Below are 72,089 nucleotides of genomic sequence, written 5' to 3'. Positions count from 1 at the left end.
TCATGTTCCAACTATTATCTTTTAAGGAATTATCTTTAATAGTTAACACAAACTCACAAATAACCAATCAGAAACCAACAGAAATCTGTAAGTAATTGTTTGAGTCACTAATGATTTTGACACCCCACTTCCCCTCTGCTTCTGGAGATACATTATATACTGTACAAGATCTGAAGGAATAAGTAAAATGAAAAATTGACAAATAAATCTTGTAGCAGGAATAATCTGAGTCTCTTATGAATTTGAACTCCAACTTCCCCTCTGTTTCTGGGGGTGCAGTATATAAATATCCTGACCATGTGACGGAAGAGATCTGCCCTCCATCCACCCCACCCACCTCCCTTCACTCAAGTGGGAGGGGCCAAAGGACTGCTATGCTGGTGATGCACAATGGGTGGGCGGAGAGTTTATCAGCAGAGAATGCTGGGAAGGAAGGACAGATATATCATATACATATATAGAAGAGAAGCTGGTGGCTTAATTCAAGACCATCCTAATAAAGATGCAATTGTGCTGCAGCTATGTCAAGACACTGGGAAACAAAGATGCACACACACCTCTTTTTCAGGCTGTTATGGTTTTCTCAGAAGAACAACACTTTATTTAGTGGTGTTTTGTTTGGCAATAGAGTGCAGTGACAGGCGAGGAAACTGACACATTTAAAAATTATTTCTTTGTAAGTGATAACACAATGATTCACTGCATAGTAAGCCACAGCAAAAACAATTCACGAACTTACCTAAATTACATACAGCATGTGGTTTTTGCACCATCTGTTTGCTGAACTTGATCTGCATGTGGGTTGCACAGTAATATACAGCAGAGTCTTCAATCTTCAGGCTGCTCATCTGTAAGTATAGTGTGCTGCTGGAAATATTTTGTGAGATGGTGAGTCTTCCCTTGACAGACTGGGCATAGCTTGTGTTACCACCATCTCTACTGATGTAGGCCAGCCATTCCAGGCCTTTCCCAGGAGTCTGTTGGATCCAGTTTGTATATGAATTAGAAAAGCCATATCTGTACACATCTTGACCAGAGCCCTGACATGACAGTATGAGAGACTCTCCTGCCTTTTTAACCTGAGGACCAGACTGCATCAGAAGAATGTCAGAATGGACACCTGAGAGTCAGTGTTTTGTGCTTAAATTGTGGCTTTCTCATTATGTGGATTGTTTTTGATCAAAAGATATGTCCCCATCCATCCATTACTAAAAGACTTCAACCACTCCAGGCCAGCAGAAGAGACAGAGCCCATCACAGCAAGCAAAGGGCACAAGGTGGGCTACACTTTGGACAGGACATCAGTCCAGCACAGTGCACACACTCACACCAGGGCCAATTTTCCCAGAAGCCAAACTAACCTACCAGTATGTCTTTGGACTGTGGGAGGAAACTGAGCTGAACTCTACAGGAACCCATATGAACATGAGGAGAACATACAATCTCCACACAGAAAGTAGCCCAGGTCTGGAGTTGAACCCAGGGTCCCTGTACTGCGAAGGAGCAATGCAAATTTCTGTACCACTGTAACTCCGCATCATTAATGTAACACATCATAAACTGAATTGCTTATAGGAGAACCTGGATTTGTTTTTTTAGTTCATAATGAGAAACTGGACTTTATATGATCATGTGATGTGTTACAATCTCTAGGTGAAGAGCTTTCAAGAGGAAGTGACCTCCCGTGCTGTATTGTGTCTACAGACAATTACTACAACTGCTTCTGGTGTGTCGGAAACATGAAATTTTTAGAGAGATCACTGGGAATATAGATGACTAGAATTCACAAACTACTGTGTTCCCCCAAAAGATAAAGTGAGAATTCGGGTGTGTATTGTAAAAATCGTGGCTCCATGTTGGCATATTGTATTTTTTATAAAAAGGCACGAGCTATATTTTTTTGACATCTTCGAATAGTTGAAAAACTTATTAAAAGTACCTTTGAATCTTGAGAGTAACATTTAATAAAAGGCATTACCTATTGGAGAACATGGAGTTTGCAATAGGTTATAACCAGAAACTGGACTCTGCACGATCACAGAATGTGTTGCAATGTTACTGCTGCATGCCTCCAATTTCTCTCACAGCACATCCCAGCTGAAAGCTGATTAATGGATCAACCTATTTTTTTATTTAACGTTTTATTTAATTCATGAGCATGTCACAAGATAAATGATAAACATTGATTGTGCTGAGAATGACTTATTCTATGGGTATCTGCAAACATCTATTTGCACTGCTTTTGGTTTGATATAGTTTGCTAATAGATTTGCTCAGTAGTTAAAAGAATACCAGTATCTGTAGTTTACATGAGCACAAACTGGATTGAAATGTAACAGTGTAAATCTTCACCACATTATCATGCAGCTCCCCCTAGTGGCTACTGTGCGTTAGCGTTTTCACTGAATTGTAGCAAAGCGTTGTCGTCTTCATTGTACCAATAAACACAGTCCAGAATACTGGCTCCAGCAGAGTTTGAGAAGCTGTTGCTTTTAATTGGTGAAATGCATAATGGAAATAAAGACAAAATTCTCTATTGATAATGCAGTCCTTACGATTGCAGGAGAAATATGGATTCCGCTGAGTAACACAGACTACAGTACCTAAGTGATTTTATTTGATGTCATGTAGCTGCTACGTATTCTCCTTCAGTGTATTTAGACAGTTATTGTACAGGCAGTGAAGGGCACCTTCCCTTCACGTTCCTACACAGCTGTGTCGTCAGACTGTAGTCTGTTCATCTGCAGGCAGACTGAGCTGCCAGACTTGGACACTGTGAACCGGCCTTTGAAGGAGTCTACGTTTGTGTCTGCATTTCTGCCAGCCACTCCAGTCCCTTTCCAAGGGGCTGACGAATCCAGCCCCTTGCATAGCTGCATAGGGAATATACACTGACTGCACAGGACAGCCACAGGCTCTGTCCTGGCTTTCTGATCTCCGAGCTGGACTGGGTGTCACGATTGTAATCCCTCCTCTTAAAGGTGCTCTGTCTCATTCACATTTTTGCTGATTCCGTGAACCTGCCCTCAATCCTGTCCCTCCTTATTTAAGGCGGGCACTCTCACTACTCCGGGCTCTGCATTGGAAGACGGACGCCTGGAGGCCCGCCTACCATCAAGTTGAGAGCATAGACCTCCTATAGGCATCCTGACCCAGCTGAGTCTGGGGCTCGGAGCGCCTGGCCCCATCATCCTGTTTTTATTTCCCTATCCCTGTACCGGATCCCGTTCCGGTTTTAAACTTTGTCTTGTCTTGTCTTCTCGCGGATGGATCACTCGGATTAGGACCCTGGACTTCGCCCCGGATTTTCTCCTAGACTCCTTGGACTTGTTCGCCATGGCCACGCCCCCCCGAGCACCATTTCGCTATCGTCACACCCCCTTGTTTGTCAACCTGCCCTGACCCTCGTCATCACCCCCCCGTTGTCCTACTCCACTCACTTCCGGATTATACCGTCTGGATAGGGTCCTGAACTATGCATCGTTACACTGGGTCAAGACCACATCACAACTGGCATCTGCAAAACCAGGAAACACAAAACACACAACTTAAACAAAGCCAACAGGAAACACTCACACTGCACAAACATCAAGACCAGTAGCACTCCTGCTGAGAGACTCATGTTTGGCTCAGGACTGTGACTCTGAACCCTGTACAGACAGAGCAGGTTTCCTCAGGGAGCCCCTGTTTATCTGTGTTTAATCAGTCTCTGCCTCTCGCTTTGCATGAGGGATTTGCAAGTTTGAGAGACAGGAAGCTCAGCTCTTTTCTCATTCATAAAATACAGTAATTCAGAGCTCTAGCAGCATGAGCTGTAATGTCTTTCAAAGATGAACAGTATAAGTGTGAATATACAGTATGTACATGTCTGAATGCATGCAGTATGTCTGAAAATCTTCTCCTTCACAAATTTACTAGGATCATAATTCTAACATTTATTTTTTGTATGTAATTTCTGTATACTGGATAAATCAGGTAATAAATTTAAGTCATGATTTAATATTCCACATTTATAACAGATATTAATATCATCAGTCAATATCTCCGCATTTATGCAAAATAATAATGATTCCAAACATTGTAATTCCTAATGTAACCTACTGTGTATTGTAGTTTAAACAGTATGCAATCCTATCCGTTTTGAGAGCGCTTGATTCAAACTATTCGAAAGGCAGATTGCGCGGATCTGAAGAGAAAAGACTCTCTTTCTTAAGTGTAAAGTTTTGTAATCACTTGCTTTGTGCGGACTGAGAGTTGAGCTCAATGCCATTTTTTTGTTTCGCCATTAAAGCAATTGCATTCTGCGTGTAAACTGCGTAAAATCTTCATAGGTGATTGGCATTGGACTCAAAAGGGAAATTCTTGCAGACAGAGCGTTAACAAGAATGGAAAGGTTCCACCAAGACTTGAACTCAGATCGCTGGATTCAAAGTCCAGAGTGCTGACCATTACACCATAGAACCCCTGAGAGCCCTTGACTGACCTGCGGCCTGATAAACGTCTGCGCTGAAGACTAGCTTGTTTCAAGAAGCTCAGGCGGAAACCTGCACGTTTTACGACACTGGTCATTGCTGCTCCAATCACCACACTATCTGGTCAGCCTGCACGGCCTCATGCACTGTGATGCCTTCCAAAATAAACCATTCAGCATTGGACGATAACTAGACCAATCTATGCCCTTTCATACGGTAACTAGGAAAAGCGTTTCCCACAACTGCCTTTCAAACATCCCAGAAATCATGATGACAATCCATGTATGTGTGTAGTTCTACTGAGCACCCAGAATACAAGGAACACGCACTGGACAAAGAAGTGCAGCAATTCATTTTACCAGCACTTCCCCCGTGGACAAAAGCAGCTTAGTATTGAACTAGCTGGAGACACTCATCAGCGTTTAGTGGTCAAACTGTTAACTGTTAACTTGGCATTTAACAAGCAGAAAAACAAATGACTTTTGCCATCCTGATTGGCAGCAGGTCGCTGTATTTTGTCACTTTTATCACCATCTCGTTTGCTTATATTGAATCTTTTTTTTTTCTTATTTCATTGTGATAACTAGGGAGTTACGTGCAGTCAGAGGACTGAAATCAGACCGATTTCCAGGGCTGGATGTTTGCTCATATAAGAACTGCCTTTCTTGCCGGTTTTGTGACACCAGCGGAATGGATCGTTTCCGTTTTGAGAGCGCTTGATATGAACTATTCAAAAGGCAGATTGCGCGGATCTGAAGGTTTAATTCCCTTTGAGATTTAAACCACTTTGCCACATATCATCACGTTGAAGAGTGCAAAATGGCACGCAAATGTGAATATATGGAAGCATTTTTAAGCCGTTAAAAACCATGTTGAACTCTTTCAAACTCTTTATTCACGAAGCGTAGGGGTGGAGAAAGAGGCACAAGGCTCGTTAGTCTAGGGGTATGATCCTCGCTTCGGGTGTAAGAGGACTTGGGTTTAAATCCCGGATGAGCCTGCTTTTCTACTCTTACTCGTGCGTAGTGCGTAAAAGACCGCTCAGTTGAGAGAGGGATTATAATTTGTGTGCTGCCCCCACAAGAAGAAGCGCCCTCCCTCGTCACCGTTCTCGTGATTCAAGACGCCGGTCTCCTGCAGTCGTTCGCTCAGCGGAAGATTGGCTTGGGTTGAAGTGACCATGACAGTTGGAAAGAGATTCATTCAAGACCTCTTGCAACTAGCAGGCAAAGAAAAGACTCTCTTAAGTGTAAAGTTTTGTAATCACTTGCTTTGTGCGGCATGAGAGTTGAGCTCAATGCCATTTTTTGCTTCACCGTTAAAGCAATTGCATTCTGCGTGTAAACTGCGTAAAATCTTCATAGGTGATTGGTATTGGACTTAAGAGAGAAACGCCCGTAGACAGAACGTTAACGAGAAAGGAAAGGTTCCACCGAGACTTGAACTCAGATCGCTGGATTCAAAGTCCAGAGTGCTGACCATTACACCATGGAACCCCTAAGAGCCTTTGGCTGACCTGAGGCCTGAGAAACGCCTGTGCTAAAGACTAGCTTGTTTCAAGAAGCTCAGACGGAAACCTGCACATTTTACGACACTGGTCATTGCTGCTCCAATCACCACACTATCTGGTCAGCCTGCCCCACCTCAGGCACTGTGATGCCTTCCAAAATAAACCCATGCAGCATTGGACTCAACTAGACCAATCTATGCCCTTTCATACGATAACTAGGAAAAGCGTTTCCCACAACTGCCTTTCAAACATCCCAGAAATCATGATGACAATATATTCACAATATATGACATGGATAGACTCCCCTGGCCTTCTAACATGAGAGTTGGTCAGCATGAGAAGAATGTCAGAGTGGACACTTGGGAAGAGATAAAATAGAGCTAATACCTCAATTGTTTCTAGAGTAACTATATTTAAAAAGACCTATATCTCTTGGCCCTAAGATTAATGAAATGCTCACCTGTACACAATGCATTGTCACCTGTCAATACTGACACAAAGAAAGAAGACCTGCAGCCAGTGCCACTCTTGTGATCAGGGCAGCAGCAGAGGGTTAAATAATAGAAGACAAAGGCAGATTTGCATGAACCTACAGGGGGTCACATTTAAATAGCCCTGTCCTCTGGCAGAATAAACTATCATCAGTCCATCAGATGGAACATCGTAGTTACAGCTGTTCATTTTCATTCTGAAACTGTAACTAACTTAATTATAAACCACTTAACATTAGAGTAACTATGTTTAAACATGTTACGACCCCAGGTGTCTAGGGGTAAAGGGGTGTAACATTTAGGATAATTTTTTTTGGAAGCGGGTGGGTTCTAGTGAGGGAATAGGAAGCATGATAACAAAAGTGGGTGCAACAGATGATTTTAGGGTGAATAAGTGACAGGTATGAAATAAGACAATAACACACAGGGGTAAGGAACTAGAATGGTGCCAGAGAAAACAAAATAAACAAAATGGAGCTGGCTAGGAAAGTGAGGGAAAGCTAACCTGAGTGCAAAAGAAAACCCGAAACACACGGTCTTCGGTGTCTTTAACACCCTAGCTAACCTGCACTTACTACCCAAAACCATACAAGACAAACGGCACTCACTCGTACTAAACTAGTTTTACTAATACAAAATCAACTAAGTGTGTAGAATGTACCCAACAACCTAAACTAACCTTATACACAACATTGCACACAAAAACACTAGTGAACTAGGAATACAAATAAGGGAAAACAAGAGTAATCAACAGAAACAGGGTACAAAAGAATGCAAAGGTTGAACATATAACACGTTAGTGCAAGGTAATGGTTAAACAAGGATAAACACACAAACGAAAGTACAAGGAGACAAACAGAAACCAACAAAGCCAACAAACCAACAAAGCCGAAGCAAAAGCGAAGCAATAACCAAAACCAAGCGGGATTGAAGTCAAACAAAAGGCCTTTCCTTCCTGAAAACCTCCATGTTATATATTAAATAAGATGCAGTCTGGTTGGCTGAGAGGCTGATTGATGGTGATTTCACAAGGAACAGTGGTGTAATGGTGGGCCAATGGGGGAGGGAGAACAATCAAAGGTCAGCAGTGTGGAACATAACAAAAAACACACACAGACCACACACTGGGACGTAACAATCCACAAGAAATACATCTACTCCGATCAAGGCTTTGTTTACTTCCAAAAACAGGGCAAGAGTCCAAGGCCAGGCGATCCATCCGAGACAGACGATTAAAATCCAGAATCGGGTCGGGACCGGCAGGGGGCACGGGAACAGGGAACAGGAAACAGAAAGTAAAACTTCCAGGTCCCGGGCTCACATGATGCGGGTACCAATGCAGAGCCAGGATTAGCGGCTTTTAAGGGGGAACTGAAAAGGGGCTGGAACAGGGAACAGGTGCGGGAGATGAAACAAACAAGGAAGGGCTGGAGCGTCCTTAAGAGGAGGAGTTTGTGATCGTGACAGAAACGTCTAAGTACAATAACAGCCATATACTGTAGCTCTCACTTTGTATTTTTAATGAACTACAGAATAAGGATTACAGTAGATTAAAACAATAGAACATGGTAATTTGCCACAGGTTGGTGGACGATATGTCCTAAATAAGAAATTGTTTTCTTTTAAAGAAATTATGTTTTCCAGCTTTCTGAAAGTTGGAATTTATTAACATTTCACATCAGAACAAATATGAGTTCAACAGCGAGTGAGTATGAAAGTGTACATGCCCGAATCATGCTACACTGTAGGTGTTATCTGGTATTGATTTTCCAGTGTAAATTTACTTGACAAATATTCCAGGATCTGTAAAGAGACTTTTTAACATAGCAGAGACAAACATCGTTCTGGTGAGTGTTACAGAAATGTGTAGTGATATCACTGGAAGGGAGGGTTTTATGTCATGCATAAATTATGCCGTTTGAGTCCGTGAAAAGTTTCTGATGATTTAAGTAGGGTGTCAGTGTATTTAAATCCAAAGTCAATGACATCTTGTGGAGTTCAAAATGTTCATGTTTTCTACTGATTGTGGCCTTTAAAAATGTTCTGTAATTTTACTTCTGTAGCAAATATGGGTTTATAATATTCTTCACTGCAATTATACTGATATCGATTTTTAATGTTCTGTATTATGATTTTAATTAAGTAGTGACATTGGTCCATAATATACATATGTGTTTGCAGTCCTATTGTCCTGTGAGTTTTTTTTCATGGTGATATTAGTTAATAATAATGTGTAAGTGATCAGGTTGGAGCTTGAAAACTGTACATTCTCTTGAGTTCTGGACCCATGTGACAGACTTAATAAACCACGATAACACACATTTCACACTTACATGTTCTAGAGATCTAGGTGATAACCAAAGAACTTTGGAATTTCTTGTCTTTGTAACTTAATTAGCTACTGTTCCCTTGTATATAGTTTGAGGTAATGTGTATCTTTTTGAATTTGTTACAGTCTGTTTCATCCTATAAATGATTAAAAAAAAACATTGTTTGTTTTATATTTTATTATTGTTTTATAGTATATATTGTATAAGATTATCCGTGAATCACATGTGAATATTCTGAGTTTCTCACATTATTCTCTTCCAGCAGAAGTGAGGGTGGAAGAAGCAGAGGGTTTTTGTCAGGGTGTGCCACAGGCTATACTAACTGTGTGCTGTTAGCACAGTAATACACAGCAGTGTCTTCACTCCTCAGACTGTTCATCTGTAGTTTGGTCACACTGCTGGAACTGTCAATGGACACACTGAATCTGCCTTTGATGGCATCATTGTAGTTGGTGTAAGCATTGTCTCCTCTGATAATTGTCAGCCACTCCAATCCCTTTCCAGGGGGCTGTCGAATCCAGTTCAAGTAGTAGCTGCTGCTGAAAGTGAATCCCAACACCTTGCAGGACAGTGTCAAGGACTCTCCGGGCCTCTTGAGCTCTGATCCGGTCTGGGTCAGCACTACCTCACACCGGACTCCTGAAATAGAAGGTGAATAGGTGCAAAATTGAAGCAGATTAAGAAAACTAAACTTATTTGAAATCAGAATTGAAATCCAGACTTATGTACCTGATAAAAGAAACAGCAATGCTAGAGGTGTGTGTGAAACAAGCATCATTAGAGCCTGTGCACAATATGTAACCAAATAGACAAAGCAAAGGTTGTGCACCTCCTCGTCTCTGATTTCTGAAGGTCTTATAGGCAAGGAATTTATAGGTCTTATAGGGGTGGAATTTGCATGAAATTCATTTTAGGAACTAATATTCAAATTTCCTCCCAGTGAGGGTTTCAAAAGTTCTCTGTCACTTCAGAGAAGAGCTCTCCCCATAGGGAAAAAAACAAAAACCCTGTGGCAGAAATTAATCTGTTTTTTTGCATTTTGAGGAAATTATTTTCATACATATTTTTTCATGAAATTCTGAAGAGCAGATAAGAGCACATTTCTTAGAAATGTGAGAAGTAAATATTAGTTTGGGACATAGTACTTTTAATTTTTTTTTGTTTGTATTTATTGAATTCTGGAATACAAGTACACATTGTTAATATGTAAACAATGACTAATGTGCTGTTTTTTTTATTTACATATATATATATATCGCTTTTAAAGTCTCTAGATTTTCTTTTCAGAATGACTGAATGAGACATACCCATCACATACGAATCAGAAGAGATTAGTATCTCACAAGTACTGTATATTTATAAGTGACCAGATACCTCTACCATACCTCGTATGTTTTTTTAATTTTAAACTAGCAGTGCTTGTTCCACCCTTAGCTTAAATAAAAATCTGCTATGCTTTTCTAAAAACAAAATGTCACTTGTTACAATGTAACTGCATGCCTGCAAATTCTCTAACCGCGCACTGCAGTGGATAATGGGTTAGTGGATGAAATATAGATTTGTAATTTGTGACCTTGTCACAAGATAAATGTGAATTTTTAGGTTCAGGCACTAAACTGAAACTGTGCCTGAAGCAGTCATTTTCTGGGCATCTGAAAAGATGTATTTGGATTGCTGTGTTGACATGATTTACAATAAAAGACAAGTTATTGTCTATGACATAAGACAGAGGACTCGCAAAATCTAGAGATTGCACATGCTTTGTTACAATGTAGAATTTGGTTAAAACAGTATCTCACAGCGCACTCCAGTGGACAATGTGCAGTGTGCAGTTTTCGCCCACCCCAGTTGCATGCAGCTGTCATCGTACCAGTAAGTACAGCCAAGAAGACTGGCTCTAGCAAAATTTGAGTGACTTGTTATTTTTGTGTAATGAAATGTACAATGGAAATAAAGGCAAATTTTTAATAACAAACCAGCCCTTAATACTGCAGGAGAAATAATGATTTAATTGAGTAAAAGAGACTCTCGTACCTCACTAAGGGATTTTATTAATGTCATATCACTGCAGCAGTTACTCAACATTGCGTTCGGACAGTTATTGTACAGGCAGTGTCATCACTGTGGTCCTCGGGCACAGTAATACACAGCTGTGTCGTCAGACTGCAGGCTGTTCATCTGCAGGTAGACTGAGCTGCCAGACTTGGAGATTGTGAACCGGCCCTTGATGGAGTCTGCGTATCTTGTGTCAGCATCATAGTAAATGAGTGCTAGCCACTCCAGTCCCTTTCCAGGGGGCTGACGAATCCAGCCTGTTGCATAGCTGCTATCCGTCAGGGAATACAGTATCCACTGACTGCACAGGACAGCCGCAGGCCCTGTACTGGCTTTCCAATCTCCGAGCTGGACTGGGTCAAGACCACATCGCCACTGGCATCTGAAAAACCAGGAAAAACATATTCAATGTCTTACAAGACATCAGAGTCACAACATATAGTGAAGACCTAAACAAAGCCAACAGGAAACACTCACACTGCACAAACATCAAGACCAGTAGTACTCCTGCTGAGAGACTCATGTTTGGCCTCAGGACTGTGACTGTGAACCCTGGACAGACAGTGCAGGTTTCCTCAGGGAGCCCCTGTTCATCTGTGTTTAATCAGTCTCTGCTTCTCACTTTGCATGAGGGATTGGCATGAAGTTTGAGAGACAGGAGCTCAGCTCCTTACATAAAATAATTCAGATCTACAACAACATGAGCTATGATATCTGATTTTGATGTATGAGTGTGCATATACAGTATATATAGTATGCACATGTATGAGTGGAAGTATATGTATAAGATCTCCCTCTGGAGAAATTTTACTGTAACTTTTTTTTAACATTTGATTTGCACATTACAATGTCTGTCAGATATTTTGCCAGTACCATGGCTGATTCCATAAATTTAAAAATATTGTCAAGAAGGAACACGTTTAGATGGTGTGCCTTAAAATGCAATTTAAGATACACTGAATTGTTTGCATGGGTCATTGCAGTACATTTGATGTTTTTCAGGCAGGGTCAAAGATGTGATTCTGTATTGTTACAAGTGAGATTCAGATACTGGGGTTTTTTATCAGGACTCAGGCTTCACTTCTCTCACTGTGCCCCTCTGGCTTCTAAGAACTGAAGGTTACTGGCACATCTTCATTGAGGACAAACTGCTCTCTTAGAGAGTCGACATAAAGTGGTTCTTTGCCTGACCCTGTATCCACCCCCCCCAATCCACTCCAGCCCTTTCCCAGGAGCCTGGTGCATCCAGTGCATGTAGTAGCTGGTCATATCAAATCCTGAGATTTTACAGGACAGTTGACTGATTCATCAGTTTTCTTCACAACTGCTGGAGACTGAGCCAATGCAATATCACAATAGACACCTGCAAAAACAAAACACATGACTTCTTATAAAAATAAGTGTGAATGTGCAATATGCCGAACAGGAAAAGAGAAACCAAAATGTATGAATCTAATATTAAAGAGATCTCACTTAAAAAAAAAATCCAAATAAGAGGAGGAAATGTACTAGCCACATTTTGTTTTGCTAAAAAAGAAAATAATTTCCTGATTCAGAGCCTGTAAGAGAGTCTGTTTCTCAGAATATTCAGTTAGTGCCAGAGATGTGCAGAGAACATTTTAAAGGAAGCTGCTATAAGATACGTTGCATACTGTATGTTCTCTGGGGACCTTCAATAAAAAGGGAACAATCTTTACATGATCATCTAAGTTTTAATGGAGAAACCAAATATCTCAATTTTTTTAACATTGTGTGTTGTCTAAACCTCTCTACAACAGATGCTACAACAGAGTTATCTCAAGCAGATTTCAAAGAAACCTACAAAATCCAGGTCTGGCTGGAAACCACAATGCTGAATGTCAGACCGGATTGCACATAGTTCATATTTTAAAGAATGTTTAAGATATCTGAAGTTAGAACAAGTTGGTTCACTTAATATATCTGAAATGAACAACATGTTTTTGTGGAAAACTTCCGGTAAACTAAACGATATTACCCAATCACTAAGAGTGTTGGGGTCTAGTTTGTCATCAGTATAACAACATCTCATCAACTATGCTGAATACAGACCGAAGAAATCATGGGTTGTGTAATTTTGTTTTTTTTACAAAGTTCTTTTTGAGTGTGAAGGGTTGGGGGTTATCATAAAAAAAACTATATTATTTTTAGTAAAAGCCCTCAAGATTACTTGATCGAAATGAATTGATTTTTTAATCACTTCTCAAACCTGTTAGTTAATTGCATCCATGGCTTGTGAAGGAAAGGGTGGAGCTTGCATGTGGGTAATGTTACTTTAAGAGTCTTCATGGGGCAGTGGTACAACAGTTAGCATTGCTGCTGTACAGTTCCGGGGTCCTGGGTTCAATATACTGTATGTATCCTGCCTTACTCTCATTGCTTACCAAGGTAGGTTAAAGCTCCCCTGAATTGGATGAAATTTTTAGAAAATGGATAGATGGAGTTGATTTTCTTTCACGATTCTTAATTCATATGACAGTGCATCTCTGCTATTGTAGTATAAAACAAGGCCTAAATCCAAATCATGCTTTTTTTTTACATTTTGGACCTCATTCGTGAAAGGCTTTTATATGATAAGGTGCACACTATCCAGTGATAAGCTGATGAATCAGGTGCAGCTCAGCACAAGATTGAATGTAAATTGAGCCCCTTGATTTCGCAGGCAGTGCTGCATCATCCAAGAGCATGGAAACACCTTTAACAATTATGATGAAGTTATACAGGTTGGCCAATGGGCAGCTTTAAACAAGCAACTTTAAATCAAATGGACGTCTTCTGTACGGTTTCTTTATACAGTGTATAAGTCTGTGTATGGGTATATCTTAAAGGACGTATCTATTGTCATTTGTGTTGTACAGTTGCTGAGTTTTGCTCTGATTCCCTGCCATACACTTTGATAAGCTCCTTTTAAAGTACTATTCAAGTAAAACTAATTTTTTGCCTGAGGTATTGCGTTACATTCAATGTTTTTTTTCCAAACATTGAGGAAGGCACACTCTCTGCCTGCTGTCACGGGTGAGTGAGATTTGAGGGTTTTTGTCAGGGCTCAGGGTTCACTTCTCTCACTGTGAGTCTCGGGCACAGTAATACACAGCAGTGTCTTCAGTCTTCAGGCTGCTCATCTCTAGATAACTCTTGGATGAACTGTCCACAGAGACTGTGAATCTCCCTTTGACAGAGTCGGCATAGTAAGTGTAGGCTTTGTCTCCTCTTATCATTCCCAGCCACTCCAGAGGCTTCCCAGGATCCTGTCGAACCCAGCCGGCATAATAAGTACTGCCACTGAGAGTAAATCCTGAGAAAGTGCAGGACAGTGTAGCTGATTCTCCAGGCTTCTTGATCTGGGGACCAGACTGTGTCAATACAATGTCTGAGCTGACACCTGGACAGAGGAGGAAAACAAGGATTACAATCCAGTCATGAGTCAAAATATGATTATTGAAGATACGACTAGCAATAATACTTACAAGAAAGAAGAAGAAATGCTGTGGAAGTGAAAAATAAAAGGCCCATGTTCATGGCTCACAGAGATCCTGGAGGAGAGAGATAAAAGCTATTACATGGACAAGCACAAATCCCAGTGTTTATTTCACCTTGTGCATGTGTGTCAGAGTTTTTATAGTGTGTACAACCCAGAGGATTTGAATAATTATTTAAATGGGAGGGTTTGAGCCATCAAGCCATTCTCTTAAAAACACACAGAACATGCTTTCTTTATGCCCACACCCAAACTCCTTGATTAACACTGACACTTCCTTGTCATGAGATCTCACTTCTGTTTGTCCTGTGTACAACTATAAAGAGTGCAGTGGTTCTCTTGACGTGGAAGACAGGCATACAGACCGTTGCAGAAGCTCACAGAGCAGATCCAAGAGGCAAAACCAATGTGAAGTCGACAGACTTTTCCATTTGAACCAGGGAGTTATCATTCTTCTCAATAACACTTGAAGTCCTGAGTGACAGTACCTAAACCCTTGCCATAACTCATGAACTTGAAGCCCTGAAGACAGGACTCTGAGTTACAGTCCCTCAACTCCCAGCTTGACTCCAGCTGTGTGCTTGAAGACCTTAAAGCAAGACTGTCCTTCAAGGGCTGCATGCCAAGGACTTTGCATTTGCACTCAGGTCTGTAAAAGCAGCTGGTTAACTGTGATGTGTGCAGAAGAGAACAGATACGGCGCCTATTGTTCTCTGAACGTCACCACTGGTGTATTTTCAGATCAAGTTCAGCGGCTCCAGAAGAAAGCAGAATCAAACCAGTCTGCCCCTCTTAAACCCCAAACTACAGTATTTAATCCTCAGATCTCTTGAAGCCAGACAGGCCTCACAAGCCACCTGCTGTGAGATCACATCCTGAGAAACAGCAGTACGGTATGTGGTCATGTGTGTAAACTGCTCTAGACTCCTTTCCTGTAGGTACTTATGTTCTCTTGGGTTAACTGACTTACTGTTGTGTGCTTATGTAGCTGCTGTACAGCAGGAGTCTCCAAACCAACAGATGGAGGTTAGTGCTGTTGTCTCAAAGCTCTTGGGTCCTACATAGTTTCCAAAGTCTGTGTGGACTATGCATGCTCTTCATGTGTTCCTGTGGGTTTACACCAAAGGCATGGTGTAGTACAAAATGGAGATTCAATACATTTCTACCTTTCTAAACATTTAGAACCCTTTTTCATAAAAGATTCTTCTGTGATAAGGTGCCTACCGTGCAAAGATATGCCTATGAATAAGATACACTTCAGCGCAGGAATCATTGTAAATTGAGGCCCTCAAATTTAAAGGAAGGGCTGCTTCTTGTAACAATTATAAAAAGGTCAGACAGGTTGAACAATGAACAATTGTAAGTAAAAAAGTTTATTGGACTTTATAGGCTTCTATTTATTAGACTTTATTTATTTGTCAGGTTAATTGGTACTACAGAATCATGCATCTGTGTGTGTTTGTTTCCTGAATGAGGTTGCTTACAATTTCTAATTTCCCAGTTTATCTATGATTAAGTCACTATTACAATCTTACTGAATTATCTCACAGCGCACCCCAGTGAGCAGCCACAAAAACAGCAGTGAACAATCACAGGACCCTTGTTTGTAGAGAAATAGTACAAAACCCAGGTTAAACACATTGGAAATGGATTTAAACATTCACTTTTAAACACTTGCTTTATCAGAATGAATCTCCAAGACTTCATAGGACACTTGACCTCTGCTTGACCTTGCTGATATATACTGGCAGGCAGGGACACCGAAATATATTGTATAAAAACCTTTTTTTTTCTGCAACAGGTAACATCATGTCTTCACACTCTGTGTCAGAAGAACATCCCTAAGAAACAAAACTGATGTCTAAATGCATACCTTTCAAATTCCTTCATAGAGCACTATGGAAATAATTTTTGTACAAGCAGTACACTGACTACACTCACTGTGCATGTTACACAGTAATACACAGCAGTGTCTTCAGTCTTCAGGCTGCTCATCTGTAAGTACAGGGTGCTTTTGGAATTGTCTCTGGAGAACGTAAATCGACCCTTGATGGACTCTATGTAGTTTGTAGTAGCACCATCACTGTTGATATAGGCCAACCATTCCAGGCCTTTCCCAGGTGCCTGTCGGATCCAGTTCATATTATAAACAGTAATAGTTTTTCCATTCTTGTCCTGTCCAGAACCCTGACAAGACAGTGTGACAGACTCTCCCGGCTTTTTAACCTGAGAACTGGACTGGGTCAGAACAATGTCAGACTGTACATCTGAAAAGAGACAAAACAATGTTAACACCTTGATTGTTTCCAGCTTCATTAATATAGAAAAGACGTACATCGACTGGTCCCCAGTTGAATGGAATGCTCACCTCTACACAAGGCTATCATGAAGAATGCAATAAGTATCTGCATTGTGACCTCCCAATACTGACACAAGGAGTCTGTAGTACCTGTAGTCAATACCTTACTTGTGATCAGGGTAGTGGCAGAAGGTTAAATAAGAAAATACACAGATGGATTTGCATGAACCTGCGATACGACACATTTAAATAGCACTGACCTCTGGGGAAATGAGCTATTGTCAATCCATCAGAGTGAAAGTCTCAATCACAGCTGCTCCAAATTCAATCTGAAACTGATGCGACTGAGGTGATTATCAGTCACATATTTTAAAGCATCAATATTCATCTACAGTACATGAAATACATCTACTCCAGTGTATATTATATATATATATTAGTGCTTTATATGCAAGCACTAATTCTAATTTTTTTTAAGAAACTGTCAATTAAATTCAATATTAAAAATAATTTATTTCTTTAAATTGTGGTTAGCCTACATTCTAGCTTTTGAAGCCAGCAGACCTTTGTGAATCTGCCTTCTTGACTGTTCCAGGCCTGTGAGTGATATCTATTTTAAACACATAAATCACACATAAATAAACAGGTGAACGGATACAAATGAATGGATTTATGTGGAATAGACAGAAGCACCCAGGGGTCAGGATGTGTCACTCAAGTGTTGTGAAATATTTCTGTTGCAAATGTTCCGCCAGTAGATCTCCTGGGGAGGTGCACTGTTCATTGAGCGTTTCAAGAGAGGAAAAGCAGAAAACCGTTGGAGTCACTGGAGATCCCATCTGCTTCCTGGAGCTGAGTGAATTATGTATCCGTCACTTTCTGTGTAATATTTGATAAAGAGGAATGAACTATATTTCTTTGATCTTCAAATGGCTTTTTTTCTTACAAAACAAACTTTATTCCACAATAGGCATCTTACAATGTGTACACATTCTAACAAGCCATGCAAACTCTAATAGATTCCAAAAGTTCTTGACAAATTGTCCATTTCCATTTGAAGCAAGTGGATGCTGGGGCTGGATTTATACAAAAAAAAGAGTCCTTCCAAGCCCTACCACTTGCTGTTGTCCATGCCTATTCCCTGTCCCAGCTCTGATATTGTTACATTTGTCTTGTAATCATCAATTGTTACAATTAAAATAATAATATAACATGGTATTTGGTATTGTATTTTTCTATTATAGCAATTACAGTATATTGCACAGATTTGTGACACATGGTGTGTTTTAACATCTCACAGCAGGACAAATACCGTATAAGATCAAGGGACAGTTAGCATGAAAGTGTTCTTTCTCAAATAATGATTAACAGCATGAAGCACTCATTACAAACATCTTCTGAAGCCCAGGCACAAAATGCAGACACTCTGCACAGTGATGCTTTAAGAGAAGTGGGGAGTGATGAACCACCCAGGATCAGGGTGTGTCAGCCAAGATTTTTTCATTCATGTTGTGAGATATGTCTGCTGGGAAACCTTCTGCCATTAGATCTCCTGGGAACGCATGTGGTTCATTGAGCATTTCAAGGGAGGATAAGCAGCAAACTGCTGGGGTCACTGGAGAGCTTATCTGTTTCCTGAAACTGAGTGAATATAGAATATGCTGAAGAGAAAAAACATACACACACTCGCAGAGAGTAGAAGTGGAGTTTTTACACTTGTTGGAGAACTACAGTAGTTAAAAAAATGACTAAATGACTTTCACATGGTCATTTGTTCTATTATGACAATAGGCCATGTCTATACTTAATTAAAAAGCACACAGCTCAAGCATGGATAATACAGATATTCCAGATTAACACGTAATGGCAGCCGATATTGTGGGTGCTGGCTGGGACTGATTTTCAAGTATATGACAAAGATTCCCAGGATCTGTAAAGCAATCATGCAAAATAACAAGGCCACATGTGATGAACAAAGCACAGGCAGATACTATTCTGGTCAGTGCTCTTTATTGCAGAAATGTGCAGTGATATTCCTGAAGGGTAGGGTTATAAGTCATGCTTAAATTATTCAAGTAGGAAGCTGTGTCAGCTTGCATAGGCAGCAAATGACCAGGTGAAGGTTTATTCCTTGCTGAAGAGAAAAGAGACATCTGAAGAAGGCTCTGTAGCTGAAATGTTGTGTCTCTTTTCTTTTCCGTTCAGCATGGAATAAACCATCAGAAGATTTTGATTGAGTAGGTGATCAGTGTATTTGAGTCTGGAGTGGACAACTCCTTGCAGGGTGCAAGGTGTTTTTTTCTTTTTTATTGATTCTGGTCTTTTTACATTGTTCTGTAAATGTACTTCTGCACCAAATGTTGATCTCTAATGTGATGATGATGTACTGTAGTATAATGGTAGTGAAGTAGTGATATTGGTCGGTAATGTATATTTGTGTTTGCAGTCTATTGAACTGTCATTTTTGTTCAGCAGTAATAATAGTTAATTGTAAATCTTTAGTAAGACAGCAGGGTACCTGTGTAAGTGGCCAGGCTAGAACTGGATTAGCTCTTCTTGAGTTCTAGATGGATGTGACAAATTTAATAAACACTGATTACACACATTAAATATTGACTTGTTCTAGAGTTTTGGGGCCAGGTGACAACCCGATAACTTTTGATTATCTTGTCTTCAGAATCTAATTAGCTATTTTTCAACCATTTACTGTGTGAACTCATACGTGTCTTTGAAGTTGTCATGTTCTGCTTCATCTTACACATTTTTAAAAATATTATTTGAAAGTATGTGTGGTATTTGATTACTCATGGAGCATGTGTAGATATTCAGAAAATAATTAAAATGAAAATCATGTTTTGCGTTATGCACTTGCAGTAGCAGTGAAAATGCAGAAAGTAGAAAGTTTTTATCAATGTGTAACACAAGATACTGTATACTAACTGTGTCTTCAGGCCTCAGACTGTTTATCCGTAGTTGGGTCACACTGCTGGAACTGTCAAAGGACACACTGAGTCTCCTCTGATAACTGTCAGCCACTCCAATCCCTTTCCAGAAGGCTGTCGAACCCAGTTCAAGTAGTAGCTCTCAAAGAATCCCAACACCTTGCAGGATAGTGTCAAGGACTCTCTGGGCCTCTTGAGCTCTGATCCGGTCTGGGTCAGCACTACCTCACACTGGACTCCTGAAATAGAAGGTGAATAGGTGCAAAATTGAAGCAGATGAAGAAAACTGACTTCTTTGAAATCAGAATTGAAATCTGGGTTTATGTATCTGATAAAAGAAACAGTAATGCCAGAGTTGTGTGTGAAACAAGAATCATCAGAGCCTGTGTACAACATGTAACCAAGTGAACAGAGTACAGGTTCTGCATTTCCACTGCCAAGATCCCTAAAGGGGTTTTGTTTAAGGAAGTAAAATTTAAATTGCATTATTTGATTGTCAAAGTTTCAAATGTCTCCTCTATAGATTTCAACTAATCTTTGGTTTTGAATGTTTCAAAACTATCAAAACAGACATACCTTCATGCTGTCACATGTAAATGACAAAAGATTCAAATATCACAAGATTGAAAATTTAGCAAGTGACCAGATACTTCTGCTATACCTTAAAAAGCATTCTTCAACTTACAGTATCTTTAATTTATACGGACAGCACTTTTACAGTCCACGCTTAGCTTGAATAGACATCTGCTATCATTTTCTAAAAACAATTCAGTACTGTATATCAGTACACAGCTCAGTTTATCACAGAAAAGCTTAATATACCAGGGAACAACTCAGGCTTTCAGCAAACCGATAAAGATATGGGAGAATAGCTCTAGAAATAAAATAACATATAAGGATATCAGGGACAAGTTCAGGATATCAAGTAAAAAATTAAAATATCAGAGAACAGCTCAGGATACCAGAGTACCAGAGGAACAAATAGACAAATGTGAAATCAGAGTAGTAAAGATTAGATTTCCATTAATTTAAATGGAGTAAAAGACATCAGCAACCTCATTGTTCACTGTTATGGGTAAATGTGCAGGATAAATCCAGACTCCTCAACAGCTAATTTCTGATAAGTCCCATCGTGTAAGCTTTTACAGAAGATGCAAAAATGATTTGATCACACATATGGTGGAGCTGCAAATATTAATTTGTTCAGCTCATCGTATGCAGCCCTGTTGTGCTGTGCTTGTTGTTTTTGTACAGCTGCCACACTGACTTTCCTCACTGTGGCTGTCGAGCACAGTAATACACAGCAGTGTCTTCAGGCTTCAGGCTCTTGGCTTCTATGTACTGCATGTTACTGGGCACATCTTCAGTGAGGACAAACTGCCCTTTTAGAGACTCGGCATAGAGTGGTTCTTTGCCTGACCCAGTATCCATCCTCCCAATCCACTCTAGCCCTTTCCCAGTAGCCTGGCGCATCCAGTGCATGTAGTAGCTGGTCATATCAAATCCAGAGATTTTACAGGACAGTTTGACTGATTCACCAGGCTTCTTCACAACTGCTGGAGACTGAGCCAATGAAATATCACAATAGACACCTGCAAAAAGAATATTTGTTTTTATAAAATATCATTGTAAATGTACAACATGAAACAGAAAAAATGACTATGCTTTTAATTTTAAAAACAGCATACGCACATTTAAAATATCCAAATAAGAGGACAAAATGCACAAGCAACATTTTGGTCTGATGAAAAAGAAAATAATTTCCTGATTCAGAGCCTGCAAGAGAGTCTGTTTCTTTAACTATTCAGTAAGCGTCAGAGTTGTGCGGAGAGGATTTTAAAGGAAGCTGCTGTAAGATACTTTGCATATGTGCTCTGGGGACCTTTAATAAAAGAGGAACAATCATTGCATGATCCTCTAAGCCTCTTTCATGTGAGTGCTGTGTTCTATAAGAAAGCTTTCTATAAAACTCTCTTAGATGTTGCAACAGAGTTATCAAAAGCAAATATTGGGGAAGTCTACTAAGTCCAGGTTTGGCTGTAAGCCTCAGTGCTGAATGTCAGACCAATTACAGTAATATTTCATCTTCGAAAGAATGCTGAAAGACACCTTCAACACTGAAATCAAGACCAAGTGAGTTCACATGATACATCTGAAATAAACAACATGTTTTTACACAAAACTTTCTGAAAACGGATCCCACTGCTGATTGTTAGGAATCCTGGGTGGAAAGATACAAGGATCCTGTGCAGATGCAGGCATGGGTAGTAGATAGGCAGGCGAACAATCCAAAACAAAAAGCAAGTACGTGGTCCAAAGGAGAAGGGTGTTTCAGTAACCAGGAAGAGCGTTAGAAGCGAACAATCCGAAGCAATATGCAAGGTCGTGGTCAAAAGGTGTAAGGTAAGTCGTAATCCGGGGAGAACACAGGTGGCAAACAGTCTGAGGCGAGAGGCGAGGTCCAAAGTCGAAAAGGCAGAAGGGGAGTCCAAAGTCCAGAATAAACAAGGTATGGGGAAAAACGCTAGGTAGAGCTCTCAAGGAGTAGACTTAATACCGAGCAACGGGAAGCAGGTGAGGATGGTATAAATACCACTGCGTGCCGCACGGTAGACTGTGTGCAGGTGGGTTAAGTCATGCGGCGGCATTTGTTAATAATAACCTGCTGCTGGTGCTGATTAGATTGCTTAAGAGTTGGTCTTTGTTGGCTGGCGGTCGTGACACTGATAAGAGTTAACAACAGATCTTGAAGGGTGTGGATGAACCCACACTGTGTGTGAGACTGTTGACAGCAGATGGAAACTGTGCTGCAGTGCAGAGACAGAGACAGTGGACTGCTCAGGCAGCACATACACACAGTGAGTTAGCCATGCTGAGCACACTGGTAACATAGTGCTGCAGTCAACTAGGGACATAGCATGATTATAGAACAAATCCATTTGTACAGACTGCTAAATGTATTGTTTTATGATGTGTTACTCATTTATTATTTGTTGAAATGGATGCAGAAGACTTTGAGGACAAATGTCCAAAACACATAATCAAATAAGATTTCCTGAAGAATATTCCTGACACTATCTCACTAGTACGAATTCATGATTTACAGAATAATTGAAAACTACAAAAGGTCTTTTGAGCCACTAGTGATTTTGTACCACCTCTTATAAGTTAGTCTGATGAGTCACTCATTATGATGATCATACCTTAGTTTTTAATTTTATAAAAACCAGTGAAACCTGCTAGAAACTCTATTGACAGTGTCAGTAATTGGAAACAACATTGAGGGTTCATAGGGCCAGGCTGTGTGAGAGGACAGGACATGTTCATTTAATTTTAAATCATAAGGTAAAATATGTTGTCTACAGATCTTGGATTTTTAATTTGAGGCACTTCGTTATATACAGTATATAAGACTACTATATTAATTTATTTAAGGGGTATTATGCATTATTCATAATTTTATCACCAAATGTTAGCACCAAATTCTATACTGTGCTTAAAACAGACATTCTCTACTAAACAGGACTTGAATGTAATTGAGTGACTGAAATACCCCAAGGTTCAATTTGATGAGTTTTCACATGAATGAAGTTGCTAAGAATTTCATTTCCTGATTTATCTGTGTCTAAGTATGTATCAGGGACTTATTAAATGATCTCACAGCACATCACAGTGAACAGCCAGGTATGCAGCAGTCAACACTCAGAGGACACTTGTTTGTGTGGAACAATTTTAAAAACTCCAGTTAAGCAAAGGGAAATGTATTACAACTTTTCTGATAAACTCTTCACTTATTGTACTTGCTTTATCAGAATGAACCTTTAAGACTTCATAGAATAGTTGAACTCTGCATACTGATACTGATGCTGACAGGCAGAGATACTTACATAATAAACACCCTTTTTTACAACAGGTAACATTGTGTCTTCACATTATGTGTCAGAGGAACATTCCTAAGAAACAGAGCTAACTTTTCACTTCCTAATCAGAGGGAGTGGTGGCTCTGTGGCTAAGGAGCTGTGCCTCTAACTAGAAGGTTACTGGTTCAAATCCTCTGGCTAGCAGAAGAATCCTACTCCATCTGGGCCCCTGAGTAGGAAAGAGTTTTGTACAATCAGACTTCACTTACTGTGCCTCTTACACAGTGATACACTGCAGAGTTTTCAGTCTTCAGACTGTTCATCTCTAAGTACAGTGTGCTTTCAGAATTGTCTCTGGATATGGTGAATTGACCCTTGATGGACTCTAGATAGTATGTAGTACTGCCATTGCTTCTGATATGGACAAGCCATTCCAGGCCTTCCCTTGGACGTAATTCTACAACACCTTTTCATGATCTTTTGTGACAGGGAACATTCACATTTTATGTCACATTTAATTGCACAGATAAGCCTGAGGGAGAGGTTTTTGTTGGGCCTCACTCACACTGTGTATCACTGTGGCTCTCGAGCACAGTAGTACACAGCTGTGTCTTCAGTCTTCAGGCTACTCATCTCTAAGTGAACAGTGCTTTTTTCATTGTCTCTGGAGATGGTGAGTCTTCCCTGGACAGAGTTGGAATAATACTTGTCACTTCCACTTGGGTAGCTGATAGAGGCCACCCATTCCAGACCTTTCTGAGGAGCCTGTCGTATCCAGCTCATCGAATAATTTTTAAATTCATACCCAGACCCTGTGCAAGTCAAGGTGAGCTTCCCTCCTGGAGCGACCAGCTGAGGACCAGGCTGGGTCAGGACCACAGCAGACTGGACACCTGGAAACAGACAACAGAACAATCAAGGACACTGATCCCCTGTTTAACAGTTACAATGAAATGAATAATCCGATATGATTGATAAACTAAACTAACATGGGAGAGCACAGGAGATGAAGAACACCACAGCAAAAACAGTCATGCTGATCAGCGTTGCACCTAAAAGACAATGACAGCAGTCAGGATCCCTCCAACTTTAATGGGCAACACGTCTCAAGTAATTTGAATATCTTTCTGAAAAGGGCAGGACTTCTACCAATACGTTCTTAAAAAAACCACAGCAATGAAGGAAAAGAGTTTTGGATTTCTTTTCCAGATTGCCAATTAATTCTTTGACACTTGTGTGCAGTTTGGACATTTAACATCTTTTTACGACAAATTTACAGATTATTCTGAATATTTTATCTAATTTCTAAGACGAATCTACAGCCATTTGAGATGGAAACAGAAAAGGTTAATTTCTTCTTGTAATGCAAGATCGCCAGTTCCAATTCTTTCACACCCTGAAATATTGTAAGATGAACAAAATGAAAAACCAGAAAAAGTGTGTTTTTTTCTTCCTAAAATCTGATTAAAAAGAAACAGGAATGATGACATAATAACTAATTATTTTTAACCCTTACTTGCACTCTGTTTCTGTAGATACTGTACACTAAGTACAGTACATATCCTGTGGGTTATTGAACAAGGATGCTGATAACTTTATGTTTGGCTTTCACCTCACTTGCCTAGAGTGATGACAACCTGACCAAGGTGACAGGAGATGGTTCTGACCCCCTGCTTCCCACCCAGTCCCCCCTGAGAGGGTGGGGCCAAGCTTCTGCAGCAGCGGGGATGAAGATAAAGTGGGTGGAGGACTGATGAGCAGAGAATTGTGGGAACGAAAGCCAGATATCTCATGTACAGTATCTGGAGGAGGTAGCTGTTGAACTTCCATTGTAAACTCTGTCAGGAAGTCAGAAAGGATTCCTTTCCTACACAGGCTCCGCTGCTTGGAATCTCCACTACATGGTGGTGGAGAAGTCAGAAGAATTCTGGAATTCATGGTCATGATCCTAAATCAGGTAAATATTCCAACCTTTTCAGTCACTCTTTGTGGTGAGGTCAACATTCCAGACCCCATTGATCCAGATCACGACCTTAATGAGAAAATCATTCTGTTGTGATTGGAATGAATTTGGGCTGCAACTATTTCAAGACATTGGGAAAATAAGCTAAACATATCATTTTCTACAGTTATATATGGTTTTCGCAGAGGATCAAATCTTAACTGAAAGATTTTGTCACATTTTGGTTGGAGATTGCCATGGCTCATAGTGACAACTGAAGGCACCTATACATTTATATATTTTTATTTTTACATGTTATATTATTTTTCATTTTCTTTTATTATCTTTTGTGTTATAAAGAAAACAATACAGTCACAAACTGCATAGTTACCATAGTACCAACACTTATGTACTTCCCTAAATTTATTACAGTATATGTTTTTTGTATCATCTGTTTGAACTTGATCAGCGTGCGTGCAGCACAGTAATACACAGCAGAGCCTTCAGTCTTCAGGCTGTTCATCCATAAGTACAGTGGCCTTTGGGAATGTCTCTGAAGATAGTGAAATGTGAGACTGGGTGAAAACAATGCCAGACTGGATACCTGGAAACAGAAAACAGAGTCAGAAAGTTGGCGATTGTTGCTGGAGCCTCTCTCTGTCTACTTTACTACAGCTGCAGCTCTCTCAGCTAACAAGATACTCATTTGACAAATGCAAAACTATCATGAGGAAGAGCCCAAATGTCCGCATTTTAACCTGTTAAATAACAAGAAGAACAGGGAGATTTGCATAAACCTCTAGGAGTACAGATTTAAACAGATAGTGACCCCCTGATGCTGTATTTTCTGTGTGTTTGTACAAGTTAATTACAGTTGCTTCGGGTTTGTGAGTAATTCAAACAGAGAAAGAGGGTTCATAGTGCTAGGCTGTGGGAGTCAGAGTGGTGTGTACATACTGTATATTGATCCTTCATTGCATGTGACGTTTTATTAAAGAGTTTGTTCCATCTCTTTCAGAAAAAAAACGTTTCTGAGCTTATTCCTTCAATTTTAAATCATGTGTATATAGCAACGTTAAAGGTGTTGCCTACAAATCAAGTTTTGAAATCTACAGCACTTCACAATTATGTATATGTGACATACTGAATTAAATTATGTAAAAAATAGTATCCATTATTTATAATCTTATAATGTGTTTAAAACAGACATCATCAACCAAACAGGACTTGTATTTAATCAAGGACTTAAAAAGCAGAAGAGGACTTTATTATTTCCTCGTGTGTCCATGATTGTGTATCTATTTGAAAACGATACATTACATTATCTCAACGCACACTTCATATTTTAGTGTGCAACAGTGCTTTCACCCAACCACAGCAAACACTTCTATGTGTGGAAAATCAGAAAATTCCAGCATAAACAGATGAATGTGTATACAAATTTAAACGTATTTGATAAAACTTGAACTTTTCATACTTACTAAATTAGAAAAAACCTCAAAGACTAAATCTGAAAAATAAATTAATTCATTCAGCAGATAATATCTGCATATTGGCACCAGTATGCTGAAATACTAGGATACCAAAGTAGATTAATACCTTTTTCATACCAGAAAGGATAACATTGTGTCTTCATATTCTTTATCCAAGGACAATTCTTTTTTAATAATAAGAATTTTTATTTGTATAGCACCTTTCATACAATTTTTGTAACTCAAAGTGCTTATTACAAAGAAGAAGAAAAAAAGAAAGCTTACTTAAAATAAGCAACAATAACAAATTAAAAGAACCATGCACAAACAATAAAAATAGCATTAGAATCATATAAGAAAAAATCAATGGAAAGCAAGAGTAAAAAAGTATGTTTTGAGCTGCCATTTAAAAATATTCACAGAGCCAGCCTCCCTAATATTTTTAGGAATACTATTCCACAGTTTGGGTGCTTAGTAGTTTGTACAAGCAGTACACTGACTTCTCTCACTGTGCCTATAGCACAGTAATACACTGCAGAGTCTTCAGTCTTCAGGCTGCTCATCTGTAAGTTCACTGTGCTTTTGGAATTGTCTCTGGAGATGCTGAATCTTCCCTTGACAGATGGGATATAATCTGTGCTACCACCAGAACTACTGATGTAGCCCAGCCATTCCAGGCCTTGCCCAGAAGCCTGTCGGATCCAGCTCACATAATAATCAGTAATGGCATTGCCAAAGTTGTCCTGCCCAGAGCCCTGACAAGACAGTGACTCTCCTGGCTTTTTCACCTGAGGACTGGACTGGGTCAGAACAATGTCAGACTGGACACCTGGAAAGAGACAAAACAGTGCTAATACATAGATTGTTTCCAGAGTAATTAATATAGAAAACATTACTACCACTGCTGGTTCCCAGTTGAATGAAATACACACCTGTACACAATGCTATCATGAAGAATGCAATCAGTATCTGCATTGTGACCCTTCAATACTGACACAAAGAAAGAAGACCTGCAGTTAGTGCCTCACTTGTGATCAGAAGAATGACAGAGGATTAAATAGGAGAAGACACTGGTGGACTTGCATAAACCTGAAGGAGGACACATTTAAATAGCACTTGCTTCTGGGGCCATAAACTATTATCTGTGAATCAGAGTAAACATTTCAATTACAGCTGCTCCGTTTTCAATTTGGATTTGATGAGACTAACATGATTATCAGTCACATCCCATTCAAGAAATGACAGCACATTCGCTTACATGAAATACATCTACTTGAGTCAAGACTTTTCCTGTACTGTATATGCAAGCGCTAATTCCAATATTGTTAATTACGCGTCAGTTAAATTCGGGGTTTCAGAGAGTTTTCTAAATTGTGGTTAAAATAGATTCTAGCATTCAAAGTCAGGAGACGTTTGTGAAACTGTCTTCTTGTCTTTTCAATGCCTGTGAGTTGTATCCCTTTTAAACACATTAATCAGTCAATAAAAAAGAACAGGTGCAACGTAATGGATTTATGTGGGACAGACAAGAATATATAAGTAAAATAACATGCACATAGTACATACTTTGTAGCTTTAAATTATTAAAGCTCTATTATATTCTACTATATTCTATTCTACTCTATTCTTTTGCAATAGAATAATTCAAAATAACATGATAATTTACCATTGATAGGTGAAATTTAATTAGAAATTACAATAAAAACTACAAACTAACATGGTAGTTTGCCATAGGAAGGCGAACAATATGAATTCAAAATAAAGACATTATTTTAAAATGTAAGGAAATGCATTTTACAGATTTTAACATAGCTTACAGCTGGACAAAAATATCTTCAATGTATGCTGGGTATGAAAGTGTTTTTGTCCAAAACAACATCAGCATGAAAGAAGCAAAAGGAACATGAGTAATATAACATTAATCAAATAGAAAATATAGCTCAGAGCTGCAAAGATTACAAAAAATGCACAACATACAGTAATGGCAGGATTCCACAGACAGGTAGACGATGTGTGCTAAACAAGAAATCATGTGTTTTTATGTAATTATATCTAACACCTTTGAGTATGAAAAAAGGATATGAAAATGTTTGCCCAAAACATCAGTATTAGTTTTAAACACACTAAAATATCTTCTGAAGCCCAACTACCCAAAACACAAACTACAAACAATAGCGATGTGGACCGTTCCACATTTTTATTGTTAATTAATATCAGGGAAGTGGACAGCGCTACAGCTCCAAGGGTCAAGGAGCGTAAAATAAGTGTCTTTTGTTTCATTTTGTGAGATATTTCTGCTACAAACCGTCTGTCTACAAACCTTCAGGAGACATTCATGCCTCATTGAGCGTTTTAAGGAAGGAGAAACAGAGAAACCTTGAGACAATGGAGATTTCATCTGTTTCCTGAAATCGAGTCTTGTTTTATTATTGTCGTATACCATAGGAAACAAATCATTTATTACAGCAAAGGAAATAAATCTGACTCCACTTTTCTGTTTATTGTTACTTCCAATTGAGAACAAGAAGACGCTGTGAAAAATGAAAATTCTTCATCTGAGGTGAACATCACGTTGCCTGTATGAGTTGTAGAGTTAAAAAGATACATAATACATAACAGAAGAAACCAGTTTCAGAATGTTATACAGGCTATGTCACAAAACTGTGCTAAAATAAAATGTTTTTAAAGCTGTAAATTCAGCAGATAAAACTCTATACCCAGGGCAGTGCAATAGATGTTAAGCAGGAAGAATTTCTTTTTTTTACATCTACTGCATCACTTTGCTTCACTGTGTCCTCTGAGCACAGTAATACACTGCTGTGTCTTCAGTCTTGAAACTGGATATTTCTAAATAAGCCACATTTTTTCAGTACTCTTATGATACTTTGACACTTGATAGAGTTGGCATAGTTATCATTGCTGACACTAGTATAGCTGTTATAGGCCACCCATCCCAAAGATAACAGCTGCTGTTTACTTCATGGTTGCCTGCCTTGTTCTACAGTTTCTGTTCTTTCTCCGTCTTGTGAATCTCTGTGGCTTTTATAGAAAGCAAAATCAGTTGCATTTGAATAGCACCTGGAGAGGGGCAGGGTCTGGACCAGCGCAGCTCTGAAAAGCCAAGAGCCCTGACCAGGCAGAACAATTCTGAACAGGCAGCTCTCAGCATCACTGCATCTGCTGCATGGCGTTTTGTAACAAGAGTTATTTTATAAAATGTCTTTCTTTTATTTTATAAAAGATCTAGCAAGGACTGGTTTTGGGGACCCATAAGTGTATGGAGACTAGAATCTCACATAACTATCAATTTCTTAAGGTAACTTCCTTTCTAATAGAGAAACTCAAATGTGTTATATACAGGTATTCAGAATGCCTTAGGTGTTTGTAATGTTTTATCAACAGCACATTACAAAAGTATTAGTATTAAGGTTAGAGTTGGGGTTAGTGTTAGGGTTAAGGTCAGGGTCTTCTGTAGCCAACAAGTCTTTCGAAACTATACTTGCAATTGGTTAAGAATGATATCTATAATAACTCAGGTAATATTATTCAGGCTATATGAAAACTTATTCAAAGGAAGAGTTAAGAGTATTTTTTTTTCATTATAGCAAACTAAATAAATCTGGCTTTACATTGCAGCCTGAAATATTTCCAATATGTTTTTGCTCAAATTGTCTCTAACCATTATAAATGAGATGACAGTGAGAAAAAAATTCTTCATCCTGTTGCCTTGTGTCCATCCCAGTGTTTGTATATATTAAAGAGATCTGTAGTTATAGAGTGCTGGTCACCTGTGTATAATATGCTTCATATTGCACAGCAGACTGCAGTGTCTTGAAGCAAATTTCAATTTATAGCATTACACTAAGTTATTTCTGTTGTGGTTAGTAAATTTTAAAGATTCGATAGGTATCGGTAGGTCAAAGCAAAATTCGAACTGAAAAAGGAAAAAAAAAGGGATCTAGGTAATAGTGACTTTGCATTAATACATTACATTTGAATTATAATACACCTCACCCTAGTGGACTATTAGTAAACCACTTGAGGTGCAGGTGCATAATGTCTCATCTAATAAAGTATTGATCTGAGGTAAAATTATTTCTTTTATGTAGTATTAGTAGTATTAGTATTCTCACTGTTCGTTTTAGAGATGGAACAGACTTTCATAGTCACACAGAGTGCTGGTTGCTAGTGTATAAAATACTTTAAAGACATTAAATTTACTTTAAAGATGAATAGGTACAGTAGGTTGAAAAGAAGATAGAACGAAAGAGAGGTTATGTCAGTGGATTTTGTTTAACGTTTTTATGTTTATTATTGTTTGACTTGTGGGAAAAAACTTTCATTTTTTTGGAGAGAAAAGTGCTTTATTTTTATGGCTTGGTGGAAATGTTTGTTTTGTTTCTTAGATTTTTGTATATATTCAAGGGATAAAAAATCAAGTGAAATCACATCCTCATCCACACATACTTTGCTTATTAAGTTCAAACATCAATTCCTAGGATATCTAATAGTATAGAAAAATAAAATAGAATTTTAATAGTTCTAATCTAATATTTTGATATAATTCTAAAATAACTTTTCAAGATATTTTGTCACAAGGAACGTACAGATTGTATATCAGCTTATAAGATACTAATTGCTTTTTTAGGTACACAGTTCAGCCTGAGAGAGGTTTTTGCTGGGCTTCACTCACTCTATGTATCACTGTGGGTCTCGGGCACAGTAGTACACAGCTGTGTCTTCAGTCTTCAGGCTGCTCATCTCTAAGTAAATTGTGTTTTTGGCGTTGTCTCTGGAGATGGTGAATCTTCCCTGGACAGAGCTGGAATAATACTTGTTGCTTCCACTTGGACCACTGATGTATGATACCCACTCTAGGCCTTTCTGAGGAGCCTGTCGAATCCAGCTCATGCCTGAACTTGAAAGGTCAGATCCAGACCAGGTGCAGGTCAAGGTGAGCTTCCCTCCTGGAGCGACCAGCTGAGGGCCAGGCTGGGTCAGAACCACAGCAGACTGGACACCTGGAAGAATTAAAAGATCAAAAAACACATTGATAATTGTGTTACTATCTGCTGCCAAGGCAAGTAACATTGTATAGTCTAATTAAATGTTGCCAAGTTTACATTTAGTAAGACTTACTTTTGAAAACAAATGCTGTAAACGCTAAAATTTGTACAATTGCCATTGCTTGGCAAGATACTTGAGTCAGACAATACAAAGGAAAGTGAGTCACTACTTCTTCTTTTCTTGAGATCATTTATACAGCTCTTTCCCTTCGATTTGACTAGAATTCTTAGAGGGGGCGTGTTCTCAGAGGATGCTCCTTTAAATCCAGTGAAATGTCACGTCAGACAAGACTTGTTGATAGAAAGAAAAGGTTGAAAAGAGAGCTAAGAGAAAGTGTAGAGAGACACCAAGGAATCCAACTTTGTCAGAATGTAAGAGAGGATGATTGTAAGATCCCTATGAGCTGCTCAGATAAACCCTTCAACATTATCATTCAGGGCTAGATTTCTACTTCCTAAAAATCTCAATAGGTCTGTTTTCACAATGTTTTCAATGGCTACAACAAACATCCCAAAGGAAAAAAAAAACTGAACAAGATTTTTTAGTTTGTTTTTGGAATGATATGCCATTAAAGATATGACAAAGATAAAAAACATCCCTCAAATTGTGAGAAGTTCTGTGTATCCATCTTCAACAGTGTGATTATGTGTGAGAACGTCTTGTTCACAGATCCCTTGACCGCACTCGGCCATCATCCCCACCACGTACCTTCCTCTGCAACAGAACTCGCTGCATCACCTGCAAATTCATATCTAACAACACGCTCATTCAGGGCCCTCAGGTCAATTCCAGATCACCCAGACGACATCCTGTACCTCCAGCAGCCTCATTTACTGCATCTCCTGCAAAAAATGCCCAGTTATCTACGCTGGAGAAAAGAGAAGGAGGCTAAGAGACCATTAAGAGGAGATGTTAGGGCTGTAAAGATTAAAGATTTCATTTCACCTCAAATAGCCATGATCACACTGATCTCTCTGTCTCTTTTCTCAGAGAAGGGTTTCTCACCTCCTACAGCAGAAAGACAACAGAAACTAAATTCATCTTGAAACTAGGTTCACACCGTCTCCCTTCTCTCAATGACCGATTTATTTTCATGTAATCTTCTCTATTTTCATGCAGTTTTTGACTTCACACCTTTCTTCACTCCTCTCCACTTTGCACTTCCTGAGTGGCCTCTCTGCCCCTCCTGCCTCCTCCCCTCTCCCAGCTTTTGTTCTTCTGTGCTATTTAATCTTTGCTGTCTGCCCTGTCTTTCTCACACCTGAAGAAGGCTTAACAGCCTAAACATTGTTTTTTCTCTCTTCTCTTTTCAGCATGGAATAAACCTATTACTTGTACCATTAATATTGGCCACCTACATCTATATTTTGAATTGATATTTTAAGACACCTAAGATAACAAAGCTTAATTTCCTGTAGCAATAAGAAATACAAATTATTGAGAAGTGACAGTGAAGAATGATTGGATTTAGTTTCCATGCGCAGGTAGATGTCTGCAAAATAAATCAAAACAATGATTGTTTTGCACGTAAGGACTGTGAACAAACACCATGTGCAGTCGATCTGTTTGTGATCACACCATAGAATGGGGGTGAATGATGTCTGCTTGTAGTAGAGCAGGTGCTGGGAGCAAGGGTGAATCACCAAGGAGGCGAGCCACATTCTTCAAATTCTCACGAAGAAATCACTGAATTGGCTGCACATGGAATTTCTTGCTTCCCATAAAAGCGGTTCCTGAGGCAGTCCAAAGTTGTCTTTTACAAACACAACCTTGGCGCTGTTGCGAAGAACAGTGAGCATTTAAAAAGCAGATACAGTGGTTGGAGGGATCTTCTTGTGCAATAAGGATCGCAGAAGGATTAAAGTTGGGTAATATTGTTAGCAGCCTTGGTCGTTCTCTGGGTCGGGACATTGGTAAACAAGAAGGCTGGTAATGAGTGTACCTGATCAACCAGAATGGAGTGAGTGAGGCTACTGTCCGGGGGAATTATAAAACTGTTACTGTCCATGTGGGAAAACCCCCCTGCCACACTATCAGGAAGGGGGCTCTTTCACACTGCTGTACATGGAATGACAATGAATGGGCTGGGTGGTACCTGATGGATGGTACCTACTGAGTTACACAATCACCTGAGAGGTGCAGCAGGTCCCATTCCAATCGTACCACCTCCCACTGATAACAGCTCATTCATTCTGATTTCAAATATATCAGCTGCCATGTTCTCTTTGTTACTTTACTTTCTTTACTTTTTAGCATGATAAGTAATGTTCAGTTCCAGGAGCTCCTTTCATCTTTTTGCTGCTGTCAATAGTTTGACTATTTGACTACCGGGTTAGGTCAGTCCACACAAGAGAGTTTAGGCAGGTCCAATCATGACAGGAGAATCAGCGTCTCTTCTTCCTCCTTGTAGATCCTGTGCTGGTTAAGACTTTTAGGCCTGGAAGCATCTTCACTGCACTGCTTTGTGCTGGTGGATGGATAGACAAAGCAGAGGATGTGCTGGACACCGTGAGCTTAGTTTTCTGGAAACCCGGGAGACTTTGTAGTTTTGGGGGAACAAATGAAAGAAAAAAATTGAAATCTCATTACTGCTGACTATTCATGAATCAAGTGCACTTTGATACACAGAATACTTGGGTTCTCAGCATGCAAAACATATCTCATTCTTGAATTCTTAATTGCTTCCTAAGAATTCTGGATCCAGGTTATTGGAGAGATTCCAAGTACTGTCCATGAGGCTGTCCATGGTGCTACTACACTGTTTGACAAAAACCAAGAGGTTGGTTTGGTGATCCCAGTTGATGTAATTTTTCCCTTTTATGTATGTACTGATATGCTGATTGTAAACCATACTGTAGCTGCAGTGCCTTGAAGTAAATTCCTAATATTTGCATTGTATACTGTTGTAATAAAGACTGTGATCTTCAACAGCCCTCAGTGAATTTGAATGACTCTAAGTGAATTTGACTTCTTGGCTTTGTAGAAGTGGGGGTGGGGTAGTGGTGGGGTAGGAGGTGGTAGGCGCTTTAAGCTGTGGTTTGCAGAGCACATTTTTTCTTAATTTTCATTATCTAAATCTTCTTTTTTACCAGTTACAGTGTTCAATCCATTTATCCGCTGTCCTGCAGAGGGGCCATCAGCACTGGAAAGAGGAAGCAGTATTTGTATGACATCTGTGTCAGTTTGTATCATTGTGAGTCTCGAGCACAGTAATACACAGCCGTGTCTTCTGCCTTCAGGTTGTTCAGAGTCAGTGAAGACCTGCTGTTCGAGTTGTCTCTGTTCAGAGTCAGTCGTCCTTTCACACTGTCTGCGTAATTTGTGCTGCCATCGTACCCGAGCCACTCCAAGCCCTTTCCCGGAGCCTGGCGAACCCAGTGAATGTTACAGCAGGAAAATGAGTACCCAGAGGTCTGACAGGTGATGCTCAGAGACTGTCCAGGTTGTTTCACTTCGGAAAAAGTTGATGGAACCAAGGAGACAGAGAAAGTCCCTGTAAAAGAATTGGTGTCATTAAGAATTGAAGACTGTCTTCCTAAGCATCATCACGCATAATAAGTATATACAGTATGTGCACATACCCTTTAAGAAATGCATTAAAAGCCAGACACACAACATAGTCTTCATGTCTGGTTCAGTCTGGTTCACCCTCTGTCCTTGCTGGTGATTCAGCCTTGGTGAGGCTCTTAAATACAACACTAGTAACCCTGCTTTGCATATGAGTCTCACCGGCCACAGGGCTCAAGAATATAAGCTACAGGGCTGCTTTCTGTCTCAGTTTGCAATGCACTTCCCATGGAAGACAGAGGTGGATACTATAACGAAGATGTTTCAAAATGGGGAACAGGAGCAACTTCTTCACAGAAAGACACACTGTATACAGGTTACACATAATGTATGGTTTCATATACAAATTTCCCTGCATCTTTAGAATGTTGTATCCTGAAAACAAATGCCCTACTATTAAGGGTTTTTTCTTTGATGATTTTGGGAACAATAATAAGTAAGAGTAACAGTAAAAAAAAAAGATTTATACACAAAGTAACAGGGTCCAATTGACAAATTTGGGGTAAAACCCATAGACTAGGATATATATTTCAGAGTTCTATTTTTTTAATAAATGAGCAAAAGATGAGCTTTTACAGAGAATTGTTTCACTAATTCACAGTATCAAGGGATATACTGTAGTTTTATAATTTGGTTGAATTCATTGACTTTTGAATCATGTTCCAACTATTATCTTTTAAGGAATTATCTGTAATAGTTAACACAAACTCACAAATAACCAAACAGAAACCAACAGAAATCTGTAAGTAATTGTTTGAGTCACTAATGATTTTGACACCCCACTTCCCCTCTTCTTCTGGAGATACATTATATACTGTACAAGATCTGAAGAAATAAGTAAAATGAAAAACTGACAGAAAAATATTGAAGAAATCTGAGTCTCTTATGAATTTGAACCCCAACTTCCCCTCTGTTTCTGGGGGTGTAGTATATAAATATCCTGACCATGTGACTGAAGAGATCTGCCCCCCATCCACCCCACCCACCTCCCCTCACTCAAGTGGGAGGGGCCAAAGGACTGCTATGCTGGTGATGCACAATGGGTGGGAGGAGAGTTTATCAGCAGAGAATGCTGGGAAGGAAGGAAGAAGGAAGAAGGAAGGAAGAAGGAAGGAAGAATGCTGGGAAGGAAGGAAGGTTCCCGATCAGGAACTCCCGCCGTAACAACCGCATTCCTTTGGTGCTTCCTTACCACCCTAACACACTTCCTATCCCCAGGACCATTAACCACAACTTTTCCATCCTACAGGATGATCCCTCCATTGGGGCCCTCTTTTCTGATCGCCCTATCATCTCATATCGCCGACCATCTAATCTGCGTAACCTCCTTGTTCACAGCTCCCTTGACCGCCCTCAACAACCATCCATACCTGGCACTTTTCCTTGCAACAGAACTCGCTGTATCACCTGCAAGTACACAGCCACCACCACACTCATTCAAGGCCCCTCAGGACAATTCCGGATCACCCAGACAGCATCTTGTACCTCCAGCAACCTTATTTACTGTATCTCTTGCAGTAAATGCCCAGCCATCTACATTGGAGAAACAGGAAGGAGACTCGGAGACCGCTTCAGAGAACACGTCAGGGCTGTGAAGATTAAAGATCTCTCCAAGCCCATTGTTTCTCATTTCACCTCTGACGGCCACGACCGCTCTAATCTCTCCGTCTGTGTTCTCAAAGACGGTTTTCCGAACTCATACATGAGAAAGACCACCGAAACTAAAATTATTCTGCAGCTAGGATCACACATTCTCCCTTCCCTTAACGACAGACTACTGTTCTTTTAAATTTTCTCCATTCATTGGAAGTTTCATTTCACACCTCTTTGCACCCATTCTGACTTCACACCTCTTGATTGGCCTCTCTTTCTGTCCCCTACTCCCGCCTCTCACTCCTCCTCCCTCCCAACCTTTTGTTCTCCTGCTACTTTACCTTTGCCTACTGCCCTGTCTCTCTCACACCTGAAGAAGGCTCCACGGCCGAAACGTTGTGTTCTCTTTCTTCTTTTTTTCAGCATGGAATAAACCTATTACTTGTTCCTTTGCAGAAATATCATATACATATATAGAAGAGAAGCTGGTGGCTTAATTCAAGACCATCCTAATAAAGATGCAATTGTGCTGCAGCTATGTCAAGACACTGGGAAACAAAGATGCACACGCACCTCTTTTTCAGGCTGTTATGGTTTTCTCAGAAGAACAACACTTTATTTAGTGCCGTTTTGTTTGGCAATATAGTGCAGTGACAGGCGAGGAAACTGACACATTTAAAAATTATTTCTCTGTAAGTGATAACACAATGATTCACTGCATAGTAAGCCATAGCAAAAACAATTCACGAACTTACCTAAATTACATACAGCATGTGGTTTTTGTACCATCTGTTTGCTGAACTTGATCTGCATGTGGGTTGCACAGTAATATACAGCAGAGTCTTCAATCTTCAGGCTGCTCATCTGTAAGTATAGTGTGCTGCTGGAAATATTTTGTGAGATGGTGAGTCTTCCCTTGACAGACTGGGCATAGCTTGTGTTACCACCATCTCTACTGATGTAGGCCAGCCATTCCAGGCCTTTCCCAGGAGTCTGTTGGATCCAGTTTGTATATGAATTAGAAAAGCCATATCTGTACACATCTTGACCAGAGCCCTGACATGACAGTATGAGAGACTCTCCTGCCTTTTTAACCTGAGGACCAGACTGCATCAGAAGAATGTCAGAATGGACACTTGAGAGTCAGTGTTTTGTGCTTAAATTGTGGCTTTCTCTTTATGTGGATTGTTTTTGATCAAAATATATGTCCCCATCCATCCATTACTAAAAGACTTCAACCACTCCAGGCCAGCAGAAGAGACAGAGCCCATTACAGCAAGCAAAGGGCACAAGGTGGGCTACACTTTGGACAGGACATCAGTCCAACACACTGCACACACTCACACCAGGGCCGATTTTCCCAGAAGCCAAACTAACCTACCAGTATGTCTTTGGACTGTGGGAGGAAACTGAGCTGAACTCTACAGGAACTGACATGAACATGAGGAGAACATACAATCTCCACACAGAAAGCAGCCCAGGTCTGGAGTTGAACCCAGGGTCCCTGCACTGCGAAGGAGCAATGCAAATTTCTGTACCACTGTAACTCCGCATCATTAATGTAACACATCATAAACTGAATTGCTTATAGGAGAACCTGGATTTGTTTTTTTAGTTCATAACGAGAAACTGGACTTTATATGATCATGTGATGTGTTACAATCTCTAGGTGAAGAGCTTTCAAGAGGAAGTGACCTCCCGTTCTGTATTGTGTCTAGAGACAATTACTACAACCGCTTCTGGTGTGTCGGAAACATGACATTTTTAGAGAGATCACTGGGAATATAGATGACTAGAATTTACGAACTACTGTGTTCCCCCAAAAGATAAAGTGAGAATTTGGGTGTGTATTGTAAAAATCGTGGCTCCATGTTGGCATATTGTATTTTTTATAAAAAGGCACAAACTATATTTGTTTGACATCTTCGAATAGTTGTAAAACATATTAAAAGTACCTTTGAATCTTGAGAGTAACATTTAATAAAAGGCATTGCCTATTGGAGAACATGGAGTTTGCAATAGGTTATAACCAGAAACTGGACTCTGCACGATCACAGAATGTGTTGCAATGTTACTGCAGCATGCCTCCAATTTCTCTCACGGCACACTCCAGCTGACAGCTGATTAATGGATCAACCTATTTTTTTTATTTAACGTTAACTCATGAGCATGTCACAAGATAAATGATAAACATTGATTGTGCTGAGAATGACTTATTCTATGGGTATCTGCAAACATCTATTTGCACTGCTTTTGGTTTGATATAGTTTGCTAATAGATTTGCTCAGTAGTTAAAAGAATACCAGTATCTGTAGTTTACATGAGCACAAACTGGATTGAAATGTAACAGTGTAAATCTTCACCACATTATCATGCAGCTCCCCCTAGTGGCTACTGTGCGTTAGCGTTTTCACTGAATTGTAGCAAAGCGTTGTCGTCTTCATTGTACCAATAAACACAGTCCAGAATACTGGCTCCAGCAGAGTTTGAGAAGCTGTTGCTTTTAATTGGTGAAATGCATAATGGAAATAAAGACAAAATTCTCTATTGATAATGCAGTCCTTACGATTGCAGGAGAAATATGGATTCCGCTGAGTAACACAGACTACAGTACCTAAGTGATTTTATTTGATGTCATGTAGCTGCTACGTATTCTCCTTCAGTGTATTTAGACAGTTATTGTACAGGCAGTGAAGGGCACCTTCCCTTCACGTTCCTACACAGCTGTGTCGTCAGACTGTAGTCTGTTCATCTGCAGGCAGACTGAGCTGCCAGACTTGGACACTGTGAACCGGCCTTTGAAGGAGTCTACGTTTGTGTCTGCATTTCTGCCAGCCACTCCAGTCCCTTTCCAAGGGGCTGACGAATCCAGCCCCTGGCATAGCTGCATAGGGAATATACACTGACTGCACAGGACAGCCACAGGCTCTGTCCTGGCTTTCTGATCTCCGAGCTGGACTGGGTGTCACGATTGTAATCCCTCCTCTTAAAGGTGCTCTGTCTCTTTCACATTTTTGCTGATTCCGTGAACCTGCCCTCAATCCTGTCCCTCCTTATTTAAGGCGGGCACTCTCACTACTCCGGGCTCTGCATTGGAAGACGGACGCCTGGAGGCCCGCCTACCATCAAGTTGAGAGCATAGACCTCCTATAGGCATCCTGACCCAGCTGAGTCTGGGGCTCGGAGCGCCTGGCCCCATCATCCTGTTTTTATTTCCCTATCCCTGTACCGGATCCCGTTCCGGTTTTAAAATTTGTCTTGTCTTCGCGCGGATGAATCACTCGGATTAGGACCCTGGACTTCGCCCCGGATTTTCTCCTAGACTCCTTGGACTTGTTCGCCATGGCCACGCCCCCCTGAGCACCATTTCGCTATCGTCACACCCCCTTGTATGTCAACCTGCCCTGACCCTCGTCATCACCCCCCCGTTGTCCTACTCCACTCACTTCCGGATTATACCGTCTGGATAAGGTCCTGAAATCGCTGGATTCAAAGTCCAGAGTGCTGACCATTACACCATGGAACCCCTAAGAGCCCTTGACTGACCTGCGGCCTGAGAAACGCCTGCGCTAAAGACTAGCTTGTTTCAAGAAGCTCAGACGGAAACCTGCACGTTTTACGACACTGGTCATTGCTGCTCCAATCACCACACTATCTGGTCAGCCTGCCCCACCTCAGCCACTGTGATGCCTTCCAAAATAAACCCATTCAGCAATGGACGAAAACGAGACCAAACTATGCCCTTTCATACGGTAACTAGGAAAAGCGTTTCCCACAACTGCCTTTCAAACATCCCAGAAATCATGATGACAATCCATGTACGTGTGTAGTTCTACTGAGCACCCAGAATACAAGGAACACGCACTGGACAAAGAAGTGCAGCAATTCATTTTACCAGCACTTCCCCCGTGGACAAAAGCAGCTTAGTATTGAACTAGCTGGAGACACTCATCAGCGTTTGGTGGTCAAACTGTTAACTGTTAACTTGGCATTTAACAAGCAGAAAAACAAATGACTTTTGCCATCCTGATTGGCAGCAGGTCGCTGTATTTTGTCACTTTTATCACCATCTCGTTTGCTTATATTGAATCTTTTTTTTTTCTTATTTCATTGTGATAACTAGGGAGTTACGTGGAGTCAGAGGACTAAAATCAGACCGATTTCCAGGGCTGGATGTTTGCTCATATAAGAACTGCCTTTCTTGCCGGTTTTGTGACACCAGCGGAATGGATCGTCTCCGTTTTGAGAGCGCTTGATATGAACTATTCAAAAGGCAGATTGCGCGGATCTGAAGGTTTAATTCCCTTTGAGATTTAAACCACTTTGCCACATATCATCACGTTGAAGAGTGCAAAATGGCACGCAAATGTGAATATATGGAAGCATTTTTAAGCCGTTAAAAACCATGTTGAACTCTTTCAAACTCTTTATTCACGAAGCGTAGTGGTGGAGAAAGAGGCACAAGGCTCGTTAGTCTAGGGGTATGATCCTCGCTTCGGGTGTAAGAGGACCTGGGTTTAAATCCCGGACGAGCCCGCTTTTCTACTCTTACTCGTGCGTAGTGCGTAAAAGACCGCTCAGTTGAGAGAGGGATTATAATTTGTGTGCTGCCCCCACAAGAAGAAGCGCCCTCCCTCGTCACTGTTCTCGTGATTCAAGACGCCGGTCTCCTGCAGTCGTTCGCTCAGCGGAAGATTGGCTTGGGTTGAAGTGACCATGACAGTTGGAAAGAGATTCATTCAAGACCTCTTGCAACTAGCAGGCAAAGAAAAGACTCTCTTAAGTGTAAAGTTTTGTAATCACTTGCTTTGTGCGGCATGAGAGTTGAGCTCAATGCCATTTTTTGCTTCACCATTAAAGCAATTGCATTCTGCGTGTAAACTGCGTAAAATCTTCATAGGTGATTGGTATTGGACTCAAGAGAGAAACGCCCGTAGACAGAACGTTAACGAGAAAGGAAAGGTTCCACCGAGACTTGAACTCAGATCGCTGGATTCAAAGTCCAGAGTGCTGACCATTACACCATGGAACCCCTGAGAGCCTTTGGCTGACCTGAGGCCTGAGAAACGCCTGCGCTAAAGACTAGCTTGTTTCAAGAAGCTCAGACGGAAACCTGCACATTTTACGACACTGGTCATTGCTGCTCCAATCACCACACTATCTGGTCAGCCTGCCCCACCTCAGGCACTGTGATGCCTTCCAAAATAAACCCATGCAGCATTGGACGACAACTAGACCAATCTATGCCCTTTCATACGATAACTAGGAAAAGCGTTTCCCACAACTGCCTTTCAAAAACCCCCAAAATCATGATGACAATATATTCACAATATATGACATGGATAGACTCCTCTGGCCTTCTAACATGAGAGTTGGTCAGCATGAGAAGAATGTCAGAGTGGACACTTGGGAAGAGATAAAATAGAGCTAATACCTCAATTGTTTCTAGAGTAACTATATTTAAAAAGACCTATATCTCTTGGCCCTAAGATTAATGAAATGCTCACCTGTACACAATGCATTGTCACCTGTCAATACTGACACAAAGAAAGAAGACCTGCAGCCAGTGCCACTCTTGTGATCAGGGCAGCAGCAGAGGGTTAAATAATAGAAGACAAAGGCAGATTTGCATGAACCTACAGGGGGTCACATTTAAATAGCCCTGTCCTCTGGCAGAATAAACTATCATCAGTCCATCAGATGGAACATCGTAGTTACAGCTGTTCATTTTCATTCTGAAACTGTAACTAACTTAATTATAAACCACTTAACATTAGAGTAACTATGTTTAAACATGTTACGACCCCAGGTGTCTAGGGGTAAAGGGGTGTAACATTTAGGATAATTTTTTTTGGAAGCGGGTGGGTTCTAGTGAGGGAATAGGAAGCATGATAACAAAAGTGGGTGCAACAGATGATTTTAGGGTGAATAAGTGACAGGTATGAAATAAGACAATAACACACAGGGGTAAGGAACTAGAATGGTGCCAGAGAAAACAAAATAAACAAAATGGAGCTGGCTAGGAAAGTGAGGGAAAGCTAACCTGAGTGCAAAAGAAAACCCGAAACACACGGTCTTCGGTGTCTTTAACACCCTAGCTAACCTGCACTTACTACCCAAAACCATACAAGACAAACGGCACTCACTCGTACTAAACTAGTTTTACTAATACAAAATCAACTAAGTGTGTAGAATGTACCCAACAACCTAAACTAACCTTATACACAACATTGCACACAAAAACACTAGTGAACTAGGAATACAAATAAGGGAAAACAAGAGTAATCAACAGAAACAGGGTACAAAAGAATGCAAAGGTTGAATATATAACACTTAAGGGCAAGGTAATGGTTAAACAAGGATAAACACACAAACGAAAGTACAAGGAGACGAACAGAAACCAACAAAGCCAACAAACCAACAAAGCCGAAGCAAAAGCGAAGCAATAACCAAAACCAAGCGGGATTGAAGTCAAACAAAAGGCCTTTCCTTCCTGAAAACCTCCATGTTATATACTAAATAAGATGCAGTCTGGTTGGCTGAGAGGCTGATTGATGGTGATGTCACAAGGAACAGTGGTGTAATGGTGGGCCAATGGGGGAGGGAGAACAATCAAAGGTCAGCAGTGTGGAACATAACAAAAAACACACACAGACCACACACTGGGACGTAACAATCCACAAGAAATACATCTACTCCAATTAAGGCTTTGTTTACTTCCAAGAACAGGGCAAGAGTCCAAGGCCAGGCAATCCATCCGAGACAGACGATTAATATCCAGAATCGGGTCGGGACCGGCAGGGGGCACGGGAACAGGGAACAGGAAACAGAAAGTAAAACTTCCAGGTCCCGGGCTCACATGATGCGGGTACCAATGCAGAGCCAGGATTAGCGGCTTTTAAGGGGGAACTGAAAAGGGGCTGGAACAGGGAACAGGTGCGGGAGATGAAACAAACAAGGAAGGGCTGGAGCGTCCTTAAGAGGAGGAGTTTGTGATCGTGACAGAAACGTCTAAGTACAATAACAGCCATATACTGTAGCTCTCACTTTGTATTTTTAATGAACTACAGAATAAAGATTACAGTAGATTAAAACAATAGAACATGGTAATTTGCCACAGGTTGGTGGACGATATGTCCTAAATAAGAAATTGTTTTCTTTTAAAGAAATTATGTTTTCCAGCTTTCTGAAAGTTGGAATTTATTAACATTTCACATCAGAACAAATATGAGTTCAACAGCGAGTGAGTATGACCTACCACTGTAGGTGTTATCTGGTATTGATTTTCCAGTGTAAATTTACTTGACAAATATTCCAGGATCTGTAAAGAGACTTTTTAACAAAGCAGAGACAAACATCGTTCTGGTGAGTGTTACAGAAATGTGTAGTGATATCACTGGAAGGGAGGGTTTTATGTCATGCATAAATTATGCCGTTTGAGTCCGTGAAAAGTTTCTGATGATTTAAGTAGGGTGTCATTGTATTTGAATCCAAAGTCAATGACATCTTGTGGAGTTCAAAGTGTTCATGTTTTCTACTGATTGTGGCCTTTAAAAATGTTCTGTAATTTTACTTCTGTAGCAAATATGGGTTTATAATATTCTTCACTGCAATTATACTGATATCGATTTTTAATGTTCTGTATTATGATTTTAATTAAGTAGTGACATTGGTCCATAATATACATATGTGTTTGCAGTCCTATTGTCCTGTGAGTTTTTTTTCACGGTGATATTAGTTAATAATAATGTGTAAGTGATCAGGTTGGAGCTGGAATACTGTAGTTCTCTTGAGTTCTGGAGCCACGTGACAGACTTAATAAACCACGATAACACACATTTCACACTTTCACACCAAAGAACTTTGGAATTTCTTGTCTTTGTAACTTAATTAGCTACTGCTCCCTTGTATCTCTTTTAATTTGTTACAGTCTGTTTCATCCTATAAATGATTAAAAAAACATTGTTTTATATTTTATTATTGTTTTATAGTATATATTGTATAAGATTATCCGTGAATCACATGTGAATATTCTGAGTTTCTCACATTATACTCTTGCAGCAGAAGTGAGGGTGGAAGAAGCAGAGGGTTTTTGTCAGGGTGTTCCACAGGCTATACTAACTGTGTGCTGTTAGCACAGTAATACACAGCAGTGTCTTCACTCCTCAGACTGTTCATCTGTAGTTTGGTCACACTGCTGGAACTGTCAATGGACACACTGAATCTGCCTTTGATGGCATCATTGTAGTTGGTGTAACCATTGTCTCCTCTGATAATTGTCAGCCACTCCAATCCCTTTCCAGGGGGCTGTCGAATCCAGTTCAAGTAGTAGCTGCTGCTGAAGGTGAATCCCGACACCTTGCAGGACAGTGTCAAGGACTCTCCAGGCCTCTTGAGCTCTGATCCGGTCTGGGTCAGCACTACCTCACACCGGACTCCTGAAATAGAAGGTGAATAGGTGCAAAATTGAAGCAGATTAAGAAAACTAAACTTATTTGAAATCAGAATTGAAATCCAGACTTCTGTACCTGATAAAAGAAACAGCAATGCTAGAGGTGTGTGTGAAACAAACATCATTAGAGCCTGTGTACACTGCACAATATGTAACCAAATAGACAAAGCAAAGGTTGTGCACCTCCTCTCTGATTTCTGAAGGTCTTATAGGCAAGGGATTTATAGGTCTTATAGGGGTGGAATTTGCATGAAATTCATTTAAGGAACTAATATTCAAATTTCCTCCCATTGAGGGTTTCAAAAGTTCTCTGTCACTTCAGAGAAGAGCTCTCCCCATAGGGAAAAAAACAAAAACCCTGTGGCAGAAATTAATCTGTTTTTTTGTATTTTGAGGAAATTATTTTCATACATATTTTTTCATGAAATTCTGAAGAGCAGATAAGTGCACATTTCTTAGAAATGTGAGAAGCAAATTAGTTTGGGACATAGTACTTTTATTTTTTTGTTTGTATTTATTGAATTCTGGAATACAAGTACACATTGTTAATATGTAAACAATGACTAATGTGCTGTTTTTTTTATTTACATATATATATATATCGCTTTTAAAGTCTCTAGATTTTCTTTTCAGAATGACTGAATGAGACATACCCATCACATACTGTATATTTATATTATATTCAAGTACTGTATATTTATAAGTGACCAGATACCTCTACCATACCTCGTATGTTTTTTTAATTTTAAACTAGCAGTGCTTGTTCCACCCTTATCTTAAATAAAAATCTGCTATGCTTTTCTAAAAACAAAATGTCACTTGTTACAATGTAACTGCATGCCTGCAAATTCTCTAACCGCGCACCGCAGTGGATAATGGGTTAGTGGATGAAATATAGATTTGTAATTTGTGACCTTGTCACAAGATAAATGTGAATTTTTAGGTTCAGGCACTAAACTGAAACTGTGCCTGAAGCAGTCATTTTCTGGGCATCTGAAAAGATGTATTTGGATTGCTGTGTTGACATGATTTACAATAAAAGACAAGTTATTGTCTATGACATAAGACAGAGGACTCGCAAAATCTGGAGATTGCACATGCTTTGTTACAATGTAGAATTTGGTTAAAACAGTATCTCACAGCGCACTCCAGTGGACAATGTGCAGTGTGCAGTTTTCGCCCACCCCAGTTGCATGCAGCTGTCATCGTACCAGTAAGTACAGCCAAGAAGACTGGCTCTAGCAAAATTTGAGTGACTTGTTATTTTTGTGTAATGAAATGTACAATGGAAATAAAGGCAAATTTTTAATAACAAACCAGCCCTTAATACTGCAGGAGAAATAATGATTTAATTGAGTAAAAGAGACTCTCGTACCTCACTAAGAGATTTTATTAATGTCATGTCACTGCAGCAGTTACTCAACATTGTGTTCGGACAGTTATTGTACAGGCAGTGTCCTCACTGTGGTCCTCGGGCACAGTAATACACAGCCGTGTCGTCAGACTGCAGGCTGTTCATCTGCAGGTAGACTGAGCTGCCAGACTTGGAGATTGTGAACCGGCCCTTGATGGAGTCTGCGTATTCTGTGTTAGCATCGTAGTAAATGAGTGCCAGCCACTCCAGTCCCTTTCCAGGGGGCTGACGAATCCAGTTGCTATCCGTCAGGGAATATCCACTGACTGCACAGGACAGCCGCAGGCCCTGTACTGGCTTTCCGATCTCCGAGCTGGACTGGGTCAACAGCACATCACCACAAGTTTGAGAGACAGGAGCTCAGCTCCTTACATAAATTAATTCAAATCTACAACAACATGAGCTATGATATCTGATTTTGATGTATGAGTGTGCATATACAGTATATATAGTATGCACATGTATGAGTGGAAGTATATGTATAAGATCTCCCAATGGAGACATTGTACTGTAACTTTTTTTTTAACATTTGATTTGCACATTACAATGTCTGTCAGATATTTTGCCAGTACCATGGCTGATTCCATAAAGTTAAAAATATTGTCAAGAAGGAACACTTTTAGATGGTGTGCCTTAAAAGGCAATTTAAGAAACACTGAATTGTTTGCATGGGTCATTGCAGTACATTTGGTGTTTTTCAGGCAGGGTCAAAGATGTGATTCTGTATTGTTACAAGTGAGATTCAGATACTGGGGTTTTTTATCAGGACACAGACTTCACTTCTCTCACTGTGCCCCTCTGGCTTCTAAGAGCTGAAGGTTACTGGGCACATCTTCAGTGAGGACAAACTGCTCTCTTAGAGAGTTGACATAGAGTGGTTCTTTGCCTGACCCTGTATCCACCCCCCTCCCAATCCACTCCAGCCCTTTCCCAGGAGCCTGGCGCATCCAGTGCATGTAGTAGCTGGTCATATCAAATCCAGAGATTTTACAGGACCGTTTGACTGATTCACCAGGTTTCTTCACAACTGCTGGAGACTGAGCCAATGCAATATCACAATAGACACCTGCAAAAACAAAACACGTGACTTCTTATAAAAATAAGTGTGAATGTGCAATATGCCGAACAGGAAAAGAGAAACCAAAATGTATGAATCTAATATTAAAGAGATCTCACTTAAAAAAAAAATCCAAATAAGAGGAGGAAATGTACTAGCCACATTTTGTTTTGCTAAAAAAGAAAAGAATTTTCCTTCAATTTTTTTAGCATTGTGTGTTGTCTAAACCTCTCTACAACAGATGCTACAACAGAGTTATCTCAAGCAGATTTCAAAGAAACCTACAAAATCCAGGTCTGGCTGGAAACCACAATGCTGAATGTCAGACTGGATTGCACATAGTTCATATTTTAAAGAATGTTTAAGATATCTGAAGTTAGAACAAGTTGGTTCACATAATATATCTGAAATGAACAACATGTTCTTTGTGGAAAACTTCCGGTAAACTAAACAATATTACCCAATCACTAAGAGTGTTGGGGTCTAGTTTGTCATCAGTATAACAACATCTCATCAACTATGCTGAATACAGACCGAAGAAATCATGGGTTGTGTAATTTTGTTTTTTTTACAAAGTTCTTGTGTGATTTGAGTGTGAAGGGTTGGGGGTTATCATTAAAAAAAAACTATATTATTTTTAGTAAAAGCCCTCAAGATTACTTGATCGAAATGAATTGATTTTTTAATCACTTCTCAAACCTGTTAGTTAAGTGCATCCATTGCTTGTGAAGGAAAGGGTGGAGCTTGCATGTGGGTAATGTTACTTTACGAGTCTTCATGGGGCAGTGGTACAACAGTTAGCATTGCTGCTGTACAGTTCCGGGGTCCTGGGTTCAATATACTGTATGTATCCTGCCTTACTCTCATTGCTTACCAAGGTAGGTTAAAGCTCCCCTGAACTGGATGAAATTTTTAGAAAATGGATAGATTAATTCATATGACAGTGCATCTCTGCTATTGTAGTATAAAACAAGGCCTAAATCCAAATCATGCTTTTTTTTTACATTTTGGACCTCATTCGTGAAAGGCTTTTATATGATAAGGTGCACACTATCCAGTGATAAGCTGATTAATCAGGTGCAGCTCAGCACAAGATTGAATGTAAATTGAGCCACTTGATTTCGCAGGCAGTGCTGCATCATCCAAGAGCATGGAAACACCTTTAACAATTATGATGATGTTACAGTATACAGTTTGGCCAATGGGCAGCTTTAAGTAAGCAACTTAAAATCAAATGGACGTCTTCTGTACGGTTTGTTTATATAGTGTATAAGTATATCTTGTGTCTGTGTATGGGTATATCTTACAGGACATATCTTTTGTCATTTGTGTTGTACAGTTGCTGAGTTTTGCTCTGATTCCCTGCCATACACTTTGATAAGTTCCTTTTAAAGTACTATTCAAGTAAAACTATTTTTTTGCCTGAGGTATTGCGTTACATTCAATGTTTTTTTTCCAAACATTGAGGAAGGCACACTCTCTGCCTGCTGTCAAGGGTGAGTGAGATTTGAGGGTTTTTGTCAGGGCTCAGGCTTCACTTCTCTCACTGTGAGTCTCGGGCACAGTAATACACAGCAGTGTCTTCAGTCTTCAGGCTGCTCATCTCTAGATAACTCTTGGATGAACTGTCCACAGAGACTGTGAATCTCCCTTTGACAGAGTCGGCATAGTAAGTGTAGGCTTTGTCTCCTCTTATCATTCCCAGCCACTCCAGAGGCTTCCCAGGATCCTGTCGAACCCAGCCGGCATAATAAGTACTGCCACTGAGAGTAAATCCTGAGAAAGTGCAGGACAGTGTAGCTGATTCTCCAGGCTTCTTGATCTGGGGACCAGACTGTGTCAATACAATGTCTGAGCTGACACCTGGACAGAGGAGGAAAACAAGGATTACAATCCAGTCATGAGTCAAAATATGATTATTGAAGATACGACTAGCAATAATACTTACAAGAAAGAAGAAGAAATGCTGTGCAAGTGAAAAATAAAAGGCCCATGTTCATGGCTCACAGAGATCCTGGAGGAGAGAGATAAAAGCTATTACATGGACAAGCACAAATCCCAGTGTTTATTTCACCTTGTGCATGTGTGTCAGAGTTTTTATAGCGTGTACAACCCAGAGGATTTGAATAATTATTTAAATGGGAGGGTTTGAGCCATCAAGCCATCCTCTTAAAAACACACAGAACATGCTTTTTTTATGCCCACACCCAAACTCCTTGATTAACACTGACACTTCCTTGTCATGAGATCTCACTTCTGTTTGTCCTGTGTACAACTATAAAGAGTGCAGTTGTTCTCTTGACGTGGAAGACAGGCATACAGACCGTTGCAGAAGCTCACAGAGCAGATCCAAGAGGCAAAACCAATGTGAAGTCGACAGACTTTTCCATTTGAACCAGGGAGTTATCATTTTTCTCCTGAGTCCTGAGTGACAGTACCTAAACCCTTGCCATAACTCATGAACTTGAAGCCCTGAAGACAGGACTCTGAGTTACAGTCCCTCAACTCCCAGCTTGACTCCAGCTGTGTGCTTGAAGACCTTAAAGCAAGACTGTCCCTCAAGGGCTGCATGCCAAGGACTTTGCATTTGCACTCAGGTCTGTAAAAGCAGCTGGTTAACTGTGATGTGTGCAGAAGAGAACAGATACGGCGCCTATTGTTCTCTGAACGTCACCACTGGTGTATTTTCGGATCAAGTCCAGCGGGTCCAGAAGAAAGCAGAATCAAACCAGTCTGCCCCTCTTAAACCCCAAACTACAGTATTTAATCCTCAGATCTCTTGAAGCCAGACAGGCCTCACAAGCCACCTGCTGTGAGATCACATCCTGAGAAACAGCAGTACGGTATGTGGTCATGTGTGTAAACTGCTCTAGACTCCTTTCCTGTAGGTACTTATGTTCTCTTGGGTTAACTGACTTACTGTTGTGTGCTTATGTAGCTGCTGTACAGCAGGAGTCTCCAAACCAACAGATGGATGTTAGTGCTGTTGTCTCAAAGCTCTTGGGTCCTACATAGTTTCCAAACTGGGGAGTCTGTGTGGATTATGCGTGTTCTTCATGTGTTCCTGTGGGTTTACACCAAAGGCATGGTGTAGTACAAAATGGAGATTCAATAAATTTCTACCTTTCTAAACATTTAGAACCCTTTTTCATAAAAGATTCTTCTGTGATAAGGTGCCTACCGTGCAAAGATATGCCTATGAATAAGATACATCTCAGCGCAGGAATCATTGTAAATTGAGGCCCTCAAATTTAAAGGAAGGGCTGCTTCTTTTAACAATTATAAAAAGGTCAGACAGGTTGAACAATGAACAATTGTAAGTAAAAAAGTTCAGATTTATTGGACTTTATAGGCTTCTATTTATCAGACTTTATTTATTTGTCAGGTTAATTGGTACTACAGAATCATGCATCTGTGTGTGTTTGTTTCCTGAATGAGGTTGATTACAATTTCTAATTTCCCAGTTTATCTATGATTAAGTCACTATTACAATCTTACTGAATTATCTCACAGCACACCCCAGTGAGCAGCCACAAAAACAGCAGTGAACAATCACAGGACCCTTGTTTGTAGAGAAATAGTACAAAACCCAGGTTAAACACATTGGAAATGGATTTAAACATTCACTTTTAAACACTTGCTTTATCAGAATGAATCTCCAAGACTTCATAGGACACTTGACCTCTGCTTGACCTTGCTGATATATACTGGCAGGCAGGGACACCGAAATATATTGTATAAAAACCTTTTTTTTTCTGCAACAGGTAACATCATGTCTTCACACTCTGTGTCAGAAGAACATCCCTAAGAAACAAAACTGACGTCTAAATGCATACCTTTTAAATTCCTCCATAGAGCACAATTTTTGTACAAGCAGTACACTGACTACACTCACTGTGCATGTTACACAGTAATACACAGCAGTGTCTTCAGTCTTCAGGCTGCTCATCTGTAAGTACAGGGTGCTTTTGGAATTGTCTCTGGAGAACGTAAATCGACCCTTGATGGACTCTATGTAGTTTGTAGTAGCACCATCACTGTTGATATAGGCCAACCATTCCAGGCCTTTCCCAGGTGCCTGTCGGATCCAGTTCATATTATAAACAGTAATAGTTTTTCCATTCTTGTCCTGTCCAGAACCCTGACAAGACAGTGTGACAGACTCTCCCGGCTTTTTAACCTGAGAACTGGACTGGGTCAGAACAATGTCAGACTGTACATCTGAAAAGAGATAAAACAATGTTAACACCTTGATTGTTTCCAGCTTCATTAATATAGAAAAGACGTACATCGACTGGTCCCCAGTTGAATGGAATGCTCACCTCTACACAAGGCTATCATGAAGAATGCAATAAGTATCTGCATTGTGACCTCCCAATACTGACACAAGGAGTCTGTAGTACCTGTAGTCAATACCTTACTTGTGATCAGGGTAGTGGCAGAAGGTTAAATAAGAAAATACACAGATGGATTTGCATGAACCTGTGATACGACACATTTAAATAGCACTGACCTCTGGGGAAATGAGCTATTGTCAATCCATCAGAGTGAAAGTCTCAATCACAGCTGCTCCAAATTCAATCTGAAACTGATGCGACTGAGGTGATTATCAGTCACATATTTTAAAGCATCAATATTCATCTACAGTACATGAAATACATCTACTCCAGTGTATAATATATATATATTAGTGCTTTATATGCAAGCACTAATTCTAATTTTATTTAAGAAACTGTCAATTAAATTCAATATTAAAAATAATTTATTTCTTTAAATTGTGGTTAGCCTACATTCTAGCTTTTGAAGCCAGCAGACCTTTGTGAATCTGCCTTCTTGACTGTTCCAGGCCTGCGAGTGATATCTATTTTAAACACATAAATCACACATAAATAAACAGGTGAACGGATACAAATGAATGGATTTATGTGGAATAGACAGAAGCACCCAGGGGTCAGGATGTGTCACTCAAGTGCTGTGAAATATTTCTGTTGCAAATGTTCCGCCAGTAGATCTCCTGGGGAGGTGCACTGTTCATTGAGCGTTTCAAGAGAGGAAAAGCAGAAAACCGTTGGAGTCACTGGAGATCCCATCTGCTTCCTGGAGCTGAGTGAATTATGTATCCGTCACTTTCTGTGTAATATTTGATAAAGAGGAATGAACTATATTCCTTTGATCTTCAAATGTTTTTTTTTCTAACAAAACAAACTTTATTCCACAATAGGCATCTTACAATTTGTACACATTCTAACAAGCCATGAAAACTCTACTAGATTCCAAAAGTTCTTGACAAATTGTCCATTTCCATTTGAAGCAAGTGGATGCTGGGGCTGTATTTATACAATAAAAGAGTCCCTCCAAGCCCTACCACTTGCTGTTGTCCATGCCTTTTTCCTGTCCCAGCTTTGATATTGTTACATTTGTCTTGTAATCATCAATTGTTACAATTAAAATAATAATATTACACGGTATTTGGTATTGTATTTTGTATTATAGCAATTACAGTATATTCCACAGATTTGTGACACATGGGGTGTTTTAACATCTTACAGCAGGACAAATACAGTATAAGATCAAGGGACAGTTAGCATGAAAGTGTGCTTTCTCAAATAGTTATTAACAGCATGAAGCACTCATTACAAACATCTTCTGAAGCCCAGGCACAAAATGCAGACACTTTGAACAGTGATGCTTTAAGAGAAGTGGGGAGTGATGAACCACCCAGGATCAGGGTGTGTCAGTCAAGTGTTTTTCATTCATGTTGTGAGATCCAGTATGTCTGCTGGGAAACCTTCTGCCATTAGATCTCCTGGGAACGCATGTGGTTCATTGAGCATTTCAAGGGAGGATAAGCAGCAAACTGCTGGAGTCACTGGAGATCTCACCTGTTTCCTGAAACTGAGCGAATATAGAATATACTGAAGAGAAAAAACATACACACACTCGCAGAGAGTAGAAGTGGAGTTTTTATGCTTGTTGGAGAACTACAGTAGTTTAAGAAATGTTTAAATGACTTTCACATGGTCATTTGCTCTATTATGACAACAGGCCATGTCTATACTTAATTAAAAAGCACACAGCTCAAGCATGGATAATACAGATATTCCAGATTAACACGTAATGGAGGCCGATATTGTGGGTGCTGGCTGGGACTGATTTTCAAGTATATGACAACTATTCCGACAATCTGTAAAACAATCATGCAAAATAACTAGACCACATGTGATGAACAAAGCACAGACAGATGCTATTCTGGTCAGTGCTCTTTATTGCAGAAATGTACAGTAATATTCCTGAAGGGTAGGGTTATAAGTCATGCTTAAATTATTCACGTAGAAAGCTGTGTCAGCTTGCGCAGGCAGCAAATGACCAGGTGAAGGTGTATTCCTTGCTGAAGAGAAAAGAGACACCTGAAGCTGAAATGTTGTGTCTCTTTTCTTTTCCGTTCAGCATACTGTAGAATAAACCACCAGAAGATTTTGATTGAGTAGGTGATCAGTGTGTTTGAGTCTGGAGTGGACAACTCCTCGCAAAATGAGGAGCAGTGGCAGAAACTAACTAATTGGTGAACCAACCATGAGAGGATATTGTAAAGCCAGGAATAACAACTTGTTTCAATACATACTGTAAACAATAAATGATTTTATAACAGCTACATTGCTCTCTTACATATGAAGGGTCTAATATTATAATAGACAAAATACTGTTTTGTACAGTCTGCTAAAAATATTGTTTTATGATGTGTTAGTAATTTATCATTTGTTGAAGAGAATCGAAAATAATAAAATTCCAAAACACATGAATGATTTCCTGGAGAATGTTTCAGGCACAGAGTCCACATGGTAGAATTGGTGTGAACCCATCATACAATATGTATTTGAGACTTATAATTTATAATAACATTATGCAAAAGAATGTTGTCATAAATTCACAGCAACAAACAATAAAGTTTCCAAATTCTTTCTAGATTTTGTTTGAATTCCTTAAGTTCCACATTATACTCCCATTGCTATTTTTTTAAATAATGACTAATTTATCAATACCCATGCTATCTCATTAGAATAAATTCCTAATTGACGGAAAAAAATGAAAACGAAAAAAAAATTGGCATTCAGTAATGATTTTGAACCCAGGAGACATGCAAATCTATGGGGATATTGATTTTTGATTGAGAATGTTTAGAGTTCAAGTTTGACTTTAACCTTACTTGGCTAGAGATGTGATCTCCTGACCCTGTGCTCACATGAGACGGAGGTGATCTTCCCTCACTCCCTGAGTGGGAGGGGCCAAGGGACTGTGACAATGGTGATGAATATCAGGTTGGTGGACGGTTAATGAGCAGAGGCTGCTGGGAAGGAAAGTCAGCTAGCCCATGTATATAAGGAAAATAGAACAGAAGAATTTCCACTGTAAACTGTTAGGAGTCAGAAGGATTTCTACGGACATCCTCGCTTGCATGCGGGAAATCCCCTGTATGGCTATTGAGAAGCCAGGGGAAGTTTGGACTTTATGCCCATAATCCAAAATAAGTTAAGTATTACAGTCTCATCAGTCACTCTCTACGTAGATCATACCTTAGTTCTCAGTTTTATGAAAACCAGTGGAGCCTCCTGGAAATTGTATTGAAGGTGTCAGAAATTGGAAACAGACAATGAGTGTTCATAAGGCCAGACTGTGTGAGAGTCAGAATGATCTGTACATACTGTATATTTCTAGTTCCTTGTACAATATTGTATGTTGTGCAACTTTGAAATGTTCAGTGTGGATTTATTCATTTAATTGTAAATTATGTGTATGCCTACAGGTCTTGTATTATTAATTTGAGGCACTTACTACACAGTGTATATATAAGACTGCTGAATTAAATATGTAATATTTATATTTATAAATATGTAATATTATGCATCATTCATAATCATGTGATGTGCTGAAAAGACCAAACAGGACGTGAATGTGATTGAGGGACTAAAATACACCAGGAGCAGATTGATGAATTTTCACGTGAATGAAGTTGCTAAGACATTTCTCGCCTCTCAGATTATCTGTGATTAAGTATAATTAGAAGTTTATCAAATTATCTCACAGTAAACTGACAGGAATGCAGCAGTGAATAGGAGGAATCAGATGACACTTGTCTGTGTGGATTAAAAAAAAACTAAAACAAAGGGAAATCTATTAAAAGTTTTTTTTTCAGAATGATTCTTTTAAGACTTTATAGAATAGTCGAACTGGCAGGCACGGACCCTCACTTCAACACCCTTTTCCACAACAGGTCGTGTGTTTGATCCTGCGGCAAACGCCTGACCGAGCGGATATCCTCACAAGGTGGAGAGAACACCGGCGTAAAGTCAGCGTGGGAGGCGAAAGGGCTTCTATGTGAATAGGCTCATCGAGCAGAGGAGGGAAAAAAATGCGCGTAAAGATGGTTTATATTTAGAGCCGCTCTGAGCGCGAAGAGGAGAAGAAAAAGAAATAGCATGCTCTAGCAAGCAAAGTAGAGGGAGCGTTGTAGCAGGCGAACTGGCTCTCTGTCTATGGCAGGGTTCTAACTGAACAGCCGTGTAGCCGCGTTAGGAATTTCTATAGCTGAGCGCAGTTCGGCCGTGGATGCTCATACAGAGCCCGCATTCTCACGCGGTTGAGCAGAGAAAAGGAAGAAAAAAAGTGACGGTGGTCTCATGTCGGAGTTTTTAGAAAAAAAATAATGGACTCCGCTGTGTCATAAGCTTTACATTCTGGGTGAAGAAATTCCTAAGAAACTGACTTCTGTTTTCATACCCTCCAACTTCTTCCACAGAGCACTGTGGAACTAGTTTTTGTACAAGCAGTACACTGACTTCACTCACTGTGCCTGTTGCACAGTAATATACCGCAGTGTCTTCAGTCTTCAGGCTGCTCATCACCAAGGACAGGGTGCTTTTGGAATTGTCTCTGGAGATGGTGAATCGACCCTTGATGGACTCTAGATAGTTTGTAGTATCACCTTTGCTGTTGATATAGGCCACCCATTCCAGGCCTTTCCCAGGAGCCTGTCGGATCCAGTTCAGACCATAAGCAGTAATAGTATCTCCATCCTTATCCTGTCCAGAGCCCTGACAAGACAGTGTGACAGATTCTCCTGGCTTTTTAACCTGGTTACCAGACTGTGTCAGCACAATGTCTGAATGGACACCTGAAAAGAGACAAAACAGAGTTAATACCTCAATTGTTTCCATAGTCATTAATATTGAAAATACCTATGCTATGTCTGCTGAATGAAATGCTCACCTGTACACAACACTAACATGACAAACACATTAATTATCTGCATTGTGACCTGTCAATACTGACACAAAGATAGAAAACCTGCAGTCGTTGCCTCACTTGTGATCAGGGCAGCAGCAGAGGGTTAAATAACAGAAGACACAGGCAGATTTGCATGAGCCTGCTGGAGGACACATTTAAATAGCTCTGACTTCTGGGGGGATGAGCTATTATCAGCCCATCAGAGTGAACGTCTCAACTATAGCTGCCCAATCTGAAACACATATAATTAACATGATTACTCTACTGATTCGGTCACATCGTAATAAAACAACTAATACATGTAGCTACTCTGGTCAAAACTTCACCCTCTTGCAATCACTAAATCCAATTGTATTAATGCACTCATTAAAGTAAAGGGTTAAGAAAGTTTTCTGCTGTGTGTGTCAGACCAGATTGTAACTTTCAAAGCCAGTGACCTTTGTGAATCTGCTTTCCAGGTGTATGCTTTGTATCGCTTCTAAACACAAAAATCACTTAATAAAAATAATTGATAAACTGATACACAATATTTGATTTATGTGGGATAGACATAAGAAGATCATTAATTTAATCATCTCCATATACAGTACTACATAAATTGTTGTTTTAATTTATTACAATATTAACAATAGAATGATACAGTATTACATGACAATTTACCATAGATAGTTGAATGATCTGCTAAGGAAGAAAACAATTTGTTTTAAAGTAATTAAATTTTATGAAACTTGTGAAACTTTGTGAAACTTGGGGTGTATAAACATCTCACAGCAACATATATATGCAGGAAAGTGTGTGCGTCCAAATAATGCTTAAGATAAAACAATAAAAATATCTCCTGAAACTCAGATACAAAATGTACAGGTAAGTGAACTGCCGAACATTTTTAAAAACAGCTTAACCAAGGGGAGTGCTACAGCACCCAAAGTCAGGGTGCATCAAAGAAGTGTTTGTATTTTATTTTGTGAGATGTTTCAGCTACAAGCCTTTCACCAGCAGCTCTTCAGTGAAAACATACAGCTCATTGAGAGTTTCAAAGAAGAAAAAGTAGAAGGTCACTGGTGTTCCCATCTGTCTCCTGAAACTGAGTGAACCCAGGACGCGTAGAAACACACTCTCACACAGAAGTGGGGTTTTATGTGAGAAAACCACTAAAAAATATTCCAGTGTTTATTTGTTTTATTATGGCCATACGATACAACTATACAGATGCAGCCATTCAAAATGCGCGGTACAAACCCGCGGTACGGTAATCTACCCACAAGCCACCGCAGGGCACCGGAGGGCACCGCGGTAAGTGATTGGCTGGCCAATATGACCGACAGGGGCACTCGTGGTGCATTGGTTGGTAGTGAAAAGATTTAATCATTTAATGTCTTTACTGTGCACATTTTAATCCGCTTAGTTTTGAATATTTATATGGAATTTTACCACTAAAGGAAATTTTAGTAGCTGAGCATAAAAAGAAGAGGAGCATAATGCATCTGAAGGTCATAAACGATATTAATTTAGGAACATAAACATTACTGTATGTACGTAAACTGTACCGTGTATGGCTGGTCTTGGTAGTTTAAAGAAAAAACACACACCAGTCTTCCATTTCTCCCTAAACATTTTAAGCATGAAAGTTTTATGAAACGGTACCCAAATATGCGATTGCTGTATGGAATGAATTTTAAATTTAAAAATTATTTAACACGAAAATTAAGCTGTTTACATCTTCCGCCTGAGAACAGTCACCCGTTGCTACCCAACGCAGAAACACAGCCACTAACTAGCAAAGAGAGGACATTAGCTAGCCAATATGATAAAGAAATAAATGATTATTTTGTTTGTTTCTTTTGCACATTTATTTGAACATTTCCATCGATTGTACAAGCACTTGGAAACTGTCCAATCCCTAGTTCATCAGGCATTTTCTTTTACGCTGCGGGCATTCTCCCGGTCTGGCGCCGGTCTGTGTCTTCTAGGATATAATGCCAGCGAACTCTTGTTTTTATGTCCACTATAACAGACAGTCTCCTTTGCTTTTAACCGAGTGTCTAACCCCTCTGATTGGAGAAAAAAGACGTGCTGGTTTGCTATACATACTGTACCAGGAAGATGATTTCTTTCTATTCGAAGCGTGTATTATAAAAGTTTAAGAAGTAAAAACCTTACAGCGTAAACAGATTTCTAAACTGATCAGGATCGTTATCTTTGTCTTATCCATAATAATGTTCACCGCTCTGTCCAGCAAATTAATAATAAACTTTATTTTATATAGCGTTTTAAACGAATAAGTAATTAGATTGCTCATAAACCTAATCACTTTTTCTACATAAACACAGCGTAATTTTTCTTTTTATTTAGGCTCAGATTTCAACTATAGATCGTATTATTATAAACTTTCTTGGAAAAATGTCTTTTTTGTAAACCATGTTTGCTATTAATTCATTTAGGGCTAGAATATGTTCATTGTCTTCCAATCGAGTCGAGTTGACATTAGAAGCTTGCCACTCCCGGACTGTTACACCAACGTATTAGCATGTTAAAGCGATTTAATTGAGGAGCCGGTTTTATTCGTCACAGGCAGCACTCCCGCAGAGAGGGGGGTTGTACTCGTTAATGTCTTAGCCGGAACACATCATTATATCTCATTTTGTATTTCTATAAAAAAATCGTTTGCCCAGTCTAACACTATTGTTGTTATTCTTTTTATCCTGTAAAGCGCTTTGAGGAGCACAGCTTTCTCACCACTTAGATTACTTTTTGATACCATCCTTACACAAAGCAGAAACTTCTTGTATTTTCCGAGTTCTGATCACTCGCTCTCTGGATAAACGTCTCGCCTGTCCTGTTCTTTGTTTTCCTAATTTGCTGATTATGCCTGCTGCGATCCACTCCTGCCCTCACACCTAAAGAAGACTATTTTAAATTTCTTTGCGCGGTCCATTGTGCAATTAACCCTTGTATGTGCTGTCCTTAAGGTGAAATCACATAAAGGTGATATGTAAAATAATGTTTTTTATTATTTTTATAGAGAAACATGATCAGATTTTCCCCGGTTTAGAAAAAAAAAGATCTAAAGTATACTAGTTAAGAAAAATAAATCTAAACGAGGAGAAAGCTATGCTGAAAGTTTATTAAGATACTTAGAAGACAAAGATATCAATTTATGTTGCATTTGTCTGATTGTGAATCAAAAAACACATATATTTAACCCCGCGTTTGGGATTTAAATCAAAACGTGATTTAAATCAATATAAATGTTTATATTGTAACGCCTAGGTGACTATTCATTGTTATTAAAATGACTTAAATTCGATCATGTTGTGATATTTAGAAATATACATTTGTTTGGTGCGAGTGAGGTTTTATTTAATCTCTGACTCAGGAAAATGTTTCATTTTTTCAAAGAAGTGTTTGTTACAGGAAATTCGATCCTGTAAGGTTCGATCATAGCGCCAGCGGGATTTGATCACAGACCATGTGATATGGGAGTCAGGAGCCTAACCCACAGACCCACCGGCAAAGTCACATGCCGAGAGCTGAAAAAGCACTACAGAAACATTATCAACAGACAATGTACAGCGTGTACTATTCTTGTGTTGCGGTACATGAATATAATTATATCGTTATTAATTTCTTTAGATACGCGATTCCATATTATATTCCCTTATAATCAAATTCTAAAAGTATGCTTGTTGACTCCGGTATCACGTTAAAGACTTCGATGCTTAAAATGTTTAGGGAGAAATGGAATACTGGTGTGTATGTTTTCTTTAAAGTACCGAGACCATATACTGTATGTTTAAGTTCCAAAATTAATATCGTTTATGGCCTTCACACGCGTTACAGTATGCTCCTATTCTTTTAAAGATTTCCCGTCAGTGGTAAAATTCCATATAAATATTCAATACTTAAACGGGCACAGTTAAGACATTAAATATACATATACATACTGTATATGGGGAGTCTCCAATTACTAAAAGTTATTACTTAATAAAGTTATTACTTTATTTACTATATTTACTATATTATACACGTGTAAATAAAGTTTTTACTGCGAAAATAATTTACTTCGTACACTATGCGGATTGCCGTATACTCCTAGTTGCGGCACACACGATATATACAGTAAAAAGCCTCAGGCACTGTGTTAGATGTGTTTTCGACATTATATATGCGTTTATTAATGTCGTCGATTTTCCGGTTGCAATTCGATGTTGATTATACGTCGCGGCGACATATATATACATATAGCCGTATTTTCGCCGTGAATATACGTATATTCGACGAATCACTGCCCACTTGGACAGATTTGCATAGAAGGGTTTTGCGGAGGGGGTCTTGCCACCTGCCTGAAAAAAAACAGTAAAATGTTTGAGTGCCTATAGATTTTCTATTTTTATTTTCTTGAGAAAAGTTGATACCATTTCCTGGACACCCCGTCCCCGATCAGTGCGCGGTGCCCGGGGGAAAATCTGTAGGGGGGCGTCTGAAATTCTGAGGGGGGGTTATATTTCGGTTGAAACGGAGCTGTACGGTGCAGCTACCCAAATGAAATCTCGCAGCTATGCCATTGATTAGTGCTTCATGATAGAAGATAACGACTAGCAATCTGGTATTTGCGATGAAGTTCAGTTTCACATTTTACGTCACTCTCGCGGTTTGTATTGCCAGTAGCAAAAAGTACCACAAGCGTTCATTTTTGCAGCTACATCGACGGAGGTTCTGAATCGTTAAGAAAAAATAGTTGTAAAACCAACAGGAAGCACAGACTGCTATAACTAGTCCTAGTTATATAACGATTTTAAGCATAAGGATAAACTACTGCAAGGAATCGGTCCACCTGAGCAAACAGGATCGTAATGTTGACGCTCAATAACGACACTGATATGTGCCGTTCCTGGACGGAGAGCCCTCCTGCACATCAAACAGTCCGAGTGACTGTTAGTGTCAATTAGTGTTGTCTGACCATTGACAAAGTACAACTATTTTTTTAGGGCACAAGTTAAGTTAAGTAAATCCTTTTGCCCAAAACTGAAGGGGCAACATCTCCTCCCTCCCCCCGTGATGCCAGGCCTGTCCCCATCCTATTCCATAATGTCATTATATATAATACCATACAATAGTGACCAATCCTTACTAACTGCATGAGTTAAAATTGCAAATCAGCACATAGCAGGGGGCACATAGTCGCAATGTATTATCAATGTTAAATTTCAACCATAATATCGACAACATTAAAAAACACATACGTTGAGAAAATATCTAACCCAGCATATTTTCTGGTTACATACCACAATGCATTGCTAGTATTCGTTGGTCACCATTTTGGACACGTTTTTCAATCGTAGAAGATTTAAGTATTTATCCGCAAATATCTCAGCAATCCTCTTTTGACGAGTAAGTATAAATAATAATAATACTTTCTGAATACATACAGATCTTACTTAATATTATTTTGATTAAAATAGTACGTGAATAAGCAAAAAATGGCACATAAAAATAGTGTGAATGGGGAAGATGACACAAAATTGTTTTGCCGTTTCTCGAATTATTCTTATTCTATGTTGTACTTTCAAACCTTGGGTACTCTTTAATTAGGACAGACTTTATTGCTCAACTGCTATGATGCAAGCCAAATTTTATAAGTTTATTTCTGCTTTAAGCTTAGTAAACCTTAATAGTTCATTTTTGAGATTATACTAAAGAAGATATTAATCATCATTTTTTTGGGTAGTAATATATAATTTTCTCCTAGCTGCGGTGCTGAAGTCCTACCCTACATTGACAGAAAAAGAAATAAAGGAGCACGCAATGCGTTACTTGAAGAATGCATATGCAAGGCAGGGGGCCAGGAGATCTGGAAACTGAAAATAATAGGTTTCTGGTTCTAACTGTTAGGACAATTAGACAGGGTTTGCAAGTGGTGGACAAAAATCGTCTTAACTTCCATTGTATTTTTTTTTCTTGGAAATATAGAAGTTGTACATTTTAAAATTTATATTTGAATCAAAATGTGGTTTTGAGTTAGTGTGTTAATGTAATTAGTTTGTGTTTGTCATTACTATACTGTATATTGCCATGTTACCAGAATTTGTAGCTGAAGTTTAAGACTAGTTTTTATGATTATTGCCCATATGTTGATTGTTGATTGATTGTATACAATGTATAATTTGAAATACATATTTTCCAGGTGTAAATGTGTATTTTCAGAATAAATTTCTAAACCACATCATTGACTTGATTTACTAGTTTCTACACCTGTAAAACCTATCTTTGATGTATAATAGACCTCTAACCATATACTGTATGTATAATAGTCCTCTAAAGTTATCCATATAATAGACCTCTAACCATATACGTATAATACTGTAGACCTCTTTAGTTATCCGTATTATAGACCTCTAACCATATACGTATAATAGTCCTCTAAAGTTATCCGTATAATAGACCTCTAAAGTTATCCGGAGCTCCAACCATATACAGGTATGTATAATAGTCCTCTAAATTTATTCGTATAATAGAACTCCAACCATTTATGTACAGTATAATGTTATAATTGACGTATAACAATAGACGTACAGTATATTAGAATTTCATTCTAGACGAATTGCAGACCACATTTATATGTCTAAGGTATGCGTTTAATAGACGTATATTATACGTCTTTTGCTCACGGGGTAACAGTTAACAGTTTGACCGCTACACGCTTCTTGAAACACGAGAACGGTGATGAGAGAGGGCGCTTCTTCTTGGAGGGGAAGCGTACAAACTATAATCCCTCTCTCAACTGTGCGGTCTCTTAGGCACTACGCACGAGTAAGAGCAGAAAAGCGGGCTCGTCCAGAATTTGAACCCGGGACTTCTCGCACCCGAAGCGAGAATCAGACCCCTGAACCAACAACCCTTGCACTTTTCATGTCGCCCATACTCTTTGTGAAAAAAGAGTTTGAAAGATTTCAAAGGCTTAAAATGCTTCCATATGTTCACATTTGCGACCCATTTTGCACTCTTCAACGTGATAATACGTGGCAAAGTGGTTTAAATCTCAAAGGGAATTAAACCTTCAGACCCACGCAATCTGCCTTTCGAATAGTTCGTATCAAGCGCTCTCAAAATGGAAACGATCCATTCCGCTGGTGTCACAAAACCGGCAAGAAAGGCAGTTGTTATATGAGCAAACATCCAGCCCTGGAAATCAGTCTGTCTTCAGTCCTCTGACTGCACGTAACTCCCTAGTTATCACAATGAAATAAGAAAAAAAAGATTCAATATAAGCAAACGAGATGGTGATAAAAGTGACAAAATACAGCGACCTGCTGCCAATCAGGATGGCAAAAGTCGTTTGTTTTTCTGCTTGTTAAATGCCAAGTTAACAGATAACAGTTTGACCACTAAACGCTGATGAGTGTCTCCAGCTAGTTAGTACTAGCTAAGCTGCTTTTGTCCACGGGGAAAGTGCTTGTAAAATGAATTGCTGCACTTCTACGGCCAGTGCGTGTTCCTTGTAATCCGGGTGCTCATTAGAACTACACACATACACGGATTGTCATGATTTCTGGGATGTTTGAAAGGCAGTTGTGAGAAACGCTTTTCCTACAGTAGTTACCGTATGAAAGGGCATAGATTAGTCTAGTTTTTGTCCAATGCTGAATGGGTTTATTTTGGAAGGCATCACAGTGGCTGAGGTGGGGCAGGCTGACCAGATAGTGTGGTGATTGGAGCAGCAATGACCAGTGTCGTAAAACGTGCAGGTTTCCGTCTGAGCTTCTTGAAACAAGCTAGTCTTTAACGCAGGCGTTTCTCAGGCTGCAGGTCAGCCAAGGGCTCTCAGGGGTTCCATGGTGTAATGGTCAGCACTCTGGACTTTGAATCCAGCGATCCGAGTTCAAGTCTCGGTGGAACCTTTCCGTTCTTGGTAATGCTCTGTCTGCAAGAGTTTTCCTTTCGAGTCCAATGCCAATCACATATGAAGATTTTACGCTGTTTACACACAGAATGCAATTCCTTTAATGGTGAAGCAAAAAACGGCATTGAGCTCAACTCTCATGCCGCACAAAGCAAGTGATTGCAAAACTTTACACTTAAGAAAGAGAGTCTTTTATTTGCCTGCTAGTCGCAAGAGGTCTTGAATGAATCTCTTTTCAACTGTCATGGTCACTTCAACCCAAGCCAATCTTCCACTCAGCAAACGACTGCAGGAGTCTTGAAACACGAGAACGGTGATGAGGGAGGGCGCTTCTTCTTGAAGGGGTAGTACACAAATTACAATCCCTCTCTCAACTGAGCGGTCTCTTACGCACTACGCACGAGTAAGAGTAGAAAAGCGGGCTCGTCCGGGATTTGAACCCAGGTCCTCTCACACCCGAAGGGGGAATCATACCCCTAGACCAACGAGCCTTATACCTCTTTCTACACCCCTACGCTTCGTGAATAAAGAGTTTGAAAGAGTTCAACATGGTTTTTAACGGCTTAAAAATGCTTCCATATATTCAGATTTGCGACCCATTTTGCACTCTTCAACGTGATAATACGTGGCAAAGTGGTTTAAATCTCCAAAGGAATTAAACCTTCAGACCCGCGCAATCTGCCTTTCGAATAGTTCGTATCAAGCGCTCTCAAAATGGAAACGATCCATTCCGCTGGTGTCACAAAACCGGCAAGAAAGGCAGTTGTTATATGAGCAAACATCCAGCCCTGGAAATCGGTCTGATTTCAGTCCTCTGACTGCACGTAACTCCCTAGTTATCACAATGAAATAAGAAAACAAAGATTCAATATAAGCAAACGAGATGGTGATAAAAGTGACAAAATACAGCGACCTGCTGCCAATCAGGATGGCAAAAGTCGTTTGTTTTTCTGCTTGTTAAATGCCAAGTTAACAGATAACAGTTTGACCACTAAACGCTGATGAGTGTCTCCAGCTAGTTAGTACTAGCTAAGCTGCTTTTGTCCACGGGGAAAGTGCTTGTAAAATGAATTGCTGCACTTCTACGGCCAGTGCGTGTTCCTTGTAATCCGGGTGCTCATTAGAACTACACACATACACGGATTGTCATGATTTCTGGGATGTTTGAAAGGCAGTTGTGAGAAACGCTTTTCCTAGTTACCGTATGAAAGGGCATAGATTAGTCTAGTTTTTGTCCAATGCTGAATGGGTTTATTTTGGAAGGCATCACAGTGGCTGAGGTGGGGCAGGCTGACCAGATAGTGTGGTGATTGGAGCAGCAATGACCAGTGTCGTAAAACGTGCAGGTTTCCGTCTGAGCTTCTTGAAACAAGCTAGTCTTTAGCGCAGGTGTTTCTCAGGCTGCAGGTCAGCCAAGGGCTCTCAGGGGTTCCATGGTGTAATGGTCAGCACTCTGGACTTTGAATCCAGCGATCCGAGTTCAAGTCTCGGTGGAACCTTTCCGTTCTCGGTAATGCTCTGTCTGCAAGAGTTTTCCTTTCGAGTCCAATGCCAATCACATATGAAGATTTTACGCTGTTTACACACAGAATGCAATTCCTTTAATGGTGAAGCAAAAAATGGCATTGAGCTCAACTCTCATGCCACACAAAGCAAGTGATTACAAAACTTTACACTTAAGAAAGAGAGTGTTTTTTTTGCCTGCTTTTTGCAAGAGGTCTTGAATCTCTTTCCAACTGTCACAGTCACTTCAACCCAAACCACTCTTCTGCTGAGTGAACAACTGCAGGAGACCGGCGTCTTGAAACACGAGAACGGTGATGAGGGAGGGCGCTTCTTCTTGTGGGGGCAGCGCACAAACCATAATCCCTCTCTCAACTGTGCGGTCTCTTACCTTACGTGTTGTGTATCTTAATAAAGAGTCGTTCTTATATTATGTTAACTATTTTATTAACTACACAGATCATGCCCTTACACCATATATTCCCGCCTTCTACTCTCCAGTTCTGTTGTCTCGCGATGTCTACTCACTATACTACATCCCTTCCTTTGTTATTTTTTAAAGTCCATAACTTTACCATACAATTGTAACAATTCTATATCAACACACAGTAAACAGTTATTAACTATTACAACAAAATGCATGTAAAACCTTCCATTTCTATTCAACACATTCAACTTTTTTTTTCTTCTTTTTACAACTATCTATTCGTACCAACTTAAATTTTAGTTCAATTTCTACTTAAGTCACTTCTAAATATCACCTCATTTCTAGCAGTCTAAGCAACATCTACATAGATAAACAAAATAGAGCAATTTAACATTTGGAGAGCTATGCAAGTACTATATTTTTTAAATGTCTCTGTAACGAGCTGGTTTCCTGATAACCCTGCCACTTCTGGTTGTTACTTCACTTCTGGGTAAAGTTACCGTCTCTCCTACGGATGTACTGTACTCTCCACTGTCTGAGGACTCGGCACTTCCTGCACATCAGAAAGTCCTGTATTCTCAGCATTTTCTGTTTCTGTAGATTCAAAATCAAGATTCAATGGAGAAGCGTGTCGAAGATGTTTTACATTTCTCATTATTTTTGAGCCATCTTCCACATTCACTAACTCAAAAGAGTTACAAGAGGTGTTTCTCAATAACACATAGCGAGTGTCTTTGAACTTGGTATCCAATTTACCATTGTCTAGGCCAGCCAAAAACACTACATCACCGACCTTGAAGTTGTGATCCCTTGCTCGATGTGTCTGGTCTGCATATAATTTCATTTTGTGTATGTACTCCTCATGATGTCTATGGATATCTTTTGTCTTTTGAATATCCCTCGGCTCTTCTTCTTTCTTTTCCACGTTTGGTAGTTTAGACCGGATATCACGTCCAAAGATAAGATTAGCTGGGGTTTCTCCAGATGCCCTGTGAGGTGTTCATCTATAAGCCAGCAGAATCTTAGGGAGTTTCTCTCTCCATTTTTTTCCTTCTGTCGCAGCTGCTCTCAAGGCCTTTTTCAGGTATCTGTGAAATCTTTCAATTTTGCCATTACTTCTCGGATAGTAAGGTGATGTGTTTAATTCCACAGTTAGTCAGAAATGACTCAAACAACTGTCCTATGAATTGCCTGCCATTATCTGTTACTACCTCTAGTGCAGGGCCCGGGAAATCATTTGGTCTGGCCCTGCCAAGGCAATCGCAGGCGTAGAGATGGGCGATAAATCGATAACGATAATTATCGTGATATTTTTTTCCTCTATATAATTTTAACAAAAGTTCGATATATATGTTTATGTTTGCATGTTTGCGCATGCGCACAAAATACTGCGCGAGTGCGCGTGTGTGTTGCAGATTTGTTCAATGTTTCTGCTGTTTGGCAAGTGTTGTGTTCTTAAAATAAAGAGTTGTTTAATTCACCAATTAACTGTCTGGTTTCTTCAACTTTCACTCAAGAGAAAAAATCTGCCTTTAAACTTGAAAGAAATAATGATTTGACATTTATCAGGATAATTATCGATATCGACTAATATTAACATTTTTATCGTGATATCGTGATAACATGACGGGACAGACACGCATGCTTCTCGTCAGCTGCCCGCGCCCGTCTGCCTGTATTGCTGTGACTCAGAGGACAGTCAGTGCCAGGCAGGCTGGGAGTGTATACGTTGTGAAAGTGTTAACACACTGTGTTTTACGAACTGGGGGATGAAGTCAAGCAGTTCATGGAGATGAAGGGAAAACCTGTCAGGGAACTCAATGATAGCAAGTGGCTGTTTGATCGACTGCGCTCCAGACTGACCGACGCAAACCTGGAAAAGCAGTTGCAAGTAGCAACATCATCAAGACCAGCTAACATCACACGTCTCACCAAAGAGAGGCAGTTCCAGCCATCACATTAGGGGTGAGTTAATTAAATGTTTGACCAAATATAGCAGGCTAATTTTAAATTGATAATATTGTATGGCCCGCGAATGATGTTATAAATAGCCAAATGGCCCTTGGCAGAAAAAAGGTTCCCCACCCCTGCTCTAGTGGATAACCAAATCGTGCAAAGATGTTCATCAGCTCTCTAATAACTGTGGCTGAAGATATGTCTGATACAACAACCGCCTCAGGGTAAGAAGTATAATAGTCTATGACAGTCAATATGTATTCATTCTGAATGGGACCTACCAGGTCAATGCCCAATTTTGTCCAAGGCCTTGGTGGTAATTCAAGTGGTTGGAGAGGTTGATCCTCCTGCAATGGCTGATTCAACACACAAGTGGAACAATTCCTGACCAGTCTTTCAACATCACTGTCCATGTTGGGCCAGTAAAATTTGCTTCTCAGGTACTGTTTTGTACGAACCACACCCTGATGTGTCTCATGTGCTATTTTCAGTGCTTGTCTGATTTTTGTTTTCGGTAACACAATCCTCTGTCCTCTTAAAAGCAGTCCATCATATGTAGATAACTCCAACCTACACCTGTGGTATGGCTGCAGTTCTTCTGGAATTGGATTAGGCCATTGTCCTTTTTCCACTATGGACATCAACAATTTCAATGTGTCATCTTCGTTTGTTGCTTGCTTAGGTTCCTCAAGTGTCAGTGCATGCAGTTCATAAGTGCTGATTGAAAGCACTCTATCAACATAGGTGTCTACATAACCAGTGTCTTCTATGTCTGGTAAAGGAAGACGTGACAATGAGTCTGCGACATTGGTTTTCCCTACCTTGTGTTCAATTTTGTAATCATAAGGCCATAATCTCAATCCAAGTCTTTGTATCCTGGGTGGTAACAATGTTGCCTTTTTGGGATTGAACATGTAAATGAGGGGTTTATGATCCGTTTGAAGTGTGAACTTGCCTCCCCATAAATATGTCCTAAAATGTTCCACTGCCCAAACACAACCCAAGGCTTCACGCTCTATTTGCGAGTAATGCCTTTCTGTTGGGGTAAGTGAACGACTTGCATATACCACTGGCTTGTTCTGTTCATCTTCTTGTCTTTGTAGCAATACTGCTCCAAGTCCTACAGGACTCGCGTCACTGATCACTACTGTTGGCGCATCTAGTTTGAAGTATGCCAGACATGGTTCAGTTTCAAGTGCTCTTTTCAACTCGGCAAAGGCTTTCTCAGTGTCCGATGTCCATTCCCACTTCTGTCCTTTCCTCGTTACTTTTCTAAGGGGTTCTGATATATCTACATAATTAGGAATGAATTTCATCAAAAATCCACAAGTGCCTAAGAACGAGCGCAAAAGTGCAACATTCCCAGGTCTCGGTGCTCTGCAAACAGCTGTCACGTTTTTGAGGTCTGGTTTTATTCCTTCTGCAGTGACCAAATGTCCCAGTATCTCGATCTCTTTCAGGCCAAAGATAAACTTATCTGTATTTAAAGTTAAGCCTCTGTCGTGGAATCTTTGGAATACTTGTCTGAGCCTCTGTTCTAGTTGTTCTTCATTTTCCGCATGTACTACAACATCATCCATATACCATACAACACCTGGCATTGCACACAACATCGAGCCCATAGTCTTCTGACAGGCCTCTGGGGCACTAGACAAGCCAAAAGGAACTTTTCTGAAACGGTCTGTAACAACCCCTGTGTGTGATGAAGGTAGTCAGGTGTCTTGATTCCGGGGCCAACTCAACTTGCCAGACCCCTTTTCGAGCATCTAACTTTGCAAAAACTTTGGCTCCTTGCACTGCTTACAATATGCTGTCAACCGTTGGTACTGGATGTTCACTTCTCGCAGATCCACACACAGTCTCACTTCCTTGGTGTCTTTTTTAGGTATTATCAGAATATTTGAGATCCATTCTGCACCTTCATTCATGTCTTCAATAATTCCATCATCCAACTTTTTATCTAACTCTTGATTAACAGCTTCTATCATTGGATAGGGTACTCGTCTCAGACTTTGAGCTACTGGCGAAACTTTCTCATCTACTGTAACCTTGTGACTGTAACCCTTGATCTGTCCTAAACCTTTAAAGAGTGACTCATATTCCTGTGCTAATCGCTTAAATCTCTCTGAAGACTGGTCAACTGCATTGACAGTGTCTCCTACATTCCGAATCTTCAGATCAAAACATGCTTTTCTTCCCAACAACGCTTCTACATTTCCTTCAATTACATAAACTTTGTCCTTTATTACATTTTTCTGCCATTTCAGCTGTGCCATGAAGTAGCCAACACACTTAAGTGGACTAATTTGTTCATAGGCATAACATTTCTTCTTAGTCTGCTGAAGTTCAGTTCTGTGTGCAAACACTTTCTTGAAAAGTTCTACTCCAATGATGTTTCTTTGACTTCCTGTATCTATCGCCATTTTTATCATTTGGCCATTTATTCTAACAGTTTCTTTACCTTCAGGGTCAATGGAATTAACAAATTCTTCCAAGTCTGAAGAAGGTTCTTGAACTGTTTGCAGTTTTGTCCCTTCCTTATTTGTATTAAGTTTCTTTTCCTGATGGGAACCGTCTTTCTTTCTACACACTCGTGCATAATGTCCTGTTTTCCTACAGTGACATTTTGCTGTTCGCACTCCACATTCATCTGCTTTGTGCGTTGTTAGTCCGCACCTGTAACATTTAATGTCAGCCGTCCCCTGTTCTTCTATATCTCTAGCATGACTGCGTCCGGCTGCTCGGTTTTTGTTTGTTAAGTTTGAGCGAGCGCCCCGTTCAGTGTTTCTTGTGAAGTAAACATGACTTTCTCTAGCTTTGTCACTGTGGTCAGAAAGCATTCTTGATTCTGCTTGAGCTGCTTCATGAATTCTAGCGGCTGTAAGAGCTCTTTCTAAAGTCAGCCCTTCCTCCTTCAACAATTTATCATGCAGTCTCTTATGTGCACATTTTTCCAACAATTTGATCTCTTAACATGTCAGCTTCCAATACTCCAAAGTCAC

General features: G+C 39.8%; 5 non-coding genes and 3 pseudogenes across 5 annotated transcripts; 2 read left to right on the top strand and 6 right to left on the bottom strand.

Annotated features, from left to right (window-relative positions):
* Nucleotides 1-4,391: 4,391 nt before the first annotated feature.
* trnaq-uug (transfer RNA glutamine (anticodon UUG)) lies at nt 4,392-4,463 on the bottom strand. The gene has a single exon. It is a non-coding gene; the product is annotated as a tRNA-Gln (tRNA).
* A 1,433-nt stretch (nt 4,464-5,896) lies between these two features.
* trnaq-uug (transfer RNA glutamine (anticodon UUG)) lies at nt 5,897-5,968 on the bottom strand. Its single transcript has one exon. It is a non-coding gene; the product is annotated as a tRNA-Gln (tRNA).
* A 3,148-nt stretch (nt 5,969-9,116) lies between these two features.
* Nucleotides 9,117-10,668, bottom strand: LOC148833926 (immunoglobulin heavy variable 3-11 pseudogene; annotated as a pseudogene).
* A 20,902-nt stretch (nt 10,669-31,570) lies between these two features.
* On the bottom strand, nt 31,571-40,440 carry LOC148833925 (Ig heavy chain V region 914 pseudogene; annotated as a pseudogene).
* A 1,616-nt stretch (nt 40,441-42,056) lies between these two features.
* On the bottom strand, nt 42,057-42,128 carry trnaq-uug (transfer RNA glutamine (anticodon UUG)). Its single transcript has one exon. It is a non-coding gene; the product is annotated as a tRNA-Gln (tRNA).
* A 3,080-nt stretch (nt 42,129-45,208) lies between these two features.
* LOC148833923 (immunoglobulin heavy variable 3-11 pseudogene) lies at nt 45,209-46,754 on the bottom strand (annotated as a pseudogene).
* Nucleotides 46,755-65,127: 18,373 nt separating this feature from the next.
* On the top strand, nt 65,128-65,199 carry trnaq-uug (transfer RNA glutamine (anticodon UUG)). The gene has a single exon. It is a non-coding gene; the product is annotated as a tRNA-Gln (tRNA).
* A 1,429-nt stretch (nt 65,200-66,628) lies between these two features.
* Nucleotides 66,629-66,700, top strand: trnaq-uug (transfer RNA glutamine (anticodon UUG)). Its single transcript has one exon. It is a non-coding gene; the product is annotated as a tRNA-Gln (tRNA).
* The last annotated feature ends 5,389 nt before the right edge of the window (nt 66,701-72,089 follow it).

This window comes from Atractosteus spatula, chromosome 5 (genome assembly GCF_055471065.1).
Source record: "Atractosteus spatula isolate fAtrSpa1 chromosome 5, fAtrSpa1.hap1, whole genome shotgun sequence".
In the NCBI taxonomy this organism is placed as follows: Eukaryota; Metazoa; Chordata; class Actinopteri; order Semionotiformes; family Lepisosteidae; genus Atractosteus; species Atractosteus spatula.
Note: the sequence above shows the minus strand (reverse complement) of the source record. Positions and strands in the feature narration are given on the sequence as shown.